Source organism: Rhinoderma darwinii, chromosome 3 (assembly GCF_050947455.1).
Source record: "Rhinoderma darwinii isolate aRhiDar2 chromosome 3, aRhiDar2.hap1, whole genome shotgun sequence".
NCBI classification, from domain to species: Eukaryota; Metazoa; Chordata; class Amphibia; order Anura; family Rhinodermatidae; genus Rhinoderma; species Rhinoderma darwinii.
Window position 1 is genome coordinate 326,778,877 of NC_134689.1, and position 72,089 is coordinate 326,850,965.

General features: G+C 42.9%; 2 protein-coding genes across 2 annotated transcripts; both read left to right on the plus strand.

Annotated features, from left to right (window-relative positions):
* The first annotated feature begins 3,948 nt into the window (after positions 1-3,948).
* Positions 3,949-23,588, plus strand: PDCD7 (programmed cell death 7). The gene is made up of 5 exons (XM_075855286.1): positions 3,949-6,128; positions 8,120-8,258; positions 8,555-8,791; positions 21,066-21,153; positions 23,205-23,588. Exons 1-5 carry the CDS (start codon positions 3,984-3,986, stop codon positions 23,329-23,331), a joined length of 2,736 nt encoding a protein of 911 aa, XP_075711401.1. The 5' UTR covers positions 3,949-3,983; the 3' UTR covers positions 23,332-23,588.
* A 9,797-nt stretch (positions 23,589-33,385) lies between these two features.
* UBAP1L (ubiquitin associated protein 1 like) lies at positions 33,386-46,810 on the plus strand. Its single transcript, XM_075855288.1, has 5 exons — positions 33,386-33,535; positions 37,358-38,089; positions 39,181-39,363; positions 41,212-41,313; positions 46,171-46,810. Exons 1-5 carry the CDS (start codon positions 33,404-33,406, stop codon positions 46,303-46,305), a joined length of 1,284 nt encoding a protein of 427 aa, XP_075711403.1. The 5' UTR covers positions 33,386-33,403; the 3' UTR covers positions 46,306-46,810.
* The last annotated feature ends 25,279 nt before the right edge of the window (positions 46,811-72,089 follow it).

Consider the following 72,089-nt stretch of genomic DNA (forward strand, 5'->3'; position numbering starts at 1 on the left):
TGCCGTGAAAAACTACAACTCGTCCCGCAAAAAACAGGCCCTCATATGGCTTTGTTGACGAAAAAACAAAGTTCTTTTGATTGGGGGTAGGACGCATGTGCCGCGCTCCCCTCCCTCGTCTGACCCGAAGTGAACTCCGTAGCTGTCGGCGGGATATGCAACGCTGTATGCACCGTGTGCTTTGACTAAATGACTGGGAGAAGCCCCGAGCTGCAGCACTGACCACCAATGTAAGGATCACTTGCTGTGTACAGCTGACCACTAGTGTTTTGCTTGTCTGCTGTATACTGTTGAGCCTGTTGGGGTGGGGGGGGGTGTTCCCTGAACGACCCCACTGACCACTATTATACTTTGCTGACATTTGTTTGCTGCCACTTGGAGATCAGCGTACGTGTGGAAAGAAGTGGTAAATTGGCTCCCCTTCTCCCACCCTCAATTTGCCTTCAACCTAGGCAATCTGCCAGGCTAAAAAGGAATGAAAAAGAGAAAGAAATAAGAAAATTGTTCTCAGCAGGGACACAAGCGCCTCTCCAGTGAAGGAAATCAATCTCTGCGCAAACATCAGATGGGTTAGAGCGCTCCAATTGTATATTTTATTGTTGGTATGTTTTCATTTATATACCTGACAAAATAATAACAGTGTGGGGTCTCCATGAACAAGTGTATAGTGTGGCGGTGGATAGTAGATGTTGTGCTCTGGTCATTTGATCTCCTGTCTAAAGAGCTGTGATGAACAGAAGGAGTGGAGATTTGCATGTATATGTCGGAACTATTACAGGCACTTGGCCAGAAGGCGCGCTCCTCTTGTGGTCGGTTGGTAGCTGTGCTGTAGTAAACGCTAACCACCTCTCCTCCGCTTGTTGTATATCCTCTTGGGGAAGAGGGAAAGTGAAAAGAGAAAGAAAAATAAAGGGGTGGGGGGGGGGGGTAAATGTGCATGAATGTATTGCACGGCGCAGTAATTGAAGAGTGACAATAGCAGCCCTCTGTGCAGTATAGACGAGCGGCCTGGTTATTCAATATGCCCGGTAAGGCTGGTAACAGAAAATCCCTGGGGCCAGTCTTCCCTAAGGAAGTGAAGGGCAGTAAAGCAGAGCCCATTAAACTGAATAAATTCTGGAAAACTCTGCCAGTTAATTCCCGCCTGTCTCAGAGAAATAAATAAAAGTGTAGCTAAACGTTTGACCAACTTCTGACATGTCATAGTGACATGTCAGAAGTTTGGATTGGTGGGGGTCCGAGCACTGAGACCCCTGCCAATCTCTAGAATGAAGCAGCGGAAATGCTCGTGTGAGCGCTCAGCCGCTTCGTGTCTGTTCGGCTTTTTCCGGAAAGCCGATGTATCAGAGTACGGGCGCATAGACTTTCTAATGGGTCCGTACACCGATACATTTATTTCCGGAAATAGCCGAACAGACACGAAGCGTCTTAGCACTCACACGAACGCTTCAGCGGCTTCATTCTAGCGGTTGGTGGGGGTCTCAGTGCTCGGACCCCCACCAATCCAAACTTCTGACGTGTCACTATGACGTGTCATAAGATTGTCAAATGTTTAGCTACACTTTAAGATTAATAAACCCCTACGTTAGTAAAGATAAACTACAAAAGGAAAAACTTGAGCTCCAGTATTTTTGAGGGCAAGAATGGCGCTGCAGACTGTGCTGTGCTTGCCTTCAAAAGTATTGGAAAGCTTGCTGGAACCCCAGATGGAGTGCCCCAACCCAGTGTAAACAAAGCATCTGTTTTGTGTGGATGTGTAATAGGGCACGAGCCCTCTGCTTTATTCTCGTATGCCTCTGAGTTTATTCGTGGTGCACTACATCAGACTCTGTATGTACCTGGGGGGTTATTTAATGGTTTTAGGGAAGAATATCTTCGTACACACAGAGGTTGCATGGCTCCCTACTAAAGGAGCAATAAAGGCTCCATGAAAGTGTTCATGATCCCTTAGGCTTTATGCACACGACTGTTGCCATTGATTGGGCCGCAAACTACAGATCCTAGTGTCCATATTTGGGTCCATAAAGGCTCTGTGTTGCTTCCGCAACCATTCCGTATGTTTCTATATTACAACAATGTTTCTGGGTGTCATCCGTATTACGCAGTCAACACCCTTTGGTCTCATGCCCACTTCCGTTTTTTCCTTCAGGGTGTTAGCCGTTTGTTTACAGCTAGCACCCTGACCCATTCATTTCAATGGGGCCATGCACATTTCAGTTTTTTTGACGGTCCCGTTGTTCCGTTCCGACAAAAGTAGAGCATGTCCTACTTTAGTCCGAGACTCCGTGACCGTGGGGCCCATACAAGTCTATGGGTCCTTCAAAAAACCTGAAGGCACACGGAAGGCATCCGTGTGTGACGAAGCCGTTGCCTAGCAACGGGCGGGCAGAAGTACAGAAGAGACATTGCACTCCACTAATCGGCAGCCCCTTCTCTCTATCAGTGATGGATAGAGAGAAGGGGCAGCCCTTTCGGGCAGAGCATTGGCAGCGATAGAAAAAAAAACCAGTTCATACGTACCCCGGCCGTTGTCTTGGTGACTGACCTCCCTGGATGACGCGGAAGTCCATGTGACTGCTGAAGCCTGTGATTGGCTGCAGCGGTCACATGGGATGAAACGTCATCCCATGAGGCCAGACTGGAGGAAGAAGCAGGGAGTTCTGGGTAAGTATGAACTTATTTTTTTGGGGGTAGGGGTTTTGTAGGAAACTTTAGAACTCTATATTGTGAGCGCTGCTCATGGTACTCACTGTCCAGGGAAAGAATAACTGCCGATCAGTGCAGCCCCTTCTCTCTATCCAGCACTTAACTCTTTCAGCACCCTGGACAGTGACTACCGCTGGACAGTGATTACCATGCGCGGCACTCGGAAACGGAAACACGGAAGTGTACACACGGGAACAACACTCATCCAATCACGGACACACAGATCCGTGAAAAACGGTGATGGAAATGTGCATAAGGTCTTAGGTAAGTCATGTGATCGGATTTCCTATCTTACATGTGCTGCCTATTAGTTTCGGAGACCAATTAACTTGAATGGTGGCATAGGTCTATAAAAATGGACAAGGATAGGACGTGATCTATAATTTGCAAAACTGAACAATGGATCTGTAAAAAAACGTGATGTGTGCATAGCCCATAGAAATGAAGGGGTAGATGTGCAAAAAAATCCGGATAGCACACTGACGAAAAACGCGGCTGTGTGCATGAGCCCTTAGTGTGAAGCTGCTTTTCATTTAGTTTTAGCCTATGAGATTAATTGATGAATTAAAGAGCGTTTCCTTAGACCAAAGTGTTTCTGGGTAAATCAGCAAGTGGCAGAAATATCCACCTTCAGATTTTACAGCGAATTCCCGGCACACTGCATGCTGCGGACGTCACCCCTCTACATTTAAAAGAGGTGAACATTGACATGCTGAGGATTCTAAAATACACTCCGCAGGTCAATTTCTGTGGATAAACTTTGCAGCATGTAGATGGGCTTTGTTTAAATGTCATATAACATGGCTGGCCCTGTAATCCGCTGCAGACTTAACATGCACAAGTCCGCAGCGTTTCTGCTCTGTGTGAATCTGTCCTTACCAGGGCCCAGGTGCTTTTCCTGGCTACATACTGCAGCGCTGTAGGCTCTCTGTGCTTCCATACATCAATGTATTGAAATATTCTCCCCTAGAAGTAAGATCGGTCTTAGTTCAGGATGTGCACCAGGCCTGGTATTGATGCTACCTGTTCTTTCACCCACGTTGAGTAAAATAAGGAATAAAAGTGAGTTAATATTATGCAGTATGAAGCAGGTAAAGCACATTTTAAGATTACAGTAGAGTCACCGGGAATGCAACACTGGTGGTCACACAATGCATCGCTATTCGCTCGCAGTAACACGAGCCGCTGGTGATGTTTCCTCCTATCCGGAAGGTGTCGCTATTGCAAATCCCCTTAAGGCTTCGGATGTACTTGGTTTCGCTCACTTCCTTGTTGTCATGGAGAGAAGGCAGCGGCCGGCAGAAAATGGGACGCGGGATAGACCCAGCTTTGCTAACCACCCGCTGCCGCTACAACCGAGGTTCAGTCATGAGGTGCCGCAGCATAGAGGGGCGCTCCCCCGTGTATTCTATCCGGACGGCGGCGCAGTGCTGACAGGACGCTGGGAGACTAGGTCGCCTCATGAAGTCGGGCGGCCTGGCTTTTTGCCACAGGATGGCTCCGAGCAGAGGGACGGCCACTTAGATTTTACACAGCATGGGTATCACGGTCATGAGCCGCAACAACGTGGAGGTCCCCGGGGTATATCGCAGCATGGACCTCTGCGGCCACAACTATTCCCACATGGAGGTACGAGGCCTGGCATACCTCACCATGGTCCTATGCAGCCAGCCATTATACGGAACGATGGCTCCCTCCCAGACACTTCACAGCAAAGGGCACCCGAGCTACTACAGGGTGCGATACAATATAATGCCACTCCACAGTCGCTTCGTGCTCAGACTCCAGAGGCCGCCTTCCAAGGGAGACCCCATCAAATGAGACCTGCTGATAGAGCTGAGACCTCTGCTATGTCTCATCAGGGAAGTTCTCGAGAGAATGTATCTGACCACAGAAGAGAAAGTCAAGACGTGGCTCAGCGGCGAAACAGCCACGAAAATATATACTACCAGTCAGGAGAGCGACAGTCTAGTATACAGGACCGTGAAGGGGTCAACGAAAATATATACTACCAGTCAGGAGAGCGACAGTCTAGTATACAGGACCGTGAAGGGGTCCACAAAAATATATACTACCAGTCAGGAGAGCGACAGTCTAGTATACAGGACCGTGAAGGGGTTCACAATATATCCAGTGACGCTATGTACTCAGAAATGCCACCGCCTAGGAGTGAGCATGGCGCTTATCAGCCCGACTTATTCCATCACGGTGGTCCGAGCAGTTCTACAGGTCCTAATCCAGCAATATCTCCGTACTCTGGTATGGCAAAGCAATGTGATTCCCGATCAAGTGGTCCTCTTAGTGGCCCCCAGCCTGCAGGTTTCCATCATGACTTCCCCCACAACAGAAGTAATCTGCAACACACATACCTAGATGAAGGGGCCCAACGTGGTATGTCTTGTGCAGATTCCCAGGCCGGGATATATAATCTGAACACCCCAGCAGTACCTGAGACGTTCAGCTACAGGGCACCATCTCCAGTCCTCCAGCAATACTCTCCACAATTACAGCCCGCACACACACAAAACACTCCTTATATTAATGACCCACAACAAGGCCACTATCATTTACCTCCTCTTCATGGAAGTCTCTCCAATCCTTCATACGCTCTCCACTCGCCGGTAGGTCCTGTTTTTAGTGGATCTCATGAGGAGGGTGATTTGGAGGTCTCCAGGCTCCAGAGACTGGGAAATCATCCACACCATCTTCTCAGCCAGCAGCAGTCTATCATACACCAAGATAGAAGACCAGATCTGGATCCTATTATGCCTACGAGAATGTCTGGTGGTAGATGTTTTGAAGTTGATTCTCCTTTTCTTCATAATGAGGTGCCAGATGGACGAGGAGACCCAAACTTGTTGCTGCATCATGGTAGCCCATTTTTTTCCCAGCCTACTCCCACCACTCACATTGAGGACCACTTCATGCATTTAGATAGGAAATCTGATATAGATAAAGGTGGGCCTGCAGATAAAGAGGTCTTTGTGCAGTGGCTTTCCAGCTTTTTATCATGTCGAAGAAAGAAACCTCCATCCAAGACTGATGCAGTTCAGGCCTACTCGATAGCAGACGCACGTGGGCTGATATATGGTGCCCTTCGATTGGTGTCACAACTAGATTCCTTGTGCCAGGCCTTGGAAGACAGTAACAAGGAAGGAGAACCATGGACATGTGATTATAAAAAAGCAGCTGATGTACGGGTAGATCTAGAGAGAAGAATGAAGGAGCTGGAGAAGCCTGGATATATCCAGGGTGTAAAGAGGAAACTGGATGGAGTGCGCAGGAAAAGGCTTCGCTGGCAGCGCAGGAGAATAGCAGAAGAGGAGGAAGAAAAGGCAGCAACAGAGCGTTCTGCGGAGAGGGAGGCCGGCATTGACTTGTGGAGAATGCAGTGTATCCAGAAGGTAGAGGAGAAGAAACGGGTGAGTGTCAATCTCTTGCTAAGGCTCTGTTTACATCTGCGCTAGATTTTCCATTAGTCTGTTTCTTGATGGGAACAGAAAAACAGAATCGCTGGATCTGTCGCATGTCGGACACACATGGCTCCCGGTGGAACCCATTACTTTTAATAGGTTCTGTGGGTGTGCCGTCATTGTGTCTGTCGCTTTTGCTGCGCTTTTTTGTCAGGCAGAAACAATGGAATCTGTGACCGGCTTCTAAGGGAGCCTCAGACACCGATGTGAGCATGGCCTAAGGCTATGTACACACCTGCATTGTGGGTTTCTGTTGTTCTGCTCCATCAGAGGAGCAGAACAAGGGAAAACCGGAAGTGACGGTTCTGTTGCACCACGGATACCACCACGGCCGACGGAACCCATTTACTTTAATGGGTTCCGTTTGGGTGTCCGTGGTTTTACTGGAGGAAATAGCGCAGCATGCTGCACTATTGTTTCCGGTAATCTGCCAGATGTTCGACGGAGGCCCCTAACTGAACCTCCGACGCAGATGTGAATGAACTAAAAGTACGAACCGTTTCAGTATCTGGTTTAGGGCCCATTCACACATTGAGGCGCGGTTTGAACTGCGTTGAGAGAAAAAAACGCTTGCTTTTCTACTGTGATTTGTTGTGTTTTTCAATGTGCTTGCGTTTTTTACATCAACCGCAAAGAAAAATGTATCCGTTTTTTTTAATGCAGTTCTTACCACACCTCAACCGCAACATGTAAATGGACCGTTACTGGAAACAGGGTTTTTTTCTATCACAGCTGAAGCCACAGAATTTTATTTTCATTCACATAATCCAGGAACGGTTTGAGGATATTTTCCTGTTTTGGGATGTTTTCTAAGGCGGGATTCACACGACCGGGTCGTTCCCGAGCCCGAGTGTCGGCCGGTAAAATCTGCCATTTTGCCCGGCCGGTTTGCATAAAGTTATGCATCCGTGCCGGGCCGGGCAGATCCGGACAGTGACATCAGCGGCAGCTCCTGAAGGGGAATCCCCATGTGTTCGGGGATTCCGCTTCAGGAGTTTCCCCTGATGTCACTGCCCAGATATGGACAGAGACATCAAGCGCTCTGTCCAGGAGCGGAATCCCCGAAAACACGGGGATTCCGCTCCTTCAAGGAGCTAAAGTGCGGCTAGCACATAGTAGAGCGGGGAGATACCTCCCTGCTCTGCTATAGTGGCGTCGCTACAGTAGCAGCAGCCGCAGCAGCTGCTGCTACTACTACTAGCGGCGCCATCGAAGGTGTCGCCGAGCCAGGGTGCTTTTAACAAGCAGGGGAAGGGAGCCAGCGCAGCGCTCCCTTCCACCTGCTGTACACCCCGGCCCTGCAGCACAGTGTACAGCGATGCCATTCGTCAGAATGGCATCAACTCCTCCTCCTCACATGCACTCTGCGCTGTGAGGAGGAGGAGATAGAGCGCAAGCGCCGGGAAACCCGGCCATCACTCGGAACACATTCCGGTGATGGCCGTGTAATACCCGGCCCCATAGACTTGTATGGGAGCCGGGTGCCCGGGCAAAGATAGAGCATGTCCTATTTTTTGACGGCCGGATTTTCCGGCCGTCAAAAAATCGGTCGTGTGAATAGCCCCATTAGGGGTCTATCATTCCTAATGCAGCCGGGTGCCGGCCGATTTATGAACGGCCGGCACCCGGCCGGGAAACCCTGCCGTGTGAATGAGGCCTAAGTTTGTCTATTAGGGAATTGTATGTTACGCAATACCCTACTACGTATCTATCCCTCAAATTGCTACCCTTTACATGCCCATTCACATGGCATGTATTCTATGGAAGAAGAGAGTGGTCAATATTCACCTTTGCGCATTACTATGGTCCCTTTTGCTCTTTCCACAAGTGGCGCATGTATTATACTGACAGGAAAATCTACCGCTCGTGTTCACTGAAATGTTCCTTCAAACTTCCCACAATTGATTTTAGTGTCTTAATCATGTTCTGGCCTTTTACAGGAGCGAGAGCTTAAAGCTACCGCTGACAGTGTGCTTGGGGAGGTGAGGAAGAAGCAAAATGATGTGAAAAAAATGCTGGATGTTTTAAAGTCTTTGGAGAAACTGCGGAAGCTGAGAAAAGAAGCTGCTGGAAGAAAAGGTACGAGATGAGTTATTTACCTTCTTCCAGGTATTACTTTATTAAGATATAGTAACAATGGATTTTATCTGACGATATTACTTCTCAGGGATCCAGGTCTTGTGATTCTTACAAATGATACTCCCTCTTTGTGAATTATAGGAATCTATTGTAATTTATTGGTGCAAGTGAAGCTGATGGAAATACCTTTTAAATATTCAATATGATGATTACATTGGGTAACTCTTAGATCAAGTGCTGTGTTTGCCTGTGAGAATCTTTTATTACAACCAATCATTAACCTGTTTTGTTTTCAGGCGTCTGTCCACCACCGTCTGCTGATGAAACATTCACAAATCACATAATAAGGCTTCGATCAATGGTGCACAAGCGTAGTGCATTATATGATGCAGAAGAGAAGACCCTGAGGGTCATACTGGAGGGAGAGCAAGAGGAGGAGCGGCAGAGAGAAAAGGATAAGAGACTGAAAAAGGAAAAGGAGAAAACATTGCAGAAGCAGCGAGAATTAGACTCCATATTGTTTGGCGACACAGGTTTGTGACAGTTTGGTCTTAAGATGTATTCTTTTAATGAGCGCATCCACCTCATAGATCAGGGGTCTCAAGCACGCGGCTCGTGGGCCGCATGTGGCCCCTGAGGCTGTCATCTGCGGCCCGCAGGACACAGAGCCGCTAGTAAAGGCTCTGCCCTGGGACTCTGTGGAATTCCCTGACCTCGCTGTCTATATATGGACAGTGTTGTCAGGGTCTTCCCCAGAGCGGAGTCCTGGGCAGAGCGCTAGCATATGGACCGCAATGTCTAGGGCTTCTACAGAGCTGGACAGTGATGTCAGGAACACAGCTGGAGTCACAGTAGGCGCGCTACTAGGGCTCTGCTCCGGGACTCCAGCTCTGGGCAAGCCCCTGACATCACTGTTCATATATGGACACTGATGTCAGTGGCTTCCCCAGAGTTCCGGAGCAGAGCCTATACTAGTGCTGCGCTCTGGGACACCGGCTCTGAGGTTGCCCCAGGAGGTTCCCTTGACGTCACTGGTTATGGACAGTGACGTCAGGGGCTCCTCCAGCAGAGGCAACGCTCTGGCTGGCGATTCCACTCCTAGAGGGAGCCCCAATGGAGCTATCTGCAGAGGGCGGCGCTGTGGCAGCATCTGCAGAGGGCTCTGGCACTATCTAAAAAGGGTCTTCCCAATCTTGACATTTGTGTGTCTGCCAACTGAGCCACCGGACTGCATTTAAACTGGATTGTTGAAATAAGCACGTGGAGAAATCTTGCAAATTTCCGTTAAGTTTAAACCTAGCGCTATTATTATAGTAATGTAGTATTATTGTTATAGTGATGTAGTATTATTATTGTATTGTAGCACTGTTATAGTAGTGTAGTAGTATTATTATTATTATTATAGTGATGTAGTATTATTGTAGTATTATAGTAATGTAGCACTGTTATAGTAGTGTAGTAGTATTATTATAGTAATGTAGTATTATTGTTATAGTGATGTAGTATTATAGTAACTTAGTATTATTATAGTAATGTAGCACTGTTATAGTAATGTAGTATTATTGTTATAGTGATGTAGTATTATTGTAGTATTGTAGTATTATAGTATTGTAGTATTATAGTAATGTAGCACTGTTATAGTAGTGTAGTAGTATTATTATAGTAATGTAGTATTATTGTTATAGTGATGTAGTATTATAGTAACTTAGTATTATTATAGTAATGTAGCACGGTTATAGTAGTGTAGTATTATTGTTATAGTGATGTAGTATTATAGTAACTTAGTATTATTATAGTAATGTAGCACTGTTATAGTAGTGTAGTAGTATTATTATTATAGTAATGTAGTATTATTATAGAAGTTCAAATAACTTATTGATTAACAATAATTTTGTTTTGTATCAAATTTGAAAGTAATGCGGCCCGTCAACTTCACATTTTTTTTTTCTATATGCGGCCCATTTACCCGGCCGAGTTTGAGACCCCTGTCATAGATATTAGTTCCATGTAAATGTAGGCTTACACCTATATCTGCTTGACCACAAAATCCGATTTGTCCACGTTTAGTTTTCAGTGCTGGGGTGGTTGGACTGCGCTGTAGATTAAAAAATGTTTTACATTCATGGTGGAGAGTCTTGAAAAGTAATGGTTTTGATATAAGCACTGAAGATGTATGCATTTGTCAAAAAACTGGCCATTCCAGGGAAGTATAGGCAGAAGTTTTTGTTTTAAGTTAACTTGTTGCATTGCAGCAAACCAGTATTTGACCTATAGCTGCATTTGTCTTACACTGATATCCGATCTTTAAACGGAACTTTGTGCTGCTTACTTTACTGTCAGGATAACGTTCATTATATAGTGAAGTAAACTGGTGTTTGCAATGTAATCCGTGATCAAGTGCTGGGATTATAATATAGGAAGATCCATTTTCCTGGTAGCTGGGCCCTGAAGTACAGGGGTACATAGGAATATATAGGATGTCAACAAGTGCGAGGAATGTGGTTTACTTACCAGTGGGTCATGTCTTCTGTTACAGAATCATGGACTGTATATATTCAGTATGCCGCATAGCGGAGAGTACAGCTGAGAAATGATTCATAAGGAAGTCTTTCAGGCTCCATAATGAATGATTACAGTAGTTTATTTAAAGCGCACTTGAGTTTTCATCAAGACGTACATTTTTGTCATTCTCCGTCCCTAATCATGTTATGACGATTCCACCCACATTTGATTGCTTTCAGATTCTTTTGACCTCATATTCCCCGTTTCAGCTGCCGCTCTATTTTCTGTTCTGTACTGGCAGATCTACATGTCAGTGATGCGCCCCCCACTATGGAGGGTACAAGGGGACTTCCTGCCCACACTTCCCAGCATGCCTTGCGAGTCCATTGGGAGCACGGGTGATAATAAACCAATAGACTGGCTCTCGTGATGTGTAACTAAATACAGTACCGTGCAAAAGTTTTGGGCAGTTGTAAAAAAAATATGCTGCAAAGTAAGAATTCCTATAAAAATATATATATATTTTTTTTATCAAATAACAAAGTACAAAGTGAATAAACAGCCGAGAAATCTGATCCATATTTTGTGTGGCCGCCCTTTGCCTTCAAAACAGCATCAATTCTTCCAGGTACACTTGCACACATTTTTTGAAGGAACTTGGCAGGGAGGTTGTTCCAAACATCTTGGAGAACTAACCACAGATATACTGTAGATGAAGGCGTCCTCAAATCCTTCTGTCTCGATGTATTCCCAGACAGACTCAATGATGTTGAGATCAGGGCTCTGTGGGGGCCATATTATCACTTCCAGGACTCCATGTTCTTCTTTACGCTGAAGATAGTTCTTAATGACATTGGCTGTATGTTTGGGGTCGTTGTCCTCCTGCAGAATAGATTTACAGCCAATCAGATGCCTCCCTGATGGTATTGCATGGTTGATAAGTATCTGCCTGTTTACACTTCTATTTTTTAAAGAATTCTTACTTTGCAGCATTTTTCCACAACTGCCTAGAACTTTTGCATAGTACTGTATGTAGTAGGACTGGGCGATTAATCTAATTAATTCGCCCTCAAGGCCTCTGACAATTCTGTTTTTTTAACAATCGTTGAATCGATTCTTTAGTGGCGCTGTGCAGGAAGAGGAAGCTCCGACTCGTCACTGCCTGATCTGCCCCGTCTGAGAAGCTTCACCCGGTCTGTCTCTGCTTCCCTACGGAACTTCTGTTCCGTAGTAAACAAAATGATCCAGTAAGGAACAGCAGGTCCGTGGGGAAGCAGAAACTCCTAGTGTATATATAGCCACACCGCCCTGCATATACTACCCCTCCTTGTAGATAGCACCACCACTATGCTGTAGATAGCGCCACCACCCTCCTTAGCAGATTGCACCCCCCCCCCCCCCTCTTGTAGACAGCGTCTTGGGGCAAAAAACCGTGACAAAGGAAATCCATTTGGAGAGACTGATGAAAAATGGACATGAAAAACTGACAATTGACAAGTTTTTAACCCCTTCCCGACATTTGTCATAAGTATACGTCATGGAAAGCCAGTGCTTCCCGCAAATTGTCGTATATTTACAACAGAGTGCACCGGCTCAGAAGCTGAGTCTGTGCCATCATCCCCGGATGTATCTTACAGCTGACATCCTGCTGTAATGGCGGGGACTGAAGTTATCTTCGATCCCCGCCATTAACCCCTTAAATGCAGCGGTCAAAAGCGATCGCTGCATTTAAGGTGTTATTAACTCAGCTCATTGGCAACCCAGCAATAAAATTGCCGGGGTGCCGGTGGCTTCAACGGCAGCCGGAGGCATAACAGTGGCCCCCCAGTCTGCCTAGTATGGAAACCTTCCAGGCCCTGCCCAGAGGCGGGGCCTAAAAGGCTTCCCTAGCCGTCAGCAAGAGATGAGCCAGCGTTATCAGCGGTGGATGTCGGCTGTATGTTGCAGCTGACGTCCAACTGTAACGTCAGGAACTGGTGCTAGCTCCAATCCCTGCGATCGCTGCATCTTAGTGGTTGGCAGCAGATCGGCACCTCTCTGCCCTGCAATCGCAGGACTGCCGAATGCTGCTATGGCAACAGATGGCCTAACAATGGCCTCCTGCTCTGCCATTATGGAAGCCGATAAGGCCCCGCCCGGAGCCAAAGCCTAATCGGCTTGCTGCCAGTGAGACCTTCAAGTCCCCTAGTGGGACTAAAGAAAAGTGAAAAAAAAAAGTTTTTAAGTAATAAAATAAAACACTATCGCTCCCTTATGTCTTATCCTGTCCTTTTATTGAAAAAAATAAACGATACATATTTGGTATCGCCGCAACGGCCTGAACTATAAAAAATATAATATTCATTCCACGCAGTGAATGGTGTAAAACCTTAAACAATGCCAGAATTTCAGTTTTTTTTGGTCACTTTGCCCTACAAAAATTTAAAATGGTACCTATAAAAACTATAGCTCGTCTCGCAAAAAAAAAGCCCTCATACAGCTCCGTCGACGAAAAAATTAAAAAGTTATGGTTCTCACAACTTGGCGACAGAAAAAAGACATTCTTTTTACAAAAGTAATTTTATTGCGCAAAAAGTTGTAAAACATAAAAAAGTGCTATAAATTAGGTATCGCCGGAATCGTACTGACCCGCAGAATATAGTTAACGTGTAATTTATAACACATGGTGACCGCTGTAAAAAAAGAAAACTATGGCAGAATCGCTGTTTTTTTGGTCAACCTTGCCTCTCAAAAAAAAAAAAAAAAGGATGAAAAGTGATCAAAAAGTCGCTTGTACCCCGAAATGGTACCAATAATAACTACTGCTCGTCCCGCAAAAAAACAGCCCTCATACCACTACGTCTATGAAAAAATTAGTTAAGGCTCCAAGTCAGGAAATAAAAAAAAATATGCAGTCCCAAGGGGAACATTTCTTCTGTTTCAAGAGGCGATTTATCAAGGCCCTAAAATTAGGGAACCAGGAAGGGGAGGGCCTAAACATATCTGCTGGAATCGAGAGTGCCCGTATTATACCAGGACAACACTTCACAACAAAATTCCCCAAACTGCAAAGGTGCGGAGTGTGGACCAAAAGGGGGATAAAAAGGACATAATTTATCAGTGCGACACTGGCCTGTACAGAAAGGATTGCTCCACAGAGTAACACACATCTATGGATTATTTTACCCCATTATTATACCACCTGACTATGCCCCTGATGTCATTTGCACAGCTGACATGTGCCCCCACATTATAAACTGAAATACCAGTAAAACTCCAAACAAAACTACCACCAAGCAAAATCCACGCTCCAAAAGTCAAATGGCGCTCCCACCCATCTGAGCCCTACAGTGTGCCCAAACAGCAGTATACTTCCACATATATGGCGTCTCCATACCTGGGAAAACCCTTTTAACAATTTTTGGGTGTGTGGCACAAGCTGGGCATGACCTATTTGCCACTAAAATGGCATAGCTAGGGAAAATTTTTTTTTTTACTTTGCACCATCCGCAGCGCAATCATTTATGAAAAAGACCTGTGGGGTGAAAATGCTCACTACATCTGTAATGACGGGGTAGGGAGACAGACAGGTGAGCCCTAATCTCCCCTCCACTCAGTCCCTGCCTACTTGAAACGGCCCGTCCTGGGCGACGGTCCCTACGCTCAATAAGTGCACGACAGACAAACAGACAAGGGTACACAGAAGCTAAGGGAAATGGGGCAGTTGCCCACGGCAACACAGTGAGCAACAAGGGTAGTGAACGAGTCGAGTCAAACCAGGAGTGCACGAGGTACAAATCGCAGAGCAGGAGCGTAGTCCGTAAAGCCAGGGTCAAAAATTAAGCAAGGTCAATAAACATAGCAGGAGCAGCAGAGCCAGGAAACAGAAAAGAATGGAGCAGAAAAAGGAGGAGCAGGAAATGCAGGTATAAATAGACAGAGGGCGGATGCTAGCTCCGTCTGGCCAGGCTGTGATAGGCTCTCCCACTCCTCAGCCTCCCAGCCTGACTGGTAGAAGATCGTGTCACTCTCTGATTTAGAAGCAGGTGCAGACTGATTACCCACGGGCGTTGACACAGAAGCTGTGTCTGGCAGATCCTTTACAACACCTTTACAACACCCCTTAATAAATGCCTTAAAGAGGCTCTGTCACCAGATAAGTGCCCTATCTCCTACATAATCTGATCGGCGCTGTAATGTAGATCACAGCAGTGGTTTTTATTTTGAAAAACGTTAATTTTTGAGCAATTTAAGAAACTAATTGGCATAAATCTAAAATTGCTCTGAACTTGTCCAAAAATTATCGTTTTTAAAAATAAAAACCACTGTTATCTGCATTACAGCACCGATCAGATTATATAGGAAATAGGGCATTTATAATCTGGTGACAGAGCCTCTTTAAGGGGTGTACTTTCCAAAATGGGTTCACTTCTCAGGGTTTTTCTTTTATTATTTCACATCGGAGCCCTGTAATTGTGAACCAATACTTTGTAAGTCGCCACGTTAGGCCTCAACTACTCCTGAGCCTGGTCAAATGTCCATGCAAAAGATTGCACATGTAGGGTGATTCTAAAACCCGGAAATACAGCATAATAATTAGAGAGCTGTCTGTACATGGTGGCAGAAGCTGGGCACCACATATTGGCATATATATGGAAAAATTCCAATTTTCACTCTACAACATCAAGAGCACACTAATTTCTACAAAACACCTGCGGGGTTAGCATGCTCGCTACACCCCTAGGTGGATACCTTGAGGGGTGTAATTTCCAAAATTGGGTAACTTCTGGGGGGTTTCCACAGGGTCTTTGCAAAAGCAACATGGTGCCAAGAAATCAATCTAGCAAAATCTATACTCCAAAAGCCAAATGGCGCTCCTTCTATTCTGATCCTTGCCGTGTGTCCAAACAGCAGTTTGACCACATATGGGGTATTTCCGTACTCAAGAAAATACATTTAAATTTAGAAAAATGCAAATTTTTGAAATTTTTTGCTAAATTTTGGTGTTTTTCACAATTAAATACTGAATGTATCGAGCAAATTTTGGCAGTAACATAAAGTCCAATGTGTCGTGGGAAAATAGTCTCAGAATCGCTTGGATAGGTAAAAGCATTCCGAAGTTATTACCACATAAAGTGAAAGATGGCAGATTTGAAAAATGAGGCTCTGTCAGGAAGGTCAAAAGTGGCCAAAGAGGGAAGGGGTTAATGGCCTTTTTTTTTCACTGTCTTGTCACTGCAGCCTAAATGACTGATGCCAGAATTCCCGTTTTTAAATGTACCGTGTTTGGGCTGGGAAATCCAGCTGACACACGGACAGTCTTTCACGGTCGTGTGAATCAGGCCTTAATGTCATTTACCGTATTTTTTGGACTATAAGACGCACCTGACTATAAGATGTACACAGGTTTTAGACGACAGAAAATAGGAAAAAAATCATATTTCACTTCTTTTACAAAGAAAAAACTATTGGTTAAAAAAAATAAAAATTTTGTTCAGTTTCACCACAGAGCCATAACTTTATATTTTTCCATTGTTTGAGCAGTGTGAGGGCTTATTTTCTGCGGGACGAGCTGTTTTTATTAGCACCGTTTTTTTTTATAAATACGATTTATTTATTTTTTGTAGCACTTTTTTTTTATTTTATTTTTAACGCTATGGTGACCAAAAGAACGATTCTGGGGTTTTAAATTTTTTTTTTTTATTATTTATGCCGTTCACTGTGTGTCAAATAATGCTAATTGTAATAGTTTCTGACTTTTACGGACGCAGCGAAACCAATTTTTTTTTATTCCTTTTTTTTTTTTTTTTTACATTGTGCTTGGGGAAAATGGGAAAAGGGTTTCTTTTAAGTTTTAAAAAATGTTTACGTTTTTTTTTTTTTTTTTTTTTGTACACATTTTATCAGTTCCCCTAGGGGACTTGAACCAGCGATTGTTAGATCGCTGGTACAACACACTGCAATAGATGGATGAGTTATGTAGCTCACTGACCTACGCTATTTCCGTAACTCCCATAGTAGTGAATGGCACTTACAGAAGCAGCATGGTATGCTATGCGGTTTCCGTAACTACTATTCAATTCTATGGGTGTTACAGAAACTGCGTAGCTCAGCGAGCTACGCTGTTTCCGTAGCTAGATCATGCAACCAGGAAGTGGCCGGAAGACTCTAGGGGACCCTGTGGATATGTCATAAATGTCCTCCTTGGGAAAACCACTATAAATGCCGCGGTCTCTATTGACCGTGGCATTTATCTAGTTAAACTGCCAGGAACCGCGCCATCGCTGTTCCTGGCCATTAGAGCAGCGTGTCAGAAGCCGACACCTGCAGTGTATGGTGCGGGCTCAGCACGTGAGCCTGCTCCATACATCATCCCCTCCCCGCTCCATGATGTGCCGACACATCACGGGTCGGGAAGGGGTTAAGTAAGAAGTGGTCAGGGGACCCGGCGCCGACTATAAGATTTATTCCTGCTAAAAACTGTCTTAGGCCCCAGGCACACGACCGTATTTTTGTCCTGGCGTAAATACGGGTCCTTGGTCACCCGTATTCCACCCGTATTTACGGGCACGTTTTTGGCTGCAAAATTGCACTGCACTAATCGGCAGCCCTTCTCTCTATCAGTGCAGGATAGAGAGAAGGGACAGCCCTTTCGGTAATAAAAGTAAAAGAAATTCATACTTACCCGGCCGTTGTCATGGTGACGCGTCCCTCTCTTGACATCCAGTCCGACCTCCCTGGATGACGCGGCAGTCCATGTGACCGCTGCAGCCAGTGATTGCCCTGTGGCTGCAGCTTTCACATGGGCTGTAACGTCATCCCAGGAGGCCGGACTGGAGGAAGAACCAGGGAGTTCTGGGTAAGTATGAACGTCCTTTTTTTTTTTTTTTTTTTTTTTTGTTTTTACAGCTTTATCTATATTGTGATCGGTAGCCACTGTCCAGGGTGCTGAAACAGTCACTGCCAATCGTTTAACTCTTTCAGCACCCTGGACAGTGACTATTTACTGACGTCGCCTAGCAACGCTCCCGTAATTACGGGTGCACACACGTAGTCGCCCGTAATTACGGGAGCCCCATAGACTTCTATGGGCTGTCCGTGCCGTAATTACGGCCTGACATAGGACATGTTCTATCTTTTTCAACGGCACGGGCACCTTCCCGTAAGCATACGGGGAGGTACCCGTGGCTAATAGAAGTCTATGGGCCCGTAATTACGGGAGTTTTTACGGTCGTGTGCATGGGGGCCTTATAGTCAGGAAAATAAAACCCCATTGTGGTGCTGGTGCTGACGGGGTCCTGGTCACACATCAGACCCTATAATGTGATCTCGCCCCAGAGTGCTCGCTCGGCGCCATCTGCCTGGCCCTGCTGCAATTTACACAGCTCTCGTCTGCAATGTCGGAGACCGGCTGAGTTGGTGACGGGCAGAGAGGTATGTTAGTGCACGCAGCGCATCATTGATTTTAGACTCCTGTTCCCTGCCGTGGAACACAGAAGTTATAATCCATTTATATAGGTGTTTTCCAATAATATTTATGATAAAGTATTTGCAGAGGTTAAAAGTTGTGCAGTTATGTACAATTATTATAGTAATAAAATTATCTCTTGGTAATTTTTTTTTATTTTTTTGTTTTATTTAAAGGGGTTATCCGGGGACCAAAAATTGCTTTGCGTTCATATTTTTATGTAGAAAGAAGTCACTTGCTAATATACTTTAATTAAGAATTCGGTACTAAATGGTGCTGTTTAAACCCGGTGATCTGTTCCCGGAAAACCTGGAACTTTTCTAATATTGATGACGTACCGACACGGCCCCACGTGACTGAGGGCTTGCTTCCTGTGCTGTTCGTTTCGGCGTGTTATCAATGGCATGACCGCAAGAGGCTGTACACTGCCGAGCAGAGCATCAGCTAGCGCTTTGCTCGGGACTCCAGCACTGCTCCTGACATTTGGTCAGTGACTTCAGGGGTTTCCTATAGCTGGAGTTCCCGAGCAGTGCATCATCTGATGCTCTGCCTGGGGACTCCGGTACTGCTGCCGACATTACTGTCCGTATATGGACAGTGACGTCGGCAGTGGTGCTGGACTCCCCAGGCAGAGCATTAGGCGATGCTCTGTTCGGGTCTCCACCGATAGGAAACCCCTGAAGTCACTGTCCGTATATGGACAGTGATGTCGGCAGCAGTAGTGGAGTACCTGAGCAGAGCATCAGCTGATGCTCTGCCTGGGGACTCCTGTACTGATGTTGACGTCACTGTCCATATATGGACAGCGACTTCAGGGGTTTCCTATCGGTGGAGACCCGAACAGAGCATGAGCTGATGCTCTGCCCGGGCACTCCAGCATTGCTGTCACTGTCCAGCTATAGGAAACCCCTGAATTCACTGACCAAATGTCGGGAGAAGTGCTGGAACCCCGAGCAAAGTTCTAAATGATGATCTCCTCGGGGACTCCAGCAATAGGCAGTGTGACAGCCCCTTGCGGTCCTGCCATTGATAATATGCCAACACGAACCAAACCGGAAGCAAGCCCTCACGTGGGGCCGTGTTTTGGCGCGTCATCAATATTAGGAAAGCTCTAGGACTAACGGGAACAGTTCACCGGGTTTGAACGGCACCATTTTGTACCGAATTTTTAATTAAAGTATATTTGTAAGTGACTTTTTACATAAAAATATGAAATGTTAAATACTTTTGTGTCAAAAAAGACAAAAGTATAATAGGTATTTAACATTTCATATTGTCTCTGGCTAACACGGTACTACACTATTTTTTACTGTACTTCGTACATAAAAATATGAATGCAAAGCAATTTTTGGTCCCCAGACAACCCCTTTAACAGTAATCAGAAAATCGAGATTCAAATCGGCAATAGGGTTGAAAAAAATGTAGACTTTACTTTTTTTGCCAAAATCGCCCATCCCTAATCTCTATAAATAAACAGCCAGCTCATGGCTCCTGGGACACTTGTAAGTTCTCTTCTTAGTGCTGCTCTCTCATAATCCTTGCAGTAGCTGCTTGTGTCTGTTTGCTTTGTTATAACTATTTTCCATTTCAGCAAGCCAGCGTTCTTGTTTCATGATCTATTTCATACATACCCTCCTCGAGTATCGTACGTCTAATTGGCTTTACCACCATTTCTCTATTCCACCCGATGTCCCTGCATTTTCATGTGTGCGTTACCTTATGCTGTCTAATGTTTGCTGCAAATATAACTAAAAAGCTGCATGTCAGCGTTAATTCTGTGTTCTCACATTGTGGTAAAAATGCAGTTTGTGCTGAGTTGTGGCAAAATCGCACCAATTTTTCCACAATTTCACAAAAATGTTATGCATTTTAGCACAATGTGAGAACCCAGCGCTGGTGCTGACATGCAGCTTTTTAGTTATTATTGAGAGATACTTGCAGCAAACACTAGACAGCATAAGGCAACGTGCACATGAAGCCAGAGAAATGCAGGGACATCGCAGGCAATAGAGAAATGGTGGTAAAGCAATTTAGAAGAATGATATACTGGAGAGAAAGATGAAGCTATGTATGAAATAGACCAGGAAACAAGAACGCTGGCTTGCTAAAATGGAACATCGCTAATAAAGGCAGACAGAGACACCAGCGGCTACTGCAAGGATTACATGAGGGAGCAGCACTAAGAAGAGAACTTACATGTGTCCTAGGAGCCATGAACTGGCTGTTTGTGGAGTCGGCAGGCTATGAGTACAGGGAGCTTTAGCAGAGAGATTCCCCCCATTCCCCCCCCCCCCCCCCCCAACTACCTGCTGTCTGTCTCCTCTTCTATGTAACTAGAGATGGATTTTGGTTGACAGCTGGGGGTGGACAGCAGATTACAGAAGGGAGACACCTAGTGGCAGTAGCTTTATACAGACTTTGCAAGGATAAAACAAACATTTGAAGAAAGTAAATTGCAAAATAACTATATATATATATATATATATAATATATAATTTTCATTTTATTTATTTCGGTATGATATTAGATTAGCACAAGTTGTGTGAAAAGTTAGTGTCCATTTAAGTTTGACCTAAGTCTGGTTTTTATTGAAGTATTCATCGATTAGAATTTGTATAGTCCACAAAAGATCAGCAAGGGAGGATAAAATTGTTGGATTTACTATCAAAAAGGCATTCTAGTGTAGGATAATGATGATACTTTCCTAGCAATAGTCATGTCCCCTCTAAGCTAAATGTACAAATGGTCTCTAGTGATCACAAATACCATATACATGGCTAGATTTTATTGGCTGTTTTTTTTTGTACTGAAACCATTTTACACTTGTTAACATGTTCTCATGTCTACCTTCATCCTAGAACCTCTACCCGGTCTGCACCCTCTTCAGCCATTTCGCCAGTTCTATCTGCAAGCTGAGCACTCGGTGGTGTCCCTGGTCCAGATTCGGTGAGTCTTGATTTTAGATTTAGCACAATACTCCTAATAACCCATCATATAATCATTTGTAATAGTAGAGAACCCTACCAATAATATAGTTTGTGGCCTTATGGCTGGAAAAATGGATTTTATTTTATTTATACACTACCGGTCAAAAGTTTAGGGTCACTTAGAAATGTCCTTATTTTTGAAAGAAAAGCACAGTTTTTTCAATGAAGATAACATTCAATTAATCAGAAATACACTCTATACATTGTTAATGTGCTAAATGACTATTCTAGCTGCAAACGTCTGGTTTTTAATGCAATATCTACATAGGTGTATAGAGGCCCATTTCCAGCAACCATCACTCCAGTGTTCTAATGGTACATTGTGTTTGCTAACTGTGTTAGAAGGCTAATGGATGATTAGAAAACACTTGAAAACCCTTGTGCAATTATGTTAGCACCGCTGTAAACAGTTTTGCTGTTTAGAGGAGCTATAAAACTGACCTTCCTTTGAGCTAGTTGAGAATCTGGAGCATTACATTTGTGGGTTCGATTAAACTCTCAAAATGGCTAGAAAAAGAGAACTTTCCTGTGAAACTCGACAGTCTATTCCTGTTCTTAGAAATGAAGGCTATTCCATGCGAGAAATTGTCAAGAAACTGAAGATTTCCTACAACGGTGTGTACTACTCCCTTCAGAGGACAGAACAAACAGGCTCTAACCAGAGTAGAAAGAGAAGTGGGAGGCCCCGCTGCACAACTGAGCAACAAGACAAGTACATTAGAGTCTCTAGTTTGAGAAATAGACGCATCACAGGTCCTCAACTGGCAGCTTCATTAAATAGTACCCGCAAAACGCCAGTGTCAACGTCTACATTGAAGAGGCGACTCTGGGATGCTGGCCTTCAGGGCAGAGTGGCAAAGAAAAAGCCATATCTGAGACTGGCTAATAAAAGGAAAAGATTAATATGGGCAAAAGCACACAGACATTGGACAGAGGAAGATTGGAAAAAAGTGTTATGGACAGACGAATCGAAGTTTGAGGTGTTTGGATCACACAGAAGAACATTTGTGAGACGCAGAACAACTGAAAAGATGCTGGAAGAGTGCCTGACACCATCTGTCAAGCATGGTGGAGGTAATGTGATGGTCTGGGGTTGCTTTGGTGCTGGTAAAGTGGGAGATTTGTACAAGGTAAAAGGGATTTTGAATAAGGAAGGCTATCACTCCATTTTGCAACGCCATGCCATTCCCTGTGGACAGCGCTTGATTGGAGCCAATTTCATCCTACAACAGGACAATGACCCAAAGCACACCTCCAAATTATGCAAGAACTATTTAGGGAAGAAGCAGGCAGCTGGTATTCGATCTGTAATGGAGTGGCCAGCGCAGTCACCAGATCTCAACCCCATAGAGTTGTTGTGGGAGCAGCTTGACCGTATGGTACGCAAGAAGTGCCCATCAAGCCAACCCAACTTGTGGGAGGGGCTTCTGGAAGCATGGGGTGAGATTTCTACCGATTACCTCAGCAAATTAACAGCTAGAATGCCAAAGGTCTGCAATGCTGTAATTGCTGCAAATGGAGCATTCTTTGACGAAAGCAAAGTTTGAAGGAGAAAATTATTTCAAATAAAAATCATTATTTCTAACCTTGTCAATGTCTTGACTATATTTTCTAGTCATTTTGCAACTCATTTGATAAATATAAGTGTGAGTTTTCATGGAAAACACAAAATTGTCTGGGTGACCCCAAACTTTTGAACTGTGTGTGTGTGTGTGTGTGTGTGTGTGTGTGTGTGTGTGTGTGTAATTTATATATATATATATATATATAATGTGTACGTACGTGAGTGAGATTTTTTTTTAATTTAATTTTTTTATGACTCGGTAGTCACTGAAAATTTCTTAGTGCAGGTTATAGTCCTAGGATGAAGCCGTTATGAGTGGCTAGCACCAGATGAACTTTGCTTCATTTAACATATTTACAGTGTACTGTAGGTAAAGTTAAAAAATTTAAAATAGTTTTGCGTTCATTGGTTCAGAAGTAAAATTTGCTGCATTTTCCTTCTTTCAGACATGAGTGGGATCAATTCTTGGTGCCACCTGACCATCCTGATGGCAGCAGTATACCCCGTGGATGGCTTGTTCCCACTCTCCCCTCTAATGACACCTGGGCCACAGCTTTGAAACAATCAGATTGATTGATGTTTGGAAGTAATGCACTACAAGACTCTAAGCAAGAGGGTGATCAGACCGTCTATGATACGGGATACGTCCTGTCAAGTGGACGTGGCATCTTTCCGACCGTACTGCTAATGACTAATGAATGTCTCCAATGAAATCTATTGCAGGGTTGTATGTTATTATTTTTCTTTGTAAGTTTGCAAATAGAATGTAATGAATTATGGAAATATTTATTTTTCAAAATAAAACCAGAGAAAAACATGTTTGTAAAGTGGCTTTGTGTTTGTGGCTTTTCTCTGTGCACAAGTAGTTCTCACAATTCAGAGTAAGTGTCTGAGGGGTCATGTCTTTTAGACTGACGTTAAGAAAAATGTCATCGTCCCTCCTGTTCTTTGTTTTATCTTCATATACCTGGCACCTGACACCATTCTTCTTATTCTTGGTGTGGTTAAAGCTTTAAGGCTATAGACATCTTTGAAATTCAAAATAGATTTTTATGTTCGTGGTTTCCAGGAGTTTAAAAAAGTTTCAGGCTGTAATCTTTATTTGTTCCTTCATTTTCAGACCCCCTGATATAAAATTTTGCAACCTGCTTACGCCTTCTAGAGACAAGATTATAAAGCCCACGTGTGATCTTCTCTCTCCTGCGCCAACACAGACACTCATGCTTTTTGTGTGTGTGAACACCCCCCCCCCTCCTCCCTGCAGACCCTGCTATGTGTGCTCTCATTCTTATCTACACTTCACTTGCTCTCCTCTCTCTACAGTCTGTGTAATTGCCCCCCAACCACTCCCCATTGCAGGTTCTGTCTTGGGTCGTCTCTTCCCTATCCATATAACTTGTTCTCCTGTGCACAACCCCCTCCCTTCTGGTATCTCTTAAAGAGGCTCTGTCACCGGTTTATAGTATTTTGAAAAGCGATAATTTTTTAACAAGTTATGAACAATTTTAAATTTATACTAATTAGTTTCTTAATGACAAACTGGGCGTTTTTTTTAAACTTTTTACCAAGTGGGCGTTGTAAAGAGAAGTGTATGACGTTGACCAATCCGCGTCATACACTTCTCTTCATTCATGTTTAGCTGTACTCCCAACACAGCGTGGTCTCGCGAGATCATGCTGTGCTGTCACATACTCCCATAGTAACTTTACCAAAGTGTCTTGAGAGTGAATAGACATCGCCGCCAGCCAGGAGTATTCACACTCCCGACACTTCGGTAAAGTTCCTGTCGGACTTACTCACAGCACAGCGTAATCTCACGAGATCATGCTGTGCTGTCATTAATGTTCAGCTGTACTCCCAGCACAGCGTGATCTTGCAAGATCACGCTGTGCTGTGAGTAAGTCCCACAGAAACTTTACCGAAGTGTGGGGATTGTGCCCCTAGAGGGAGCCCCTGACACTGTCGGCAACGCTCTGGCCGGGGATTCCGCTCATAGAGCCCGGCCAAAGCGTTTGCCGGAGACTATGCTTCTAGAGGGAGACACTGACGGGAGCACCTTGGGTCCTGGCATTCATGTGGATGTTACTTTGACACGTACCACCTACCTAAACATTGACACAGTACACCCCTTCAGGGTAATGACAGTGGCCTCTTTCAGCAGGATAATGCGCCCTCCACACTGCAAAAATTGTTCAGGAATGGTTTGAGGAACATGAAAAAAAGTTTGGCCTCAAAATTCCTCATATCTCGATGCAATCGAGCGTTTGTGGGATGTGCTGGAAAAACAAGTCTGATCCGTGGAGGCCTCACCTCGCAAGGTTCAGGACTTCAAGGATCTGCTGCTCACATCTTGGTGCTAGATACCACAGGACACCTTCACTATTGCAAAGGTTTTAGAAATAGGAGCCAATAATGGACAGTGCACCCCAGAGGGAACTTCAACTGCAAATGCATGTATATAAATAGATCCATATTTGTAGTCCAATCGGCCAACAGAGAGTTCTTAATAACTTGTTCTGGGTTTTTAAATGCCTAATGATTGTGATCTATACAATGTTTTTTGTTTGTAATGGACATACTGTCAATGTAAACTAGGCTTACCTGCAAAATATGGATGGGTAACATTACATAGGAACAAAATGCGATGTAACAAAGTTGCAATTATAAAAGAAAGCACTAGGGGGAGACAGACAAAAGTATAAAAATATATTTATATGTTTATTTAGTCTCCTTTTTACTGCTAAAGCATGACCGTTACAATATGTGCTATAAACTAAACCTACTCTGTACATGATGAATGGTCTAAAATGTAACGGCACAGTTAAACCTAAATATGTTATTCAGTTTTCCTCTCCTGTCAATTTGGTAAAAAGTAGATTAAGATATAGTTATATCTGTTTTAGGGAAAGATGACCAATAAGGCCAATACTTTAGGCTTATCACCCCCTCCAAAACAACAGGTTTGCCCAGCTACGCAGCTGTTAAGGAGCAGAGGATGTATCACTAGATAGCTAGGTACTGTAGATTTGCCATCCAGCAGCCTATGAAGTTGAAGCTCAGGTCCTTCTGGAGTTGCAGTTACAACCATATTGCAGACACCGTGGAGCTTCCAGTTTCCCCCCTCACCCAAGAGGCAGCCATTCCACTCAACAGGAAACTTGGACATGAAAAGGGAACATGTTCCGTCATATCTTCAATTTTGTAAAAGTAATATATAATATTGTATATATGTAAATAAGGTTTATAATATAAATATAAAGGTTTACATATAAAGCACTTGTGCGGCCACATCTTCAGTGTGCAGTCCAGTTTAGGGCACCATTCCCCAAAAAAAGATATCTGAAGGCTAGAGAGTTTAAAGGGAATCTGTCTTCACGACTCCCAGCTCGCTATAGGGCACTTCAAAACATGTGGACACGTGCCATTGTTTCCCTTCATAGTGTATTCATTGCCGATAAAATGAACTTTAATTTGGTAGGCAAATTATCCCGCAAGCGCTCCGGATTCCTCTTCTTAACCCTGCCGAACTCCTCCTCGCTTGGTGTTGACAATCCAGCATTGTGCTACTTTCTGCACACGATGATGTAGAACAGTGCTGGAGCCATCAATCGACACAGGGTAGATTTAGCCCCTGTAAGACGCAGTCTGTTTTGGCCTTGTGGACACAGATGATTTTTTTCAAATCTGATGTCTCTTTATGTGGTAATAACTTTGGAATGCTTTAACCTATCCAAGCGATTCTGGGACGGTTTTCTCGTGACATATTGTACTTTGTTATTGAATTTATCGACCATTTTTATATTCTATTTATTTGTAAAAAGCTTCAAATTTCAGGCACCATGTCCGGTTTGAAGAGGTCTTGTGGTGCCTAAACAGTGGAAACCCACCAAAAGTGTCCCCATTTTGGAAACTACACCCCGCAAAGCGTTATTCTAGGGGGTATAGTTAGCATTTGGACCCCACAGTTTTTTTTGCAGAAGTTAGTGGAATTGGGCTGTGAAGGTGAAAATCTACTTTTTTTTCCTGCTAAAACATATAATTTTTTTCATTTTTACAAGCAATAAAGAAGAAAAAGCACCCCAAGATTTTGTAAAGCGATTTTTCCCGATTACGGCAATACCCCATATGTGGTCATAAACTGATGTTTGGACCCACAGCAGGGCTCAGAAGGGAAGGAGCGCCTTCTGGATTTTGGAGCAAGGATTTTGCTGGAATGTTTTTCGGTGCCATGTCGCGCTTGCAACGCCCTGGAGGGACCAAAACAATGGAAACCCCCCAATAGTGACCCCATTTTGGAAACTACACCCCTCAATGAGTTTTTCTAGGGGTATAGTTAGCATTTTGACCCCACAGTTTTTTTGTAGAATTTAGTGGAATTAGGGCGTGAATTTTTTTTTTGTCCACTAAAATGTTGCATTTTTTAATTTTCACAAGGGATAAAAGAGAAAAATCACCCCAACATTTGTAAAGCAATTTCTCCAGAGTACGGAAATCCCCCCCTATGTGGTGTTTTTTTTTTTTTATTATTAGAAATTAATTAACCCTATCAGGACTGATCCTTTTTTTGCTTTCTCCTTTTCATTTTTCACTCCCCGCCTTCCATGAGCCATAACTTTATTTTTTATTTTTCCATCAGTAGAGTGGTGTGAGGGCTTATTTATTGCGGAAGGAGTTGTAGTTTCTATGGACACCATTTAAAGTACCATATGATGTACTGGGAAACAAAGAAAAGGCTGAAATTGGAAAAAAAAACTGATTCCTCCATTGTTTTTTTGTTTTTTACGTCTTTCACCGTGCGGTAAAAACGATAAATTAACTTTATTATTAATCTCAATACAATTACAGTGATACCTAATTCATCTAGGTTTTTTTTTTTATATATATATATATATATATATATATATATATATATATATATATATTTTCCTACTTTTACAAAGAAAAGACTATTTGTCAAAAAAAAAAAAAAAAAATGTTTTCGATCACCAATTCTGAGAGGCATAACTTTTTTTATTTTTTGGTCGATTGAGCGGTGTGAGGGCTTATTTTTGGCGGGATGAGCTGTAACTTTTCTTGGTACAATTTTTTATGGTAGATACAACTTGATCACTTCTTACTAAAAAAAAAATTTGCGCTAAAGTGATTTTGCCATTTTAAATTCTTTCTTATGGCATTGACCTTGCGCAATAAGTTACGTTTTACTTTATTCTGCAATTCGGTACGATTACTGCAATACCATATGTATATAGGTTTGTTTTTTTTATGTTTTGCAGCGTTTGCACATTTTTATAAAATTTATTTTTTGTGTCACCATATTCTGAGAGACATAACTTTTTTTATTTTTCAGTAAAAAAAGCTGTGTTAGGGCTTGCTTTTTTGCGGGACGGGTGTTCGTTTTTATTCGTACTATTTTGGGGTACATGCTACTTTGATCATTTTTTATTCTATATCTTCGGAGGGGTGGTGACCAATTATAGTTTTGGTCGTTACGAACGTGGTGATACCAAATATGTGTACTTTTTTTTTTTTTTTGTAAAATTGACATTTTTTTCCTACTTTTATAAAACATTTTTATTTAACTTTTTTTTAAAACTTTTTTACACTTTCTTTTTTTTTACCTGCAGCACTGATCGCTGCTAGAATACATTACACTACTAGGCTGCTCGTCATAGGCTTCCGTACATGGCAGAGGCCGTTGTCTGGCCTCTGGCTGCCATGGCAACCCCCACGATTGCATTGGGGCTGCCGATGTGCTACAAACCCCCTGAATGCATCGATCGCAATCGATCGCCGCATTTAAGGAGTTAATGGCCAAATACGGAGGCCATTGTTTATAGCTTGCATGCAACGCTGCTTCCCTAACTGCCATTCACTACTATGGGAGTTACGGAAACCGCGTAGCTCAGCGACCATATAACCTTTTTCACGGTCGGAATTCACCTCATTCAGCCGCAACACAGAGCGGCTGAACTGGGTTTAGGGGGCCCAGTTCTAGAGATAGGTGCAGGTCCTAGAGGTGGGACCCGCATCTATCTGACATTTGACATACCCTGTGGATATGTCATAAATGTCTCATGGAAAACCACTTTAATCATTGAATTCAGGTGTTTCATTCAATCCCTTTGCGACAGGTGTATAAAATCCAGCACCTCGCCATGCAGTCTGACTCTACAAATATTTTATGTAAGAATGGGTCGTTCTAAAGAGCTCACAATTCCAGCGTGGTCCTGTAATGTGATACTACCGTTGTAACAAGTCAGTTTGTGAAATTTCTTCCCTTCTAGATATTCTATGATCTACTGTGAGTGATATTACAAAGTGGAAGCGTTTAGGAACCACAGCAACCCAGCCACGAAGTGACAGACAACGTAAACTTACAGGGTGGGGTTGCCAAGTGCTGAGGTGTGTAGTGCACAGAAGTCGCCAGCGCTCTGCTGACTCATTAACTGCAAAGTTCCAAGCCTCCGGCATTAACATCAGCAAAAAAAAAAACAGTGCCGGGAGCTTCATGGCATGGGTGTCCATGGCCGAGTAGCTGCATACAAGCCTTATATCTCCAAGAACAATGCTACGTGTTGGATGGAATGGTGTAAAGCACGCCGCCACTGGTCTCTGGAGAAGTGGAAACGTCTTCTGCGGAGTGTCGAATCTCAATTTTCTATCTGGCAGTCTGATGAATGAGTCTGGGTTTGGCGAATGCTAGCAGAACGTTACCTGCCTGACTGTAACTGTAAAGTTTGGTGGAGGAGGGATAATGCTATGGGGTTGTTTTTCAGGTCTAGGCCCCTTAGTTACTGTGAAGGGAAATCTTAAAAGGGTATTCCGGTTAGAACAAGTTACCCTCTATCCAAAGAATTGGGGTAGCTTTCTGATTGTTGGGTGTCTGACAGCTGGGACCCGCACCGATCATGAGAACTGGGGTCACATAGCCCCCCATTTGAATGGAGCGGCAGGAGCTCATGCGCACATGCACACTGCTGCTCCATTCATTCTCTATGGCAGCGCCGGAGATAGCCGAGTACAGCGTTTGGCTATTTACGGCGCTCCCATAGAGAATGAATGGTGCTGCAGTGCGCATGAGCGACCTGCCGCTCTGTTCAAACGGGGGTACGGGACCCCTGTTCTTGTGATTGGTGGGGGTCCCAGCTTCCGGACACCCACTGATCAGCAAGTTACCCTCTATCCTACAGATAGGAGGTAAATTGTTCTAACCGGATTACCCCTTTAATGCTTCAGCATACCAAGATATTTTGGACAATTGCATACATCCAACTTTGTAGGAACAGTTTGGGGTTCGGCCCTTTTCTGTTCCAGCATGACTGTGCCCCAGTGCACAAAGCAAGGTTCATAAAAGCATGGTTGGGTGACTTTGGTCTGATAGAACTTGACTGGCCCGCACAGAGCCCTGAACTCAACCCCATCGAACACCTTTGGGATGTACTAAGATAGAGATTACGAGCCATGCCCTTTCCTCCAAAATCAGTGTCTGACCCCACAAATGCTCTTTTGAATGAATGGGCAAAAATTCCCACAGACAAACTCCTAAACGTTATTAGCTAATGAGAAGAATGAATCTTCAGTTTCTGCTGAAGCCTGCAGTCAGTGCAGTACCCTCTTGGTCACATTTCACTACCTTACATCCCTTAATGTTTTAATGGGATTAATTGGCATCTTGCGTAACTTATGTTCTGTGGACTGATGTCACCTGTGTGGGTTACACGTGGCTTAATTAAGCTTTTAGGCTGCTTACTATATCTGCAGGGTGGTAGTTACCTACTGGCGTCTTGTAAGCCATCTGCAGACGTCTTGCTTCTATATATCAGCTCACTTGGGATACGCATTCTGCAGTAACGGGCTACACTTCAAGGGGTATGTGTAACACGTATACATGGGAATGTATATTGGCTTTTCTAATTGTTTATTTAGTCTTAATCACTTATTGTTTATTATTGATTTTTGTACATTTTTTTAAATGTATTCTTTTAGCTATTGGAGTATTAGCACTTGAATATTGCCTGAAATACTTTAAAAGCCTGGAATAAAAAAAATAAAAAAAAGCCTAATGTAGATCAATAATATACTTTATTATTTGGATTATATGGCATACTAGATGATAAGAAACACCCATTTTTATGCTTTACAACTAATGCATTACAGAGTATGAGTGCCTTTTTGATTTTTTTCTACAGTCTTTATCAGGGGGCGTACATGGAGGTGAGGGGTACCATAGGGCCCCCTTCTGGTTCTGTTTACCACTATGCCATCCCTACCCATCGGGGACAGGAGGATTTGTTGCTTGTTTGCCTTCATCTCCTTTCCCTTAAAAATGAGTCTGCTGTATTTGGTCAAACATTGAATTAACTCACCCCTGATGTGATGTATGGAACGTCTTTTCTTTAGTGAGGTGTGTGATGTTAGCCGGTATTGATGATGATGCGTCGGTCAGTCTGGAGCGTAGTCGACTTTGGTAAGTTTTGGAAAAAACTGCTCGCAGCAGAAAGTTGTTTCAACTTACTTAAAGGGGTTTTCCCATCAGAGACATTTATGACATATCCACAGGATGTCATAATTGTCAGATAGATGCGGGTCCCACCTCTGGGACCCACACCTATCTCTAGAACGGGGCTCCCTAAACCCCGATCTACCTCTCTGTGTTCTGGCTGATTTCCAACCATGAAGAAGAAAACAGCATGGCTTTCTTAGCTGCGCTGTTTCCTTAACTCCCATAGTAGTGAATAGCAGTTATGGAAGCAGAGGTGGGACCCGCATCTATGTGACATTTATGACATATCCTGTGGACTGGACTGGGCCACTCCCAAGCCGGCACGCACCAGCCTCACTCAGACCGCTGCCATACTTGGCTCAGACCTCTGCCCTCCTCAAGCTCCTAAATGTGATCGAGTAGGGCTGAGGGAGCTAAAGAGGGAATGACACGGCAGCGGTGGTCAGAGTGAGGTCGGGGCGTGCTGTCACGGGAGTGGACCAGTCCAGTCACCTGACCTCACATCAATGAGTCAGGTCAGGTGACTAGACTGATCCACTCTTGTGCCGGTACGCAACGTCCGCCCTTCTCCTGTTCCTAAATGTGAGTGATTAGGGCGGACAGAGCCAAGGAGGGAATGACGCGGCGGTCAGAGTGAGGTCGGGCCAGTCCAAATGATCGTGCTGTGACGGGAGTGGACCAGTCCAGTCACCTGACCTCACGTCACTGATGTGAAGTCAAGTGACTGGACTGTTTTGGCTCGGGAGTGGACCAGTCCGCTCACCTGACCTGAGTCACCTGACCTCACGTCACTGACCGGACTTGTCAACTCTCGGGCTGGAACGCACCGACCTCACTCAGACCGCCGCCATACTTGAGCCAAGTAGCGAATGACGCGACAGTGCGGCCCGACCAAATGATCTCGCGGGCCTTATACGCCTGCGGGCCGGACGTTCTCCACCCCTGTTATAAAGCCTGTGGAGCGAGGACCCCTGACTAGTTCTCACCACCCATAAAAATGCGGCATACAGCCAACCTGGATGGGCAGCCTCTATGGCACATGTGCCCTTGGTTTTTGTAAATGTTTTGTTTATGTTATACTGAAGACTGTATTATATAACCCAGTGCCACATTCACAATTCTGAAATAAATTTACAGCTTGCTGACCCACTTCTAAGCGCTCAACTGAGCTCCTAAAATGTAGTGCTCATTGCTGCACTGCATTCTGGGATAGTTTTTACTAAATCCGATTACTTTACTGTGCTGTATAAAAACTACACTTCATGGAGAGCAAATGACCAGAGCAAGCAAGAAATTATGATTGATTTTAAGTCCGCAAAATTGTTATAGCAGTTTGTAATGAGAATGAGCTGTATGACTGAACAAGAGAAGTATGTATTTGCAGTTACTCAATTTTTTATATAGGTTATTACTATGTAAACTGTAAAATAGGGATCAAAGGTGAACATACGCGTTATACAAAATAACCAGGACTGTCAAAATTGACCATCTATGTGAGTGATCAGATTAAAAACTCATTGTTATTCACCGTTCAGGCAGCACTCGGTCGGAAAAAAGTCTTAGAATTTCTTACAGAGCATTGATGCTCTGGGATAATGTTCTGTATCGTTTACAAAATGTGTCACTGTTCATTAGAATATCGGCTGTAAGACATTAGGAAACACATGTCAATGTTGTCCATGTTATGATGAAATGTTACACTATGCTTACAGCCGGTTAAAGGTAAAAAGGTAAAGCAACAAAATTCAACCTAACTTCTCATTGCTATGGTGGGGAGGGGACCTCCTCTCCATTTTACTCCATTACTTCACTACAGTAAAAACAAGAATGGGGGGCACTCGCTCATCACCACAAAATGATGATCAGATAGTGGTCTCTTTGGATTGTTAGTTGGTTTATTGTTACATTTGATCCAGCAGCATGAATTCTAAGATCCTTTGAATTACTATTTTATAGCTTCCTTTATATGCAATTGTCTTATGCTGAATTGTAGTAATTATGTGATATTCTATCCCAAGAAAATATTGATACTTGATCATTTCATATCAAGCAAAAATTGTGAAGGATTTTGGTTTAGTGTCTGCCCTTTCTGAGCTTTGGTTATCATTATCTAGGCCTCAACTATATTGAGACTCTATTGGAATGAGTGTCCTGGATGACGTCCCATTCAAAGTTTATGATGGATTCACCTCTGTCCTCTTACCCGAAGAAAGTATACTCAACCTCTCAAATATTAATGTTCCAGACTGCAGCGATACACTAATGTGTACTGTGGTGAGTCATGGAGATTAGCTATTACTACCTGCATATACCCTTCCTAGAACATTTATATCAGAGAATATTATTTATTTATCAAAAAGGGTGGTTGATCTAGTATTAGACCTCATGCACATGGCGCAGTATTACAGACTGATGCTTCCAGGGGAAAATATCTCGATAATATGACATCCAGTGGAGCATGCCACGATTCTTCCAAAAGAAAAAAATAAATCCTTATGACTGTAAAAAAAAATCGGAGGCATAGTAAGGTGTATGGTAGGACCTCATAGACTTCTATGGGTATAGTATTATGTCCATACAACCCGGAGCTGTAATACAGTAGACTGTTAGACTACCAGTTTTAATGCCAAGATGCTTATTATTAAGGAAACAAAAATTATTATAGGACGTGAAGGCAAATCTTAAATGCTCAGCCTACTCTTCAAGTCAGTTATCCCTTGTGGAGGATCTTTTGTGAAACATAAAGGTAAAGTGTGTCCTTTATTACACAGTAGCCTTATTTAGACTTTGTTCCCACTTGCATTAGTTATTTTCCTGAGGTTTACATTGATTTTCAACACGTGGCCGGGCTGTATCTTGTTACATCCCTGGCAGTAAAAACAAATGGAAACCTGACGGACCCATTATAAGTCAGTGAAGGTGAAAAAAAACTGATCCGTCAAGTGGGTCATAACAAATCATGGTGGATCATAACAGATCTGTCATAGATTCTATAAAAACAGAAGCCATGATACCAGTATCAACAGAGCCTTGGGCTGTGTTCACATCATAGTCGGGCGATATTCGGCATAGCATTGTGGCTTCCGTTATGAATAGAAGCCATAACGCAGTCTTGAACAGAGCCTTAAAGTGTAACTAAACTTTCCAAAAACTTTTGACATGTCATAGTGACGTCAGAACTTTTGATTGGTGTAGTTCCGAGCACTGACACCCCCACCGGTCGCTAAAACAAAGCGGTAGAAGCGCTCAGGTGATTGGCTTTCCTCATTAAGCTGAGCCAGTGGTGTACAGGCTCATAAACTTTCTATTGAGCCCGAACACCACTTACTCGGCTTTCCAAGAAAAGCAGATAAGAGCAAAGCAGACCAGAGTTCAGCCGAGCGCTTCTACTGCTATGTATTATCAATCGATTGGGGTTTCAGTGCTTGGACCCCACTGATCAAAACATCTGACATTCTGATCTGAATGTTTTTAATAGTTTAGTTACCCTTTAACTGAGTCGTCCTTCCAGTTTCATTACATTTAAAAAAAAATAATAAATAAATAAAAAAAACTGTTTTATTTTGTAGTTTGTGGCTGGAAAAGTCTGAAGACAAGAACATGATTTCAACTTTGCTATGACTTCATTGTCACTTTGTGTAAATTCATCCACCTGTAGTTGTAGCTCTGTTACACCAGCAATAGACATTAGGTTGTTGTTGTTGTTGTTATGTGTCTACATTTCCAGTGTGTTCTGGTAGCAATCTGACCAGTGGCGTAGCTATTTGGGTCGCATCAGTCGCAATTACGACCGGGCCCCAGAGCCAGGGGGGTCCGCGGCCCCTCGCACCACATCAATAAAAAGTTACTATACTAACTGGGGCTGCGGGCCCGTTACTATAGTAATTGACAGTACTTACCCGCCTGGTTCCGGAACGCAGCGGAGGTCCTGACGTCACAGCGCTGTGTGCAGCGCATGATGTCCCGACTCTGGATAGAGTCAGGACCTCCGCTGCGGCTGAAGAGGAGGTTAAGATTAATATCCCTGTCTGCTGAAGGTGATAGGTCGGGGTCCGACTCCCGGGACCCCCGCCAGTCAGCTGTTTTGAAGGGGCCGCAGCGCTCATACGAGAGCTGCTTCCCCTTTATTCCGGCCACTTTCTCACACTGTGAATCCGTGTCGGTGACTCACAGTGTGAGAAAGTAAGGGAAATGAAGGGGAAGCAGCTCTCCTACAAGCGCTGCGGCCCCTTCAAAACAGCTGATTTGCGGAGGTTCCGGGAGTCGGCCTCCGACCCATCAGCTATTGATGGCCAATCAGGAGGATAGGCCATTAATGTTTAGGGACTGGACAACCCCTTTAAGCCTACGATGTAGCAGGCTTAGAGGGCCCATGAGACAGGTTGTGTGATGCTGTCTGCTGGGCCCTGTATCTAAGCCAATCACATGGTAGGCTTAGATACAGGGCCCATGTGTGATCCTGTCTGATGGGCCCTGTATATAAGCCTACCACACGGTAGGCTTAAATACAGGTAGGCTTATATACAGGTAGGCTTATATACAGGGCCCCAACAGACAGTTAACTTATACTGTATAAGATTACTGTCTGCTGGGGCCCTGTATCTAAGCATCTTACATAACCACATGGTAAGCTTAGATACAGGGCCCATGTGTGATACTGTCTGTTGGACTCTGTATCTAAGCCTACCACATGGTAGGCTTAGATACAAGACTCCAGCAGACAGTAATCTAATAATCTTTATTTATATAGCGCCAACATATTACGCAGCACTTTAATCTAAGGCTATGTTCACACTGAGTTTTTTGCAGGCGGAATTTCTGCCTCAAAATTCAGTTTGGAAGGTTGAGACAGATTTTCCTCTCCCTGCACGCCGATATTCGCTGCGTTTTTCACCCGCGGCCATTGAGCACTTCGGGCATAAAACACAGCGAAATACGCTTTCTCTGCCTCCCATTGTAGTCAATGGGAGGTCAGAGTCATAAACGCCCGAAGATAGGGCTTGTCAGATACAACACAGCAGCAGCAGCCGAGCATTACCAGGGTGGGAAGGGCCACTGTTTTTGGCCTTCCCCAGCCTTATACTACCAGCCTACGGCCGCCCCAGTGCCCGACCATCACTACAGATGGTTGGGTACAGGTTCGTACCTGGCTCTTCCCAGTACCCCTGATGGCGGTGGGTACCGGGGTAATAATGGGGGTTTGTGTTAGCCTCTGTACCGCTGTAACATTAAGCCCCACCTTAGTAATGGATGCTGTCAATCAGCCGGCAGCTATTACTAAGGTGGTAATAATAAAGTTTTAAAAAATACAAGGACATAGAAAAAATATTTTATAGAAATAAAAAAAAAACACACACAACCCTCATTAACCATTTTATTGAGAATAAAAAAACGCTATCATTGAAGTAGTCCTCCAATCCGACATAGTCCAATGACCAAACCTGTAAAATAACACAAACACACAAAAATAATTAGTAACACATAAAGAAGCAAAACAATTATTATTACCTTTCCTGGGTCCAGCGCTGGAGCCGCAATGCCAGCGAGCTGAGTCCTGTATCTAATCCGATCATGTGTGATACTGTCTGCTGAGCCGCTGTATCTAATCCTATCCATCGTTTATAGGGTCGTAGTGCTATAGATATGCTTACACACACACACACACACACACACGCACACGCATACACACACACACTTTCTTGGGGGGGGGTATATGTATTGGGGCTATTTCCTCTGACATTTTAAGACCTTAGTGATGCCCCTGGCTGCTAGTGCTGCATTGTGGGGTCACTTAGGAGACCCAGCGATGCAACTGAAAGCTGCGGGCTGTCGGCCATGAGAACTTTTGCATCGGGGCACATGAGCCTTTAGCTACGTCCCTGAATCTGACGTATATAGTTTGGGCATGTGTTAGATTTATTGTTTTACCCCTGGATCGGAGGTTTCTGGCAGTCCGTCTATTTCCTAAGCATAATTGCATTTGGTACCTGCCAGTTTAAAGAAAGACATAAAAATAAGTCCTAGAGTTCAGTGCTTCAGTTTACTAAGAGGGAATTTGTTGAAATTAAAAAAACAAATGCTTCTATTTACCTGCAGCACGATTTCTCTATGGAGAGAAAGGTTCTAGACTGGGTAGAAGAAATGTACAGTCGAAATACCTCCATGTCCGATGTCAGACCCACTGCACCTCCATACTGGATGATGCATGAAAGGAAGGGGGTATCCCCAAAAAGACGGAGTCCCCAGCGGCCTTCTTTACCTATGAGAAGGTGTAGAAGCTTGAGCTCATCAGATGTTATTTCTAGTCGACCACGAAGCAGCTGGGGTGGAGCAGAAAACATGGATAAGAAGGAGAGAATCTTTGAGGAAGATGGATACTCTGAGGATAATGAATATTCTTCATCAGAAGAGAGTGATAAAGAGGCTCGACAAAGAGAAGCAAGGATACGTTTGTGTAAGAGCCCTCAGCCACAGTGGTCTAATAGACCCCGTACTTCTCCGTTTCAGCCCAGCCCACCCTCTAGGTGTCGCTGCGCTCATCTTGAGTCTCCTCCATCTCACATAAAAAGGAGGAAGTCAGTAACTCCATCACGTATCTCTAAGAATGAGCTGGAGGGTGCAAATAATAGAATTGCAGGTCTTGCACACCCCGATAAAGAAAATTCAGAATCCAGAGGCAACCCACAAGATGAGCACCAAAGGAGCAACTGCTGTGGACACATTTTAAGCCCAACACCACCTCCACGTCCTAACTGCTGCTGCTGTTCCAAGAGACCTTCAAGTGCAGGGAGCATCCCCCCAATACGCTGCCACAAACCTACCCACACGGTAAAATACATAATTATAGTGATGGATTAACCACTGACATTTACTAAACGTAACGAATAGATAAACAACGGAGAATTTTTTTATGGGTTTTCCGAGACATTAATATTTGATTAATATTTGAAACTTCTAACAACCCCGGGCGATCAGCTAAATAAAGGGGCTGTGAGTGAAAAGTCCCCTTCATTGTTTGCACAGCAGCGTACCCTTTATTCAGCTGACCAGCGGGGGTCCTGAGAACTGATGACATCAAATATTGAAGGCATATTCTACGTCATTAAGGCCATTAAAATCCTGGAAAATTCTTTTAAATGGTAGTAGATCAGTACTATGTATTGCTCACTATGTGCACTGTTAGGGGTTCATGAACACAGCAATTCCATGTGCATAGACCCCGTACTGCAGTATATGGATTCCCTATGGGTCCGTATCCTTCTAGGGGAGCATAACTGAGTTTCCTTTCCTGCTGATTCTCCCTCAATCTGTAAGATAAAAAAATCTGTGTGTAATCGGAGGTACAGTATGGGCCGAAATAATTCTATGTTCATGTATTACAGATTCATATCACATGGATCTGTAAAGCAGCCAAGGGAATGTCTCCTAAAGGATAGTTTATCATAAACTTTAACCCCTTGCACAGGGTGTAATAGAACAGCATGGGGAGAGGGTACTTCCTCAACAGCTGTGCCTGCGACAAAGTGGGTGTCAGCTGCAACATACAGGTGACACCCTGCTGCAATGGCAGGGATCAGACCCTGGCTGTTTAATATCTAAGATGCCACTGTCAATGCTGACTACGGCACTTAAGTGCTATTACAGAGGGAGGGAGACCCCAGGCTCTAGTGATCAGTAGGGGGGGTTTGAGTGGTCGGACCCCTACCGATTAACATGTTATCACCTATCATGTGGTTAGGGGATAACATTTATTCTTGGGACAACCCTTTTAAGGCTTAAACTAAGCCATGTCCTTAAGGGGTTAAAGACAACTAATTCCCAATGCTTTGGTCAGTCTGTCTATTATGCTTACAAGTTTCAATTTACAAACTTACAGGACTGTTTTGTGCAATTCATCATGTTTTCTTGTGTACCTCCAGTCTCTGAATCCATATTCCTGCCTCCCACCTACAAGAAGGAAGCATAGTGACTGCTCAGGTGATGTCCTGTTAGCTCTTAGCCAAGAAGAGCGTGATGTCATTGAGGCTGTGACATCAATGGGGTACCCACTACGTAGAGCTATGATTGCAATGCAGAAAATGGGAGGGCAAAGCCTAGATCAGGTTTGTCCACCGTGAAATCATTTTTTTAAGTCCCTCATCGGTGCAAAAAGTCTTAATAAATGTAGATTTGTAATAGATATACTACTGCTCTTTTACTGCTTACCTAAGAGTACAAACGCCGTTCAGCCATAACATTAAAACCACCTGCCTAATATTGTTTAGGTCCCCTTCATGCCACTAAAACAGCTCTGACTCGTCGAGGTATGAGCTCGGATATCTTCGTCAGTTCCATAGTGTTGAATGAAGTGTCGTTCGTAGGAAAACACCTTTAATTTATGTTTATTAAGAGATCATTAATACATGAATTAAGAAAACCTATAAATCTGAATGCACTAGTAAATCATTGTCATTAAGTGCATCTTCTGTTTCTTTAAGACTTTTATACTATATTGAGATTTTTAAACATTTCTAGTGTTGTCTGTCTTTATGCTCCTGGCGCCATTAAGTTTTGGCCTTGCTTCCAGACTTTGTAACATGAAGTGCTTTAAGAATTTTTCCTAAATCTGCTTTTGCATTAACCGTTACTTGTGTGCATTCCACTTTTTCCAAATTAGTCCAGCGGCAAGATTAGTGATTGTTTAATACTATTAGAATGACGTTTCTAGATAATGAATTATAACTATGAGAACTTGTCTGTCAGCACACCACGAAACTCCAAAAAGAAACCTGTCGAGGACTGCTGATCCACTGAAAACCCATTGTCGACTCCGTGTATTGATAAATGAACTGTGAATTGTTTCGAGCAGGGGTGAACAACCTTTTCTGCTCCGAGGACCATATTAAGGATTGTACTACTTCCAAGCAATAAAACTTAAATTAATACTTTGGGTAAAAATGCTCTACTGTTCCCCACATTTGTGTCATCCTTAGCCACCCTTTAATTCCAGCCACGATCCCCCCTTTTGTGCCAACCACAGTCCCCCTTTTTAGTGTCATTGAGGCTGGGTCAGGCACAGTGCCACATGTTAGTACTTATCCTTCCCGGCTCCTCCTCAAGACCAAGCAAGTGCACGACTTGGAACATGCTTACATGCATCTTCCAGGTCCTGCACTGATCAGTGTAGGGAAAAAAGTTTGGCGCTGCCATTAAATTATGGCGCGATTCTCTGCATCAGAAAGATGCAGCTGTCTTTCGACAACTGTATCTTTTATGTACCGTTGGTACATAAACAAGCATGTCTGGGTCATAAGCCGCAGGTTGTGCACCCCTGATTTAGAGGATTTCTCCACTATAGCTATTCTCAGCTGAAAGGCTGAAGTAAACTTTTGGATACTTTTTATGCAAGTCTCATGCAGTGAATAGAGCAGTTATACCGAAGAGACATACAGACATACTTGCATAACATGTTTCAAATGGATTTCTTCTGCCACATGGCTAGAAGCTGTAATAGTCAGCACTTCTTCTAATATCCTGGTGCACAAATACTAAGGGACATGTCAACGGTAAAAATTTTCTCTGAGGCTTCCTTATTACCAAAACAACTGATTTTCCGTTTTAATATTTCCTAATTTTTTACTTTTAAAAGATAAAATTCACATAATCTGTTTGACTACTGAAATATATGTATTTCCTGTTGCACATCAGCCCCTGTCGTCAATGGGGCTCACAATCTATCTCAAACACACTAGTGCCTTTTTAGTATGTTTTTTGGGGGGGATTATAGGAGAAAATTGCAGTACCTGGAGGAGACCGCATACACAGGGAGAGCATAAAATCTCCATACGTGCAGTATATAAAGCCAAGGACCCCATTCTTTACAACATTGGCTCTCTATCTCACTACCTTTGGAAACCGTTATGATCAGGCATTTATTTAATACTTGCTTATCATGTATTTTGCTTTAATAGGTTCTAGGTTACCTTGGAGCCACAGATCGCCTATGTAAACTTGGGTATGAGGAAGCGCAAGTGGAAGAAGCAATGGAAATGTTCCAGAATTCTGAGCTAAAGGTAAAGAGTGACGCTAATATGCAGATTAATGGTGATGTGATGGAATATTCCTAATTTTTTCCTGTCAACATTGTATTGAAAGTATCCATAGGACAAGTGCAACATGTGACCCATCCATACCATAAGGCTGGGTTCACGCGTTGCGTACAAATACGTTTTTTGCTTCCATTGTGCCATGATTTTTCCAAAATTGTGCGGTTTTATTGTGAATCTTGGCAAAAAAAAGAATGCATTTTGAATGCGACCTGAAAACCCAGCCTTACAAAAGCTGACCACTTTGATGGAAATTGACTCTTTTTCCTCCATCTGTTACCTTTTGTAGCTTTTTTTTTTTGAATATTTGCCCATTGTAATTCTACTTTTTGAGGATTTCCACCCATTGTGTAAAATTGGCCATTTATTAAGAAATCAGAAGTTAGATCAGCAGCCAGTTTGTTAATTATTGTTTTTTACTATGTTGGCATTTTTGTTCTTTGATGCGACGGCCATTTTTGTAAAAGTGACAACAGGAAGCGCAGCCATATTGGTTGCCGCCTTTGAAATAGCTTGCAGAAGTTTAGGGTAAAACTGTCACCTAAATCCACTTGCGCAAAAAAAAATAAAAAAAAATACTAATTTCTCACAGCTGTAAATGTATTATGCCTTGCGTTATTTCTGCATGATGTCATTTATCCATAAGGGGTTAAGGTTACACTGCAGCAAATGTAATTCTTATAATAATATATGAATGCTTATAGCCCATGTATAAATAATGGGCCAAGTAAACAATAAAAGCTATATAGTTAGTATTAATGGGGTCCTCTGAGATTATAGTCATTTTTTCTGAGTTTGGTGTGGATGGGCTGTGGTATCGCAATTCTGCATAGCAGTTTTATACGATGACGTGTCTGGGAAAATTGTTCACTTCCTGTTTGTATGAAGCCAAATCGGAGATCAGACAGAGACTGTGAGAAAGTCCCCAGCCAGCTCCTGAGAGCCCTCATCATGGGGTCAGAGTATCATATGTATCATCACTGCCCAGGGTGTAACACTATGTGGACTATACCGACTGCTACATACAAGATACATCTGAACATGTAAAATGATTTTCAACTGAAACTATATTCAATATTATAATTCATGTTCCCTCAGTATTTATGCACATTGCCACTCACAGTGCCATCAAATATAGAGTGCAAATGGGAAATGCTGTGGATTATCCCTGTGGATTTGCACACAGAAAATCTGCATTGGATTACAGTCCCAGACATGTGGATGAGATTTGAACAAGTCTCACCCACATGCTGCAGAACATTTTGTGCACAGATATTAATAAATGCTGCTGATTTATGAGCAAATTTTGTTGCGGATTTCACCCCTTTCACATTAAAAAGGGGTGAAATCCACAAAGTCCTTTTTGAAAATGGGCACCACATTTGCCTTACTGCAGTCCCTTGGCACTATACCAGTCACTAGAGAATCTCTAACAAGGGCACAGAAATAACTGAACTGTGTTCTATAAGAAAACGTGGGTGTAATCCATCTGGTCCTGGAGCCTTCTTCACATTTACATTATTTAACTTTTTTTGGACTATATTCTGCCAATGTATTATATTATATCAATGTATCAATAGGTAATAAAGCACTATGGGGTAAAACCAATTTAAAGAGTTAATAAGTTTCAAAAGACAGACTGGAAAACTACACACTTCAGTTTTCTATTATTCTGATGCATCTTCAAGAAAAAGCCAAATATTACTTTGTACATACTTAGTGCAGGTGCTATATTAAAGGTGTTGTCTCCTTCTCTTACCGAGGAAGATTGGAAAGAAGCTCTAGAGTACCCACACGGCCAATAATAAGATGGTGTCCAGTGCAGGGGAAATGTCTTGCCAGAAGTCACTTCCCCTGGTGATAGCAGCTGATCGCCAGGGCGTTTGAGAAGCTACATCAACTGAATAGACCCATTGGCATTAATTAAAAAAAAGGGGCTATCTTGATGAGACAACCCCTTTAAGATGGTTGTGTCCTGTTGATCATATATCCAGTTGGTTCTTCTCTAGGCATTTCATTACCCCCATCCCAGTACATAGACTAGACATGTGCCAATTTGGCCTAAATGGTAAATACAGCCCAGGATGTTCGTCCAATGAAAAGATTTCTAGACTGCAGGCTCCCTGTGACTATGTGGTGTTCTCATATACTATATAAGTCTCGATTTGTAGAAAAACACACTCTAATTACTTGTTTGCACATTAAGACAAGAGATAATTGGGATATTTTTTTAGGCTGTGAATGAAGAATTAAGTGCATTGGAGGATGAGTCATATATTTGGTATCCTTCAGTGAGAGCTGTTATTAGAAGCGGACTTAGCATATTATAAAGAGACCATCAATCAGGGAAATCATTATAACTAAAACCGAGGACATTAGCCAGGGGGGCGGGACCTGCTCCATCCTCGTCTTTGGGGAATGATGAGTAGACATGGGGCATTTAAGAGATTTGGCAATAATGGCACTATTCGTTGTTGACTTTTCCAGTTGAAGGTCATCCTTACACTTGAGGGTCGACAAAAAAAGGTTATCCCTTACGCTCAGTCACACGAACATGGCCAACCTCCAACGTGAAAACTGCCGTTTTTCACATCCTAGGTGCCCCCGTAGACTAGAGTTTATGGGGGGGATACCTGAAGCACAAAAAAATATGCCATGGCCTATTTTTTGACTGACTCTTCACACGCTTTATTGAAACAACGGTCGTGTGAACGGCTCTATTAAAATACGTGAGTCCATTTTACGGCCTTAGTTTTAACGGCCGTCACACGGATGTGATACATTCTCGTCTGAATGAGCCCTTACATGTACAAATTGGTAGCTTATGCCTGTGATAAGCTAATGGTAGCTTTGCTTGGAAGGAGTTAATATTCAAGTTCTATGTCCTCATCTTGATTTAATAAGTTACACAATAAAGCGGATAATCTCTCTGAAGTGAAATCCTTCCAGACAAGGCTTTTAACAGAGTGCCTTAAAATAGTGTGCGAGTGTAGGGGGTGGTGGGGATAGCTTGGGCTATGTTCAAATATGAAGCAAAGCATCCATCTAATAGTTTTATGTCTTAAGATGGAAATAACTGAGACTATAGAGCAGTGTTCCCTGCAGTGTTTCTATCTGTACAAGTTCTTTATAAGATTTACACAGAAGTAAATATTCACGCTGACCTCAGTACTATATGGAATCAGTAATAAGGCAGCACGCTGTACGCTGTATAACAGTTTTATTTTTTTACTTACTGTCTATTCTTCCTTTAATATTCTGGAACTTGGAATGTTCATGTTGTTTTTCCTAAGATCAGTTGAATTAATGGAGCAATCCTTTTATCATAACACACACATTTCTTTCCCCTAAATGTATGAATACTGTGTATGGCAAATGAACCCAGAACGTTGGCCATCGCAGGGTCTAAGCTTCCAGTTTTGTACAACACAGCATTCTCTTTGTGGAGTTACAGCAATAGCAGAGAGTTCCTTTAAGGGCAATGCTCCCTGGGCAAAATGTGCATAATATCTCCACTGCAGCCAAATTAAGGGGTTATCCCAACAATACCATCTATCATGCTACCAGATTGTCACCGATCTAACTACTGAAACCCCCACAACCTGCTTTTATCGCCAGGAGAATCTGTCGGGCACTACATATTTCCTCTAAATCGGCTGCTGCTGTGGAAATGTAGTAATACATGGGGCTTATTCAAATGAATGATTAACCATGTTATACGGGGTTACGTTGTGTAGGCTAGAGTCACTTTTTTTTTGTAAAAGTTCAGTAACAGTTTGGTCTGTCTACCATCATTAAATGGTCATATATTTTAATTTAAAGTTGTCTGGATTGGAAATCCTTATTTGTTAGAAGGGTCCCTTGACAATAAGCTGATAAAATTTCCCCCTGTTGCAACCCCCAGTAATCAGCTGTAATCTGTGGGGAAACCTGGCAATAAGTGTTCAATTTCTCCACAGCGCCTCCACAGGAGAAATTAAACATTACACAGAGTCCATTCAAATCATTCGGTTGTCTGTGTAATGCAGAAGAGGACAGTTCCTCCAGAAAGACGGACACTCCATGTAACTGGTCTCTATTTTTGCCAAGAGATGGGTGCCCTGAGCAGTGGTCCCCCATTATAAACTCAGAACTCCATAATAGGTTTAATAAAAATAGGTTTTGTGAATTGGACATCCCCTTTAAGATTCTGATCAGTAACTGTCTATCTCTAGCCAAAATACTCTATCCAAAATGAACAAAATACTCACCTTACCCTGATCACTATCCCAGCACTACCAGCTCAATGTATCTTGCGCAACACCCACCTCTTGAAGTTTGAAACTGTTTTGCTTTACTACTTTTGTACTTTTACATTCTCACACATTGTACAGTGCCATAGAAGAAAATGTCTAATACTAATGTTAGAAAAGAGGATGTACAGTAGTCTTTTATTGTTTTATTGCACTTACTAATTGTTTTATTATACTTAACGCAAAATTGTTATTCCTATTATTTATCTATTTTTATTTATTATTGTGGGTGAAGTAAAACAATTAACTATACACTAGACTTGAATCCAACAGAGTGGAAGAGTTAAAGGCTATGTTCATAACTTAGATGTGATCGATATTAGCTCAATCCTGTGTGTTGAGCCGTCTGTTCAGCTGAATTGGCAGAATAGGCTGTGTACACAGCCTTTAATAACACAACCCAAAATGCCAATTGGGCGGCCATTGCATACACCTGTCTTGTGTGAGTGTTAGTGCCACATTGCGGATATTTGTGAGAATGTGTCTAAGCTGATTCTGAAGAATCCTGACTTTTGTTTTATATCTTGTGCAGGCTGCAGAATATCTCCGTCTCTTACTTCAGTTCAATGACATGGGGTTCCAGCAGGATGACATCAAAGAAGTTCTCCTAATTTATGATAATCACAGGGATCAGTCTCTGGAGGAACTCATGATGAGAGCTCAGTGACAGCCAAACATCCCACTTATTGACTGTAGACCATAAGCCTACAGAAAAGTTTTAGAATAATTTATTAGACTAGTCACAAAAAATATATCTTCTAGATCAGAGCTTCTCAAACTTTTTCTACTAGGGCCTCACCTGCCAGAACATGACGATGTCAGGGCATCACCCTCCATGGTCAAAATCCATGACAAAATGAAAAATATTTCTCAATTTAACTTTCATTTGTCTCTTGAATCCAGAATAACATTAAAATAAGCACTATATCTCTCAGTGAAATTACTAAACCAGGGAATGGTGCAGCCAAGAAAGGTCTGTGGTAAGATAACATTAATTCTGTGAAAACTGCCTCTCCAGCTGCACCATACCAACAACTAGGGGGCGACTCGCAGAGTGAGAAGTACCGCTCTGGATAATTTTTTTGAGTGTGATCACAAAGACTAGGGCTACACAGCGACATTGGTCGCAAAACAGGTTGTGCGGCCAAAGATCGCTGTGTCGCCCTGTGTAAAGGGAAGTGTTTTATATATTTATATCCATGTACATGTGAGTGTAGATATAAATATATATCTATATCTATCTATCTATATATATATATATATATATATATATATATTTATTTCTCACTCCAGACATAGGTGTGTATTCCTGCCCTCCGGGGGAGTGGGGAGAAGACAGTGGACACATCCAATGCATTCTCACTGCCTGCCCTCCCCCTCGCCAGGTAATGAGATTCTGGGGGAGCAGAAGATTTCCTTTGTTTCCCTTGCCTCTTACACTCTGGGGGGGGGGGACGACATAAACAGTGAACAACTCCTGTATTGTATCTCACAACACAGGCGGTTCCCCTCCCTCTGCACGTGCTTGAGTATGTGATGTTTTAAAAAGACAAGCCGCCCTACAGTTCGCTCTCTTGTTTCTGCCCCACCAACCTAGGAAGGACCACATGCATCGCTAAGTATCCTCCTCCTCTCTGCTTTCTCTCCCTCTCTCTCTCCCCCTATGCCATGGGCATTTTCCATGATCATTATCCTACCCTACGTTCCATCAGCCCCCTACCTGAATAGAAGCTGGATTCCACCAAAGCAGGCCTGGTGAACTCACTCTACAGCCTCTGAACAGCAAACCTTTCAGCTCACATCCATATCCCACACCCTTTGTCCCAACAGCCCCTTGTTGTGTAGTTACAGGGATAGTTAGAGCCAGGTGGGGGAGGGTCTCATAGATAGTGAGTGAGTGCATTGCATTATATTGTATATGTATGTTTAGGTAGGTGGGTGGTATAGTATAGTCAATAATACTGTGCCACGTGTAGTATTAGTATACTTAGTACATATTAAGTTATTATATGTATTGAGGTATACTCATGCTATATAGTGAATATGTTTAGATAAGTTGGTGGTGGTGTAGTATAGTACTGTTGATTTCTTATACTGTGCCACGTGTAGTGTCAGTATATTCAATACATATTAAGTTATTATATGTATTGAGGTATACTCATGCTATATAGTGAATATGTTTAGATAAGTTGGTGGTGGTGTAGTATAGTACTGTTGATTTCTTATACTGTGCCACGTGTAGTGTCAGTATATTCAATACATATTAAGTTATTATATGTATTGAGGTATACTCATGCTATATAGTGAATATGTTTAGATAAGTTGGTGGTGGTGTAGTATAGTACTGTTGATTTCTTATACTGTGCCACGTGTAGTGTCAGTATATTCAATACATATTAAGTTGTTATGTGTATTTTGGTATACTGATACTATCCTGTGAATATTTACTGTATTCTGTGTATTTTGTGTTTTATTATCTAAGTATGACTTGTATTAATAAATATTGCTTTTATTATACTATTGTGTCGTGAATTAAAACATGCAAATCAGGGCAAATCAGATAGATAAGCATTATACAAGGAAAAGGGTAGGAGAGCTAGGCATAAACCCTAGTGACCCTAGTATAAAGGAGGTAGTAGTAGTGGGTGACACGAGCTAGTGAACCCCATTATTATACCAGCCCTTTTACACCCTGCCTGCTTCACAAGTAATAAAAGTCAGTGTGGTCACTTTGCGACTTGCAGGTTGCTATGACAGCGTTTTTACAGTCACAAGGAATCCAAACCCGCTTCTTGTGACTGTCATATTGCGGCAACTTGCGGGTCGCAGTGACCACTTCCACTTACATTACTGTGATATTTGCATGTACATATGCATACATATTCAGGTACATTAGTGAATATATACCTGGGCACCTTAAGAAGGAGCGCTATATAGCCGGGCAGCCTGCTAAACCCAGTCCTGAGTTGTAAGATGGTGTTGGTAAAATGCCATATCCAAAAAATTGTCAAGATGAAGTTTAGGATCTTGGTTACAGTTACATAATGTCTGTGGTGAGGACATAGCAAGTGCTAAGGAAACTTATTTGCTTTAAATAATGGGTGTTAAATCTTTTATTTTCATTTACCACTAACTGTGAGGGATTTTTATGACATTTCCCTTAGGCATAAGATACAATTATAGATTATCCATTTATTATTTTCAGATGTGTGTTTTTTGTTAAAGTATGAGTATTTATATTTGGGTTGAGACAAACTTTTAGCTTTTAGGATTCTAAACAGATGTCAGTAGGAAAGACAATTCCATGAACCGAGCACTGGAGAGTAAATAGTGACAATGAAGTTCATGGGAATTTATTAACGTATACTCTGTTATATGATCTTTAGGCTAGATTCACACGAGCACGTTCGGTCCGTAAAGAACGGAACGTATTTCGGCCGCAAGTCCCGGACCGTACACACTGCAGGGAGCCGGGCTCCTAGCATCATAGTTATGTGCGACGCTAGGAGTCCCTGCCTCGCTGCGGGACAACTGTCCCGTACTGTAATCATGTTTTCAGTACGGGACAGTAGTTCCACGGAGAGGCAGGGACTCCTAGCGTCGTACAAAACTATGATGCTAGGAGCCCGGCTCCCTGCAGTGTGTTCGGTCCGGGACTTGCGGCCGAAATACGTTCCGTCCTTTACGGACCGAACATGCTCGTGTGAATCCAGTCTTACGGCTAAGATTCTCGTCATAATAAAGAGGTTGTAATACCTAATACAAACTGGGATGCAACCACCTGTAGTTACCTATATGTTACGCTTTCTTTTCATCTTAAAGGGAACCTGTCACCAGCATTTCACCTATTAAACCAGCAATACATGGTAGAAATGGGTGAAAATTCATTTTTATGTGACCTATAATTATTAATTATCTTCTAAGTCGGCTCTGTACCTTTAGTATTCCATTTTTTAGAGTTCCTGTGCTGTATGCTAATGACCATAAAAGAGTCATATCTTCATTTGAAAAGAGTCATATCTTCATTCCTCAAGCCTTTAAGTTAACCCCGCCTCCTTACTTTTGATTGACAGCTCCTCGCCTCCCCCCAGCACTCACGAAATCCTGTGCTTGCAGATTAATGTCCTGCCCTGGAGTGTGCGCACAAAGGGACACCATAGCAGCGCATGCGCAGTAACTAGATTGAGGCCCGGACAAAGCAGGGAAGGGTGTTGGACCATACATGATGGGCACATGCGCGCTATCTCAGTGGAGATTTCAGCATTCAAGGCGGGACAGTTTTCAGCGGTGGGCGGGCAAAATAAGAAGAACGAACGAGACTGTCCGATTATTACCGTAAAAGGCGCAAAATGTTTGCAGACTGTTATTTACCGTCGGAGGTGGAGTTTAGGAGAGGGGATAACAGCAATGAACTTTTGACAGCAGACGCCAGCGAGTGGTGAGTAGAGTTGAATAGGTGAAATGCTGGTGATAGTTTCCCCTTAAAGGGAACCTGTCACCAGCATTTCACCTCTTAAACCAGTAATACCTGGTGGTAGTGGGTGAAAAATCATTTCTATATAACCTATAGTTATCCTCTCAGTCGGCTCTGTAGCTTTAGTATTCAGTTTTTTAGCGTTCCCACACCGTATGCTAATGAGCACAAAAGAGTCAGATCTTCATTTGAAAAGAGTCAAATCTTCGTTTGAAAAGAGTCATATCTTCATTCCTCAAGTCTTTCCGAGTTTACCCCGCCTCCTTACTTTTGATTTCAGCTCCCCGCCGCCCCCCAGCACTCACAATCCCGTGCTTGTGCATTGATGTCCTCTTCTGGTGTGCGCTCACAAATGGACAACGGATTATTACGATAAAAGGCGCAAAATGTTTGCAGACCATTATTTACAGTCGGAGGAGGAGTTTAGGAGGGGGAATAATGGTAATGAACTGTCGTGGAAATCCATCGCTCAAAATATATTAGACTGAAATTTAAACGAGTCCAAAAAGACTCTCAAGGCCAGACCCCATTAGTCAGTATCCTAATTAGGATATTTCACCGATATATATATCGAGAGAGGAGAAGAAAACACACAGACACGCTGAAATGTTCAAAATGCTCCTCTGAAGGATTTATTACCAATCTCAAACTGTAATACTGAAATTCAGAAGGGGTGTAGGCTTGAGGTAAACCAATCAGAGACAATATAACAATATTTGTTATTCAGTAAAAAGCATACAATAAAATACATCCCAGATACATCATTATAATTCTTCACACATCAAGTTTTGCAGGTGTCTAATCTCTTTTGGACAGAATGTCCTCGTGGAGATGGGGAAGACCTTCCTTCACGCATACTTGCCACCCTCCCATCTCCCTCCCTGTCCAACTTCACATGGGAACCAAGGTCAAAGATAAAACATACGAAATCAACATTACTTGTATTAAAGGAACAATGACTTTTCTATTCACTACAATAAAACCAAGATGGGAACTCCAGACAAGATGGCTGATGCACGAAACTAAATCATTTAAACATTATCATCACTTTCACATAATACATATCTTAGTAATTCGGCATCCTGCTACACAATTCACAATGTAATTTCATACAGAGAATATAAGCAAATAAATCATCCTTCACAGAACTTTTGATAGCGACGGCCAGTGAGGGATAAGTAAAGATTAGTAGGTGAAATGCCGGTGACAGGTTCCCTTTAAAGCTTAAATGCACCTAAAACCAGAAAATTCAGGTAGGATTACAATTAAGACATGAAGACAACCCCTTTCCTTTTAACCTATTAGGATAGATGTCATAGGGTAGGGTATATACTATGTACTATACTTATAAATGTGAAGTTTGCTCTCATGTTGATCAAATTGTATGATCCCATCTGCCACGACAAGGCAACATCATACATGTGGTCCCTAAACTAAACATCATACCTGAACAATAGGAGACACCTCTTTCTTCGGCCTAGGCCTACAAAATTAACTCCGGATAGGTAGGAACCAGCTTTTATCTGCTCTACATAGCCTGGACAGATGGTGTTCCTTATAGTTGACTTTTAATTAGCCATACATTGTCTAGACATAGACAATGAATACAATTATTTATAGTAAAATAGTTGTATATTAATGGGTACAAATATGGTGTATTTATAAAGTCATTCTCATGTCTTTGATCACAAACATACCTTCTGAAAATATCACATTACTTCCAGTGCCCATTATTGTGCAATGCCCTCCAGACCAGTTTCATAAACAAAGCTAAGTGTTTTAAAATGTTTTTCCAGAGACTGTATAAAATAATATAGTCTGCATCTCACACCTACAATAAAAATTATATATTTGTTGGATAAAATCCCATGTCTTACCTTTCTTTTCATATAGTCCTATTACAACATACTGTATGTAGGAAGAGCAGTTAGTCACTTTCTCCCCTCGCTGATGTCACCATTGAACAACACTTTCCAACATCGCTTGTTCTTCACCTTAAAAAAATGATATCCTATAGGTAATAAATTAGGTTGTGGTTTTTATAACAGATCTGTGACAGACCAATAAACATTTGGTTACTAATACCAGACCGTGTTTCACCCCCTAGAGGTATGGATCCAGTCAAGCATGTCTCTGCACAGTGATAGGTGTAGGGCGGTGGTCCACTGTGATTGCCAGGGAATGTTTAGGGAGTTAGGGGGACCACTGCGTGACTAGGTGACAGAAAAAGCTTTATGAGTGTTCATGTGGTTGACTATGGTAATTGCCAGTTAAATATTTATTTTCCCTGAAGACTGCACACAAGGATTCAGGAACATGGTGAATTTTTTTTTATCGTTCTTTAACCAGTTCAGGACCGGACTATTTTGAGCCTCCAGGACCAGACACCGTTTAGCCCTTTTAGCACGTGTTAGTTAAATGGCTATAACTTTTTTATTTGTTGGGCTAGCGACGTGATTTTTGCGATGTTTTTTTCCGTAGACAATGCGGGTTTCTTTTTTTTATCATTTTTATACACATCCTTTTTGCTATTTTAGAATTTTTATTCATAAAGTTTGAAAATAATAATACGAAAATAAGCTTTTTTACTTTTCAGCTATTTTTTTTTTGGTAATAACATAGTTTTACCCTAAAATAGACCTTTTGTTTGTGATCGTCATTTTCTACCATAAATTTTAATATATTACATGTCTATATTAGGGTAATTGGCTCAGGGCTAGCGTTACGCAATGATTGGCGGGGGGGAACGTTTTTTTTGGGCGTGGGTATTTTATGTGTATTTATTATTAATTTTTTTTTGCACTTTACATTACTATTTTTTTATTACTATGGTCTGTCCCTCTCAAATCAGCCCTCTCATAGTGATGATTGTCACTAATAGGGCTGTGCTGGGTCTAGTAAGACCCAGCAGCAGTCTGTAAGTAACGGCACCTGGCGATCATGTGACCAGTCAAATGAACACCGGGAGCAATAGAGACAGCGGCGCGGCCGCTGCCTCTATTCCTATACACAGCGTTCATTGAGCGCTGTGTAAAATAGATCAGAGAAGACAGAAGCAGCGAAAGCTGCTCCTATCCTCTCCTCAAGGTCCCCGGCAGTCACTGACAGCCGGAGACCCGACATTCAGCTGCCCGATCGCTCGAGCAGGAAGTTAAAACCCGAGCCGTAAAAAGTCTATGGCTCGGGTTTTAAGGACCCTGACCGCTGACCGTAAAAATACAGCCAGCGGTCGGGAACCAGTTAAGGGTCTCCTGTTTCACCTTGTTTGCCTGTGGTCTCAATGCCTTTAATCACATGGTGATTTTGTGCATACAGCGCTATCCTAACTAAAATATTCACAAAACTGTAGACTCATTTCCTGAGGCGTAACTATAAGGGGTGCAGAGGGTATGGTTACACCTGGTCCCTGAAGCTTGAGGGGGCTCAAAGAGCCCATAGGAGCAGATAAATATTATAAATAACATGTGATAGTTGGGGGGACGCTTTTGCAGATTTTACAGAGGACCCCAGGAGCTTTACGTTACCATTCATATACTTTTAACAATTATGTCCATTACAGTAAGGGTATGTTCACACGCTTCAAGGGAAAACAGCTCCTGATTTTCAGACGTTTTTTAAGCCACTCGCTTAAGCCACTCTATAGAGTCAATGAAAAACGGCTCCAAAAACGTCCCAAGAAATGACCTGCACTACTTTTTTGTGGCTGTTTTTCAAAACGGCCACGTAGAAAAACGGCCCGTCGGAACAGAACGCAGTTTTTCCCATTCAAATCAATGGACAGATGTTTGGAGGCATTATGCTTCCGATTTTTCGTCCATTTTTCGTCCGTTTACGGCCCAAAAAACGTCTGAAAATAGGCCGTGTGAACATACCCTAATACATTTCATGATACAAGTCACAAGTGCCTATTTCTAATATGCATGAGCACTCTAGATAATGTTGGCGTCCAACTCTTCAATTAATCTAGATCTTATCCAACGGTATAGCTGAAACTGTGAAAAATGTTCATTATATACGAGAACTACATTTGAGGACTGCAGAGAAAAAAATAAGGACTATAGTGATATTATTGGGTCTTCACCAGAGCTGTTACTTTACGCTCTACTATACCAAATAAGAGTGTTTATCTTCCTCCATGTCCGTATTAAATGGATCCTTATATGGCCAGTAAAGTCTCTAAATCCCTCTCGCCAAGATGAAGTCATTGCTTTATAGCTTCAGTACGTGAACTCTAAGTTAAAAGGGACCGGCAGATTGGAGGTAACCAGCCCTTCACGGAAGCACAGTCTGACCTCCTGTTTACCTTCAGCTTAACTCCTTCCTACAAGCGTCTGTTGTAAAAACACAGAGTGTATGTCCGACTGACATCTGTTGTATAAACACTGTAAAACACACATCAACATATTGATGACACAAAGCCGGAATGTGACAAATTCGAGGCAGATGTCTGCAAAATTACTTTGCTTAAAGGGAGGAAACTTCACAATGGCTAGACCTATCTTTATTAAAAATAAGATGAAACTGCAGTGATGGTCTTGCCATCAAAAATGCCAGAACCCTGAATAAACCTTTGAAAGTCAATGGTCATTGTCCATTTGGATCTGTTGGAAAACGAAGCAGTCAAGACTTTGTTATAAACGGAAGCCATGATGCTAGTGTGAACCAAGTCTTATACTTGCTGGAACAGCTGAAAGCTTTTCATATAAGGGCAGATTCACACGAGCGTTGCATTTTTGCGCGCGCAAACAACGCAGCATTTTGCGCGTGCAAAAAACATTTGACAGCTGCGTGTGTCATCCGTGTCTGATGCGCGGCTGCGTGATTTTCGCGCAGCCGCCATCATAGAGATGAGGCTAGTCGACGGCCGTCACTGTCCAAGGTGCTGAAAGAGCTAACTCTTTCAGCACCCTCGACAGTGAATGCCGAACACAATATCGCAAAACCTGTAGAAAAAAAAGAAAAAGTTCGTACTTACCGAGAACTTCCCGGCCGTTGCCTTGGTGACGCGTCCTTGGTGACGCGTCCTTGGTGACGCGCCTCTCTTGACATCGGGCCCCACCTCCCTGGATGACGCGCCAGTCCATGTGACCGCTGCAGCCTGTGCTTGGCCTGTGATTGGCTGGAGCTGTCACTTGGACTTAATTGTCATCCCGGGAGGTCAGACTGGAGGAAGAAGCCGGGAGTTAGCGGTAAGTCAGAACTTCGTTTTTTTTTCTACAGGTTCATGTATATTGGGATCGGAAGTCACGGTCCATGGTGCTGAAACAGCTTAACTCTTTCAGCACCATGGACAGTGACTATCTCCTGACGTCGCGTACCGATAATTTTTTTGCCGGGTTCGGCCAAAACGAGTTTGGCCGAACCCGGTGAAGTTCGGTACGCTTGTCCGGCTTCGCTCATCGCAAAGACACTCCGTTTGGATGTTCGGAAACAGAAAAGCACGTGGTGCTTTTCTGTTTTCATTCATCCTTTTCACTGCTGTTGCGCGAATCACGCTCGTCCCACGGAAGTGCTTCCGTGTGGTGCGCGTGATTTTCACGCACCCATTGACTTCAATGGGTGCGTGATGCGCGAAATACGCAGAGTTATTGAACCTGTCGCGCTTTTTGCGCAGCAGACAAACGCTGCGCAAAAAGCACGGACTGTCTGTACTGCCCCATAGACTTGTATTGGTCCATGCGTGCCGCGTGAAAACCACGCGGGCCGCACAGACCGAATACACGCTCGTGTGAATCCCCCCTAACAGTTATTTGTGAATATTCAGACATTCCTGCCAGTGCAAAATACGAACAAGTAATAATTCCTAATATAGTAATTCAGCGCATAACAACTCAAATGTCATAGAATAAATGAATAGTCTTATCTTACATTTCATCCTATAGAAAAAAATTCTAGAATGTTTTTCAGGTCTGGCCTGTTAAAAATCTGGCCAACAGTATTACAATTACTACATTCTGTTACATGGAAATTTATAACCAAATTGATCTGTGAATCAGATTTTTTGGCCCTAAAGATGCCCATTGATAATCTGATGGTGAGGTAACCCTATATAAGACAGTTTGGATTTCTCTGTATCCTTTAGATATACGTGGTGCCAGAAGAGTTTGGCAGTCATTCATCTTATACGCTCCATAGCAATAACATGTACTTTCGGCCAACAAGGCTGAGGCTGATAAAGTTATGTCTGTGGACACATTTAGGTAAATAATCAGTTCCTAAAAGCCATTTATGGTAAGAGAATAACCACATATAACATTATATGCTTAGGGATATGTATTTTGGATAGGTAGCGATGTCACTATATTTGATACGAAGAACAGCCTGCCTATGTCAGATACATAGTGCAGATTGCGATAATATTACTTGATTCAAGTGCAAATGCACTAACATTGCCACTATAGACTCCGTAACTTGCTGAAAATACGAGGTATATGTTCAAGAAAGCCTATAATTGTTTGCACCGGATGTAGTACTGATCTTGGATATTGAATTTATTATTTTATTATTTTTATTTGTACATTTTTGTATTTTGTATTTTTTATGTATATACATATATCCTGATATTTTTGAATTTTTTAATCTAAGTAGTTCAACAATAACCCGGGTATAGGTTTTAAATACCAGTGGGGAAGGTAACCCCGTTGGTATATTGGTTCAGCCTAGTAGGTGCAGTTGGAGCTCATTCTCTGTCTGCTGCTTCCAACTAGGGGTTTTGCGTCTGTATTTTCACGGCTGGTCCGGATATTTTAATTCTAAGCCTAGCTGGCTGCGCTGTTTAATAATGTGGACCAGTGTGTATTTGCTGGTACAGCTGCCAGCTGCTAAGCCCTAACAAGGGCTGATGCCTCGTACCAGCAAGTCACAGGAAATGCCCTACGCGTTTCATTGCTGTCAAATGATATCTGCCGCAATTCATCAGGGGCCTGCAGTTGGTAAGTATCGTTTATTTATTTATTAGCGTGCAATGCATTGAAGAGACATCCAGTCATGTCTAACGTCAGTTCAGTTTGCTAGCCGGCTAGCAAACAGAACCGACGTTAGACATGACTGGATGTCTCTTCACCAGCCGTGAAAATACAGACGCAAAACCCCTAGTTGGAAGCAGCAGACAGAGAATGAGCTCCAACTGCACCTACTAGGCTGAACCAATATACCAACGGGGTTACCTGCCCCACTGGTATTTAAAACCTATACCCGGGTTATTGTTGAACTACTTAGATTAAAAAATTCAAAAATATCAGGATATATGTATATACATAAAAAATACAAAAATAGAAAAATGTACAAATAAAAATAATAAAATAATAAATTCAATATCCAAGATCAGTACTACATTCGGTGCAAACAATTATAGGCTTTCTTGAACATATACCTTGTATTTTCAGCAAGTCACGGAGTCTATAGTGGCAATGTTAGTGCATTTGCACTTGAATCAAGTAATATTATCGCAATCTGCACTATGTATCTGACATAGGCAGGTTGTTCTTCGTATCAAATATAGTGACATCGCTACCTATCCAAAATACATATCCCTAAAGATATGAACCAGTGAGAAATTTAATTTTACTAGGGAAAACAAACCAGACACCAAAAATACACAGTGAACTATAACATTATATTCAGATACTATGAGACCATATTTGCCATCAGTCCAGGCTAAATCTGATGAGATGCTGATTATTTATTTTACATTTACGAAACTTTCATTTGCAGATGAAAGTTTCGGCTGGCAATTATCTCCCACAACCTGCCCCCTTCATTAATGTACATGTTTAGCTCAGTTGAATGTTCACATTAAACCATAGAGGGCAGAATGGGGAGCAGCAGACATTAAACTGATGGTATCATTTACACGTGTAAAAGGATTGGCTGTGAAAATCAATCATAGCTCATCATGTCCACCTAAGACCTGATGAACAACGGTATCTCTTGGGCCCATGCACATTAGGTTGTTGGTGGATCCTAACAAAATTGTGGGATTTGCTTACAGATATCTCATGGCTTTTGTCTGTTCTAGTTGTGTCAGAAGATAATTTATTCATCGCCTTACATGAGAGCTGACGTGTGGACTTGGAGCTTTGAACCAAACTTCCTTACAATACCAATTCCTCTTTGGCTCTTTTTCTCAACCAAGTGTTACTGATACCTGTCTGGCAAGTTTTTGCGGCCTACCTCAACAAACTAACTTGTAGAGCAATATGGGCTACCTGTAGTGTGGCACACTATAACCATAATACCACCAGTCTTTCCTAATATGCCTGGGAATTAAACAGTCTTCAACCACTCATGAGGTGCACCTTAAGGTTGGCCAACAGGTCTCTGGCATGTACCCTACAGGTTTCCATTAAGTAAATACTTCTCCGACTTCCTAAATGTCTGGCTAGCCCACAAAACCAATGACAGGTCAACTGGGACTCACTTTCCTAGCTTCTGCATCTGTTCTGGTCTAAACTGCTTACACTACCTCTGACATACTGCATGGCCCATTGGAGGTCATATGCCTGTGACTCACCTGTGCCTGCAACATATGCTACTTATGCACTTCCACTATAGGTCTTACTCTTGGCCTCTGAATATAGTATCTGCCATCCTTTACTAGATATAATTCACACATGGCAGATATGTTGCAGAAATCTCTGCGACAAATCTGCCGAATTTGAACTTACCCCAAACCTTTTTTATTTGTTCTTTTGTAGCCATTGGTTCGTGCAAAGCATGACAAATTCCGCAAATAGCTTTAGTGGGACACACGCTTATTCAAGGCCAAGAGCCTTTTTGAACATCACTCCAGAATATATTTTAGAAATTCTGTTCTGTCTTTTTTTTGCCTAGATTTTTGACTGTAAATAATATAAATCAAGAAGGCTCCTCGACAGCCTTCGTTCCTAATCCAGTTTCATAAAAAGAGGAAAGAAATTACATTCCTGAAATACCAAAAAGATGATTTGTCATTAAGTGAAAAAAACCAAGAAAACAACGTTTTCAGAAAATCTGAATACATATTAATTTTACATGATGGAGAGAGGAGATAAAAAGTCCACATTGGCTCACAGATTGGGGAATGTGTGGGTGAATTACAGATTTGCAGTAGATCCTCCCAATAAGAAAGGGGCATAGTAAATATAGGATTTAGGCAAGTAATTGAACACTGGAATACATCTACTTTTGTGGAAAGTATTAAAGCTGGGGAAGATGGTATATAAAACTTAAGACTGTAAATTGGTTACATAAATACACTATATGGACAAAAGTATTGGGACACACCTCTTAATCATTGAATTTGGGTGTTCCATTCAGTTCCATTGCCACAGGTGCCAGCATGGCTGTGCCCTAGTGGCGTAACTATAGGGGTCACAGCGGTTGCGACTGGACCCCTAAGCCTGGGGTGCCCCCGTTGCCATACAGCATGCTGATGAAATAAATTTTCTGTGCCGTGAAGCCAGAACGTCTTGGTTACGGTCACGTGGTACACTTAGTGACGTCACGTGAGGGGTATTCCAGCCAGCGTGGAAGAACCGGGGCATAGGACTCCAGGTGAGCTGCAGTCTGTATTGTAATGTATTGTGTTGTATTGTTCTGTCTGTGTTTGCGGTGGAGGGAGGTGCCCGTTAAATTACAGCCCCCCTCCTCTCCCCTCCGCAAACTGCACAATACGACACAATACATTACAAACTGTGTGTCGCGTCCCCAAGGGGGGTCGTGTGAAGACCTCCAGGGGGGTCGCAAGTCACTAACCAAGGTGGCTAGTTGGATCCATTCAATGCTGGAGCAAGGAGCTGACGGCTCCTTGCTCCAGCATTCACTGTACCCTGAGTGGCTCGGCGCAGGCAGGCGCGATGTAGTGACATCATCGCGCCTCTCTGCACCGAGTCACACATAGCACAGACCGGAGGAGGAGAAGGATCCTCCACCCGGCGTGTGAATGGGGATAGGTAAGTAATTATGTTATTTTTCTATTATGAACATATCGGGGCATAATACTGTATGGGGGGCTGATATGGCAGGGGGCATTATACTGTATGGTGGGCTGATATGGCGGAGGTATTATACTGTATGGGGGGCTGATATGGCGTGGGGTATTATACTGTATGGGGGGCTGATATGGCATGGCGCTGATCAGGTGGGGGGCATTATACTGCATGGGGGACTGATATGGGGGCATTATACTGTATGGGGAGCTGATATTGGGGGGCATTATGCTCTATGGGGAGCTAATATTGGGGGCATTATACTGTAAAGGGAGCTCATATGGGGCATTATACTGTATGGGGGGCTGATATGGGGGGCATTATACTGTATGGGGGCAGCTATGTGTGGCATTATACTGTTTGGGGAGCTGATATGGGGGGCATTATACTGTATGGGGGGCTGATATAGGGGCATTATACTGTATTGGAAGCTGATATGGGGGCATTATACTGTATGGGGAGCTGATATGGAGGGCATTATACTGTATGGGGGGTTGATATGGCATGGGGCTGATCAGGCGGGGGGCATTATACTGCATGGGGGACTGATATAGGGGGCATTATACTGTATGGGGGCTGATATGGGGGAATTATACTGTATGTGGAGCTTATATGGGGGAATTATACTGTATGGGGGCTAATATGGAGGTCATTATACTGTATGGGGGCTGATATGGAGGTCATTATACTGTATGGGGAGCTGATATTGGGGGGGCATTATACTCTATTGGGAGCTAATATTGGGAGCATTATACTGTAAAGGGAGCTCATATGGGGGCATTATACGGTATGGGGGGATCATATAGGGGGTATTATACTGTATGGGGGCAGCTATGTGGGGCATTATACTGTATGGGGAGGTGAAATGAGGGGCATTATACTGTATGGGGAGCTGATATGGGGGTCATTATACTGTATTGGAAGCTAATATGGGGGGCATTATACTGTATGGGGAGCTGATATGAGGGGCATTATACTGTATGGGTTCTGACATGGGGGGCATTATACTGTGGGGCTGACATGGGGAGCATTATACTGTATGGGGCATTTATGGGGGGAATTATACTGTATGTGGCAGTTATGGGGGCATTATGCTGTGTGGGGGCATCTATGGGAGCAGTATACTGTGTGGGGGCATTATACTATGGGGGCTTTTTGGCAAGGTGGCTGGGCATAGGCGCACACGGATCTGGTGATGGTGGTGTTGGGGAGGGGTAGGGCTGCCCTGAGGAAATTTTATTTTTCCAGGGGTGCCTCGAGTACAAAAAGGTTGGGAAACGCTGTACTAGACTACAAGATCATGCCGGCCTACGCAAGGATCCCGTCGTGGAGCAGCTCAGTTCGTCGTGGGAACGGGGCCTAGTTTTTTTGTTTTGTTTGGGGGTACTGTCTATAAGGGGGGTGGGTGTGGCAGCAAGGGGAGTGGGGGGGGGGGATTATACTGTGTGGGGGCCACTTAGCGGACATTATACTCTGTAGGGGTACTACAAGGGGCAATATACTGTGTGTGGCACTTAGGGGGCATAATACTGTGTGGGCACAATTAGAGGACAAAATACTGTGTCCTTGAAGAGGTTATAATATATTATTATTATTATACTGTATGGGGGGCACTAAAGGGGGATTGTACTGCGTGGGGACACTATATAGGGCATTATACTGTGGGGGGCATTATAATTTGTTTATGGGGCATTTTTTTTATGATGGGGGTGGGGCGCCGAAAGATAATTTCGCACGGGGCGCCATCTATGCTAAGACCGGCCCTGTATACACATTCCAGCCAATATTCGGATAGGAAGTAGATATTGTGATTTTGGTGATTTTGATCCATACATGGTCATTATGACAACACTGAACCTGACAAAAATCAGAAGAGATAGAGCTGGGCATACATAGAGAAGGACCGATAGCAAATGTATGAGAGAAAGGCAGCATGACTCTCAGTCTATTTTTTTTCCCAACATTTTGCAAACGTTGCAGTGTCTGAGGAGAAGGAGAGCTCGTCTGCACAGAACATTGTAAGACCCATTGAAAGTAATGGGCAGATGTTTGCCGACGTATTGGAGCCGGTTTTTCAGACGTAATTCGAGGCATAAAACGCCTCCATTACGTCTGAAAATAGGTCGTGTGAACCCAGCCTTATACTCACCGAACCGTTCCTCTTGTCTCCTGTAGCTCCCTCATCACTCCAGCACCGCTCATACAAGGACCTGACACCAGGCTGTGTCAAGACATTGTATGCGTTGCAGCATTGATGACGGTGAAGTGCTGCGTCATATATAAGGATCTCAAGCTGCTCGACATCAGGTCCTTGTAGTGACGCTGGAAGGAGGAAGGAATCAGAGAGGAGAGGTGATTATGTATGTGGGTTGTCTTTTTTTGCCAAAGTGGGGAAATGTTTGGCACAATTTGGCACAACTGTTGTGCACAACCTGGCTTAAAGATGCAACAAATTTATTAGGAGGTTTTTCCTCTTAATAAGGGTATGTTCACACGGCTGTAAACGCCTGAAAAACGTCAGAAAAAACGGAAGCTGAACGCCTACAAACATCAGCCCATTGAAATCAATGGGAAAAACAGCATTTAGTTCATATGGGGCGTTTTTTACGCTGCTGTTTTAAAAAACGGAGCGTAAAAAGACTAGTTTTTTGACGCGGAAACCGCGCCGTAAAACTCGTGAAAAATGGCCAGAAATTGCGTCCCATTGATTTCAATGGGAGGCGGAGGCGTCTTTTTCCCGCGAGCGGTAAAACCGTCTCGCAGGAGAAAGAAGGGACATGCCCTATCTTCAGGCCTTTACGCCTCTGACCTCCCATTGACATCAATGGGAGGCAGAGAAAGCGTATTTCGCTGAGTTTTATGCCGGCGGAACTCAATGGCCGCGGGCGAAAAACGCAACCGAAAATCGGCATGCAGAGAGAGGAAAATATGCCTCAAACTTCCAAACTGAATTCTGAGGCAGAATTTCCGCCTGCAAAAAACTCTGTGTGAACCCAGCCTTAAAATAGTACGTGAGCTGAAAAATTTGCGTGGCCCAGATCCCTTGGTATAGACGGCATTCAGAAATCTAGTTAAGGGTGGTATTAAGTGAGGTGAAAGCATTTTGTAATATTCTGAGGATATACCATCAGGGCCTGGTGTTTTATTATTTGGTAAGGTAGTAATTGCTCTTTGTACCTCCTCTTCTGTGAGTGCCTGGTCTAGGAGTTGCTGGTCTGGCAATGAGAGTTTTGGCAATGTAAGAGAGGATAGGAAAGACTCTGTTGTCTCCGAATCAAATTGTGTGGGTTTGTAAAATTCCAGGAAGAACTCCCTAATAGCTTGTTGAATTTTGTCTTGGATCAACATGGTTTCTGCCGTGGTGGGATGAGTTAATTTCGGTATATCATATGAGGATCTACGAGGTTTTTGAATTTTTGCCAGCAGCTGGCCTATAAGATTGCCCCAGCAGAAATACTTGTTATTTATAGCCTTAATGTGCCATTTAGCTTGTGGCACATGTGGCCGTGCGCCAGGCAATATTTCCAGATTTTCGGGCCGGTTCCGGCAAAACTTTAAGGGCTCCGGGGTCCACGTCCCCTACAGGGTCCTTATAGACACCTTTCAGTGTCAGTTGAGGTGCGGATGACGCTGATATCCCCCAGATGGCACACTGGTCCCCCAGGGCCTCTGTAAAACGCGGCCACTCGCGATGCCCTGCCTAACGGAACCCCAGAACAGTAATTTGCCGGGATTGTCTCTGCAAATTCGGGACAGTCCCTGCGAATTCGGGACTGTTGGAAATTATACATAAAGGAAAAATATGATATGGTGTCTAATAGGATTACACATCACATCATAAGGTCTGTACTACCACGTTTCCATTTAGCCAAAAATGCACAATGTCCACCCACTACCTGTTTTGTATGACAAAACATTGTCATTTGATAGTTGCCCAAATGATATGTCACATAAGCCCACTTTTACACTTGCGTATTTTGGTCAGTAAACTTCAGTATTTGTCAGCCAAAACCAGGAGTGGGAAAAAACAACCTAACCAAAACCTCACACCAAGAAATGGCGTATACTGGGGTCCCTTATAGCATATAGACCTAGAAACGAACCGTAATGGGACATAACCCTTAGAAAAATAGTGTACTCAATAATAAAAGTACAAAAAATCTTTATTGAATATAATGACAAATAACAAGTAATAGAAAAAGAGATATGATACAACATACACGGAGACATATACAACAGGGTCAGATGAAATAGACCATGACCAACAGAATCAACCGTCCACTAATGACCTAGAACACGCTCAAATACTAGTAAAACAATTATAAGCCCAGGGGTGTGGGGTGGTAAGTCCCACACAAAGTGTAGTGGTACTATCAGCTGAAAATGACGATACACAAAAATATAATCATAGCCTACACAATATATGGTAATATAGTATACATATGATGGTACGTACAAAACCTACACAGTATATAGTAGTACGTGGAAAGTGCAGCTAAAGACGTGCACAGATAGCATAACGGCTCAAATAGCCAAGGAAAGTATAACTGCCACAGCTAGACACAATAGCACAATAATATGGAGGCTAAAAAAAAGCTGAAAAGACATGTACATACCCTGAGACATGGTGAAGAGCGTGAAAGATCAGAAGAATGGATGGGTGAAGAAACGCCTCATTGCGCGTTTCGCCCTGTAGACCGGCTTCGTCAGGAGGCTAAATTTAGTAAAACTCAAAGGGTTTATATAAAGGTAAGATGTAGTTAGACTCACCTGTGATGGATGAAAATCGGCGTTCGACACACATGCCCGGTGACGCGCACATCACGGGACGCGCCGCGCGTCAGATGGAAAAGTGCTGCATGATGAAAACATCACCATGGCGAAGTTAGACGCTAAGCGGCACTCCCGGATGCGAGCCCCACCATGCACGCCCAGCCGAGCGTCTGTGCAAACACCACAGGAGAGGCAACAGAAGTAGCAAGACAAGACTGAGGTGATAACGATGACAGAGTGGGGGATTACTATGAAGATAGGGCAGGTCAAAAATAATAAAAGATGGAAAATAATAACTAATTAATAGTAACGAGTAGAAAAATATATATAAATGAAGGCGGTGCTTACAATAAAAGTACAAAAGTAGTGTAATAAGAAGTGAACGAAGTGCACAAGTGAATATAAAAGAAACGTGCACGATGCCAATAGAAATTTAATAAATAAATAGTGAATAAAATAAATATATATATGTATATATATATATATAAAATAACTAAAACAAGTAATATGGAGCACAATATATAATAATAAATAAGATATATAATACAGAATGTGTAAAGATAAGTATATATATATAAATACATAATAACGTGAACAAGTGATATCAACACACTACATAATAGTAAATATATATAATGCAAGATGTGTATAAAATAAATAAATATATATGTATATAAATACATAATAACGTGAGCAGGTGATATAAAACACAATATATAATAATAAATAATAAATATAATCCATCCAATTATATACGAAAATATAAACAAAAATTGTTTTTGAAAATATAAAAACACAACCAACCAAATATAATAAAATGATAATAAATACAATAAAAATAAATAATATAATAAATTTTTAGTAGTTATACAGAATACTGCAAAAAAATATATATACAAAACTAGAAATATAATATTATACAATATAATGTAAATATACGTATATAAAACTCCATATTGCAGCATTCAACATATATATGCAGAGAGTACATTAACAACAATAATACATAAATACGCAATACATCAAAGAAATATATTATATAAAAATATATGTATATCTTCTCCACTTCTGATTTTCAATTGCGACCATACAAAATCTTCACTGATGTATAGGAAAATGGATCCACTCGCTGAACAGGATAAACTGTAACATAAAAAATAGATATAAAAAACAAGAAGAAAACCCTAGAGAAAATAAAATTCACGCATGGTTAAAAAATTACAAAAAAGGCCTGAAACTAGTGGCTTCGTTTAAGCCAAATGGGGCCACGGTATTAAGTAACGTAATCCATTTAATTTATTTTTTCAATAATGCCAGGCGCACATCCCCACCTCTGCATCCCAGGGAGATTTTATCAATTCCACGTACCTCAAAGCCCTTTGGATTACAGGAGTGAAACTCACGGAAATGTCGCGCAACAGGCTGGAGTTTATCCACATCCAAAGCACTTGATTTTGCTCACATGTTGATTCTGTTGGTCATGGTCTATTTCATCTGACCCTGTTGTATATGTCTCCGTGTATGTTGTATCATATCTCTTTTTCTATTACTTGTTATTTGTCATTATATTCAATAAAGATTTTTTGTACTTTTATTATTGAGTACACTATTTTTCTAAGGGTTATGTCCCATTACGGTTCGTTTCTAGGTAAAAAAAACAGGAGTGGGTCCATAACTTGAAAGAAGTTCAAATCTTTCCATTATACTTCTTCTCTGTGTAGGTTCCTCTACTGGTTTTGGCTTCCAAATACTGATGCAAAATACTGACCAAAATACTTCCGAGTGAATGAGGTCTAACATGGATATTAGCTTCTTATAGCGCCATTGTCACGTACTCTTTGCCTGCGGCTCCCTCGGTCTCCAGGACATCGAGAGTTATTCGCTCGGGCGTCACCCGGCCTGGCAGACTGAGGCAGTCTGCAGCCAATAGGAGCTCAGAAGTGTCAGGCCAATCAAAGCCTGGCTGATGTTCCTGAGCTCCCGCTCTCTCCTTATTTAGTTCAGCCTGGGATAGTTGGCCTTTGTCTGTTATTAGTGTTTCCTTGCCTGGTGCTTTCCCTTGTTTCAGACTCCCCTGAGCGACCTGCTTTTTGACTTCTTGTGACCTGACCTCGGCTGGACTCCTGACTTTTCTTTGCCTTCTGACTTTTGTTTTTTCCGCACTCTCCTGGTTTGACCCTGCCTGCCTGACTCCGCCTAATGCGCCCGGACTTGTCCGCGGCGTAATTGCCCTGTCTCTCCCTCCGTGTACTTCCCAGGTGACCCTTTGTTATTTTGTACTGTCTCTGTCTTATCTGTTTGTCGGTTTCACTTGTACCAGTATAGGGAACGCCGCCCAGTTGTGCGCCGTGGTTTAGGTCGGGTTGTACAAGTAGGTAGGGACAGAGGTTTGGGAAGAACAGGGACCTCACTGTTTACTGTGTATTTGTTCATGACAGCCATGCTCAAGAGAAAAACAGGAGGACAACTTTGGGCACAAATCAAAACCTTACACAATCCCCCTATGCTCTATTAGGTTATATGGAGATAATAGTTGGGGGACCCTCTATAGTTAAGATAAAAAAAATTATCTATTAAAGACTGAATTATTCTGATGATAGGCCTTAAACCAAAAAATATGCAATAACTATCCTTAGCATTGTGTTGTTTTATAGATTAAAATTGTGAGCGCAGTTTAAAAGGACCTGATGCCAACAACTAAGTTAGTTACCAGTTAGGATCGTCTTTGATTTACTGCCCTCCAGTGTGCTTTTTATTATAAATACCTATTACAGCAGCTGAAAGTTTCAGTCACATCCTCAGCAGACATTCCAATATCGGGATTTACAGATGTCATATCAAGAAACTGAATCTGTATTTTTCAATTACAGTTTTCACTTGTGATAAGACCACGGAACAATGGATAAGGGCCACAGCTCCCTGATCTACCCTCTATGGTTTAACGTGAAGATTCAACATGTACATTAAAGAAGTGAGGGAGCAGGTTGTGGGAGATAATTGCCACCCAAAACTTTCATCCATAATTTGAAGTTTTGTAAATTGAAATGGCCGGATTTAGTGGCAACATCAGAGCATGTATGACAAGCACAAGCATACACAAATTGTTAGAAAAACATAGCTTCTATAGATAAAAAAAAAAAAGAAGAGATTATAAGGTATTGCAATTTAGAGGTTGCTCCTATACCAGTTTAGTAAATAAGGTTCATGCGTTCTGCCTATGCAGCAATAAATAAGTAGACCTGGTTCACACTGTATTGTACATCATATTGTGTATCATGAAATCCTTTGTGCCAGTGACAGGGTTAAGGGATTATTCAATTCCAAAGAGATTTTCCCCCGCCCTGGCACAGTCCCTCAGTCTAAATATAGATATGCCATTCTCAGTACTTTTCTTCATGTGTCTCTACATCAGCATAATGAAAGCCGCCTCTGTATAGCGATAGTATATTGTAAATGATACAGTACATTCCCCACAATAATCCCTATGTTGTAGTCTATTTGTTAGACACATTAAATACCCTTTTCCATCCTCTCACTTAATAGCAAGTTATTTTTGTTAAATACGTGAGGTTATAATAAGCTATGCTACCAGGGGTGTAGCTAAAGGATCACCCCGATTCAAATGTTTTTCAACTTCCCTTCATGACTGATGGTCGCAGCCCACCTGTAACTTTCCGCTGCATCGCTGTGTCTTTTAAGTGAACCCATATATGCAGCACTAGCAGCCAGGGGCATTGCTAGGGTCCTAGAAGCTCAGGGGCACAAGACCCAATTGATGTTTTGCCCTCCCCTATACACGATGTTATGTGCCTCGTGCATACAACGTTCATTGCTTTATGCTGCAAAATTGAAGAAGACACACTCGCTCCAGTGTGCTCAATTAATCCCCCTCCTTTATCCTGGCTAGTGCCAGGAGAAAGGACGGGGATTGAATGTTCAAACCTCCTACACTGTGTGCCGCCATTTTTTGAGCGAATGCACAGTGTAGTAGGCTTAGATACAGTGGTAATCACACTGTAAAACACGAACATACACAAACATAACTTTCCTGCTGCCGCCACTGCCGCCGCTCCGTCCGCTCCCTCCGCTCCTAGTCCTTGCTTCTGAACACATGTCCGGAAGCCGCAACCGGAAGTAGTCATCTTACTGTCCGGCTGTGGCTTCCGGTCCACAAGAAAATGGCGCCGGATGTCGCTCGGCCGAAGAACTTCCTTTTGGACTGTGTGGGAGCGGCGCATGCGAACGGCTCCCATTCGCATTCTCTATGGGGATGTAGATGCCGTATTCCATCTCTGTATGTGTCGTTAATCGACACATACAGAGATGGGAAAAAAATGGCAGCCCCCATAGTGAAGTAAAAGTAAGAAAAAAGTAAAACACAAACACACAAATAAATAAAATTTATTTTTATAACACACTAAAAGCAAATTGATATAAAAAAAAATAATTTCGCGGCACCTGTCCTTTAAAACAACACAACCCTATGAGGGTCATAACTTTTTACACTAACTAATAACGGAGGAAGTCACTGAGGTTACCCAAAATGTATTTTGGCCCATCTGCACACACCACCTTTTAAACCCCCAGCCATAACCCGGCTCGGAGGCACCGAGTACCCCTGCAGGTGACCTTTTAACAGAACTAAACTTCTAAGGGATAACACCCTAAGAAGCCTCCCAATATCCAGCCGGACTTATAGAACCACATGTTCTACTGGGATGCATATCCGCGATGCATCGTCCCCCGCCCCAATGCTTTTAATGACCAACCTCAAGGACTCAACCTGCCACTGCAAACAGGCCTTGACTACCTCAAGCCTGTGAGTTCCTCCATGCAACCACAGCCCTCTCGACACCATCCCTGATGCCCAGACTCCCCAAATCCATATTCACATCATTCAGGTGTACCCACTGGTGTAGCTATAGGGGTCGCAGCGGTCGCAATCGCGACCGGGCCCCGAAGCCAGGGGGGCCCACGGCCCCCCGTACCACATCAATAAGAAGTTACTATAGTAACTCGGGCCGCGTGCCCCTGTTACTATAGTAACATACTTTACTTACCTTCCTGGTTCCGGATCGCAGCGGAGGTCCTGACTTCAAGCGCTGTGCGCAGCGCATGACGTCACAGCGCTATGCGCCGCGCACAGCATCGAGACGACAGAACTCCTGCCGCGGCCAAAGAGGAAGGTAAGGTTAGCCCTGACTGGCGGTGTCCGACTCCCGGGACCCACCAATCAGCTGTTTTGAAGGGGCCGCAGCACTCGTACGAGAGCTGCTCCCCTTCATTCCTGTCACTTCACTCCGGTCACACTGTGAATCTGTGTCGGCGAGTAGTGAAATGAAGGGGAAGCAGCTCTCGTACGAGTGCTGCGGCCCCTTCAAAACAGCTGATTTGCGGGTCCCGAGAGACACATCAGCTATTGATGGCCTATCCTGAGGATAGGCCATCAATGTTTAGGGACTGTACAACCCCTAAGCCTACGATGTAGCAGGCTTAGGGGGCCCATGAGACAGGATCACAGATTGTGTGATCCTGTCTGCTGGGCCCTGTATCTAAGCCAATCACATGGTAGGCTTAGATACATGGCCCATGCGTGATCCTGTCTGCTGGGCCCTGTATCTAAGCCAATCACATGGTAGGCTTAGATACATGGCCCATGCGTGATCCTGTCTGCTGGGCCCTGTATCTAAGCCAATCACATGGTAGGCTTAGATACATGGCCCATGTGTGATCCTGTCTGATGGGCCCTGTATATAAGCCTACCACACTGTAGGTTTAGATACAGGGCCCAGCACACAGTAATCTTATACTGTATAAGATTACTGTCTGCTGGACCCTGTATCTAAGCCTACGTTGTGGTAGGCTTAGATACAGGGTCCCACAGACAGTATCACACATGGGCCCTGTATCTAAGTCTAACACATGTGTTACTAATCGTTTTTCTTTTGTGTTTTCTTACAGGTTCGGTCGTTGGACTACGTCGGATTCCAGGACTACTTCGATGACAGCTTTTTTTTTATTATCAATAATTTTATTATCAATAAAATGGTTAATGAGGGCTGTGGGTTTTTTTTTTTATTTCAATAAAATATTTTTTCTATGTCTTTGTGGTTTTTTTTAAACTATATTACTACCGCCTTAGTAATGGCCACCGGCTGATTGACAGCATCCATTGCTAAGGCGGGGCTTAGTGTTAGCCGGTGCAGAGGCCAACATTAACCCCCTTTATTGCCCCGGTACCCACCGCCACCAGGGGTGCTGGGAAGAGCCGGGTACGATCCAGTACCTGACCATCTGCAGTGATGGTCGGCCACTGGGGTGGCCGCAGGCTGGTATTATCAGGAGGGGAAAGGCCAAAAACAGTGGCCCTTCCTACCCTGGTGATGCTAGGCTGCTGCTGCTTTATTGTATCTGGCTGGTTATGAAAAATGGGGGGGACCCCACGTCATTTAAAAAAAAATAAACTAAAAAATAATTGGAAAGAACGATGTGGGGTCCCCCCCAATTTTCATAACCAGCCAGATACAACACAGCAGCAGCAGGCAGCGTTACAAGGGTGGGAAGGGCCACTGTTTTTGGCCTTCCCCAGCCTAATACTACCAGCCTGCGGCCACCCCGGTGCCTGCCCGTCACTACAGATGGTCGGGTACTGGTTCGTACCCGGCTCTTCCCAGTACTCCTGGTGGCGGTGGGTACCGGGGTAATAATGGGGGTTAGTGTAGCCTCTGCACCTGCTAACATTAAGCCCCGCCTTAGTAATGGAGGTTGTCAATCATCCAGCGGCCATTACTAAGGCGGTGATAATAAAGTTTAAAAAGATACAAGCACATAGAAAAAATATTTTATTGAAATAAAAAAACACAACCCTCATTAACCATTTTATTGAGAATAAAAAAAACGCCATCATTGAAGTCCTCGAATCCGAAGTCCAACAACCGAACCTGTAAAAAAACACAAACACACAAAAGTAATCAGTAACACATAAAGAAGCAAAATTATTATTCTTACCTATCCTGGGTCCAGCGCTGGAGCCGCAATGTCAGCGAGCTGGGCCCTGTATCTAATCCAATCATGTGTGATACTGTCTGCTGAGCTGTGTATCTAATCCAATCATGTGTGATACTGTCTGCTGGGCCCTGTATCTAATCGTATCTTGTGTGATACTGTCCGCTGGACCCTATATCTAATCCGATCATGTGTGATACTGTCTGCTGAGCCACTGTATCTAATCCTATC

What these genes read in the sequence shown, in the direction of transcription:
- PDCD7 (XM_075855286.1), top strand. Translation starts at nt 3,984, where the DNA reads ATGGAGAGAAGGCAGCGGCCGGCAGAAAATGGGACGCGGGATAGACCC. An exon ending in CATATTGTTTGGCGACACAG is followed by an intron (nt 8,792 to 21,065) that starts GTTTGTGACAGT and finishes CCTTCATCCTAG; the next exon opens with AACCTCTACCCGGTCTGCAC. An exon ending in GTGTCCCTGGTCCAGATTCG is followed by an intron (nt 21,154 to 23,204) that starts GTGAGTCTTGAT and finishes TCCTTCTTTCAG; the next exon opens with ACATGAGTGGGATCAATTCT.
- UBAP1L (XM_075855288.1), top strand. Translation starts at nt 33,404, where the DNA reads ATGAGTGTCCTGGATGACGTCCCATTCAAAGTTTATGATGGATTCACC. An exon ending in GCCACAAACCTACCCACACG is followed by an intron (nt 38,090 to 39,180) that starts GTAAAATACATA and finishes GTGTACCTCCAG; the next exon opens with TCTCTGAATCCATATTCCTG. An exon ending in TCCAGAATTCTGAGCTAAAG is followed by an intron (nt 41,314 to 46,170) that starts GTAAAGAGTGAC and finishes TATCTTGTGCAG; the next exon opens with GCTGCAGAATATCTCCGTCT.